This window comes from Camellia sinensis, chromosome 14 (assembly GCF_055761805.1).
Source record: "Camellia sinensis isolate YWXY chromosome 14, ASM5576180v1, whole genome shotgun sequence".
NCBI classification, from domain to species: Eukaryota; Viridiplantae; Streptophyta; class Magnoliopsida; order Ericales; family Theaceae; genus Camellia; species Camellia sinensis.
Window position 1 is genome coordinate 130,652,082 of NC_138974.1, and position 57,399 is coordinate 130,709,480.

At 36.1% G+C, this 57,399-nt stretch overlaps 2 protein-coding genes and 1 long non-coding RNA gene across 11 annotated transcripts; 2 read left to right on the forward strand and 1 right to left on the reverse strand.

The window, feature by feature from the left end:
* The first annotated feature begins 19,090 nt into the window (after window positions 1–19,090).
* Window positions 19,091–24,533, forward strand: LOC114286296 (uncharacterized). Its single transcript, XR_014350059.1, has 4 exons — window positions 19,091–19,147; window positions 21,688–21,788; window positions 24,007–24,080; window positions 24,175–24,533. It is a non-coding gene; the product is annotated as an uncharacterized LOC114286296 (long non-coding RNA).
* Window positions 24,534–32,337: 7,804 nt separating this feature from the next.
* On the forward strand, window positions 32,338–44,286 carry LOC114286328 (uncharacterized). Of its 9 annotated transcripts, none has more exons than XR_003637501.2 (3): window positions 32,338–34,150; window positions 34,258–34,358; window positions 41,954–44,286. XR_003637501.2 is itself a non-coding variant. In XM_082904204.1 (3 exons), exons 1-3 carry the CDS (start codon window positions 32,638–32,640, stop codon window positions 42,203–42,205), a joined length of 675 nt encoding a protein of 224 aa, XP_082760330.1. In that variant the 5' UTR covers window positions 32,338–32,637; the 3' UTR covers window positions 42,206–44,286. The 9 variants fall into 9 exon arrangements, 1 of the variants encoding a protein (XP_082760330.1); XR_014350061.1 differs by having other exon boundaries at window positions 43,645–44,286; XR_014350062.1 differs by having other exon boundaries at window positions 43,796–44,286.
* A 2,759-nt stretch (window positions 44,287–47,045) lies between these two features.
* On the reverse strand, window positions 47,046–50,072 carry LOC145807295 (protein STRUBBELIG-RECEPTOR FAMILY 6-like). The gene is made up of 4 exons (XM_082905263.1): window positions 50,023–50,072; window positions 49,784–49,932; window positions 47,756–48,030; window positions 47,046–47,321 (listed from the first exon to the last, which is right to left on the reverse strand). The coding sequence occupies exons 1-4, from the start codon at window positions 50,070–50,072 to the stop codon at window positions 47,046–47,048; spliced, it is 750 nt and encodes a 249-aa protein (XP_082761389.1).
* Window positions 50,073–57,399: the final 7,327 nt, after the last annotated feature.

A 57,399-nucleotide genomic window follows, 5' to 3' on the forward strand; every position in this document is an offset into this window, starting at 1 on the left:
TCTTACTCCGTTACCCTGAACGCCCATTCAGCTCGGATACCAGCATAATAATCCTTCGGACTCGAGTACTTTTCGCTCTTGTAGTCATAAGTAAATGGAGGTAGCAGCCACACTTTCGGATTTCTTTGCTGGCGTGAACTTCCTGCATCTCTTGAAGACATTGTTCATAAAATAAACAAACAAATAATAATAGTAATTGTAGATATATTACTATTGTTATGGCTTGAACAAACATCATACTGGGGGTGTCGCTATTTATAGACATCATATTGAGGGTTAACTAGAGATGATCTAGTGACGATAATGCATGCTGGGGCATTATGGAAGAAGTGATACCCGTGATATTATTTTTTAGCTTTTCATTTCATGCAATCCTGAGTACTCGTGACTTTGTGTACCTGTGATGTAGTCACGGACGTGGTTGTCAGATAAAATCATAATTGTAAGCCAGAGGATGACAATGCAATCTCTTCATATTGGAGCAGTGAGTTGTCAAATAAAACAACATGCAGTGAGTTGTCATGCGTATGCCAACTGACATGCTTACTTTTTTAATACAGTAAGTAGTCACTTCAAATTGACGATTTCAGTACAAATTGGTGTTTTCAAAAAATTATAAATGAAATTAAATGCTTAAATTTTCTTTGTTTTAAAGTAATAATTTTCATAAACAGTCTACATTTTATTTTATTTTCACTTAATGAACTTCACAGTCATCCCATTTTCTTCTCTTTGCATTTTTTGCTTCTTTTTATATTCGGTAAATTTCACTTTACTCCTTCAGTCCATCACATAATTGTTTATCAACATTATTGCCGTGTGGTCGTATTGATGTGACTTAGATGAATTCTGAAATGCGATAAAAAAAAAGAAAGCATTTATTCGCGCTACAGAAAGTCACATGCATCACGTAATGTGAGAAAAAAAGTGACAAAGTATATAAGCATGGCAAAGTCAGAAAGTCACATGCATTACTGCATCACTGCATAAAGTGACATGCATCACTGCATCACTGCACAAAGTCACATGCATCACTGCATCGCTGCACAAAGTCACATAGCATCTGAGGAAAAAACAAAGCATCCAAATTATTACGTATGTTCAAGTAATTGTTGAGCATCACTGACATATGTTGGACGTACCACTGCGCCGAGCTACAATTTATTATCATACCATACCTACTGTGCCCTTGTGAATTATGCAATCTATTAAAATTTTGTAGGGGTGTCATAACAAAATAACAATAAATTAATAAATATGTCAATACACCTAAAAAGTAAAACAAATTTCTGAATAAATATTTCAAAAAATTTCAGGCAGAGAAAATTGACTAATTCAGACGTTTAGTCCGTTGATCAGCTTGGTTTTTATTTTATTATTATTTTTTTTGTTTTTACTTTTTGTTTTGGAATAACAATAAATTATGCAATTCATAAAAGTCAAAGTGACAACTCCTATCAAGTTGATGCATAGTTGTTCAGGTCATAAAAGTTGACATGACAACTCTGATGTATAGTTGTTTACAATAATTTCATACATACAACTACCATGTGTATATATGGTATAAATATCGCATCATACCACAACAAAAGTTTTACAACTATTTCGAGCGATATCATCATGAGATATACGGTGGTTGATCTATATTCAGCAATGGGTCGCTATTGGGTTGCAGATGGAGATGAATTTGAATACCCAATAAATCCAAATTTGCATTACTCACGTGCCACTGTCAATACCATGAGAGCTGAGTGGGAATTTCACAAAACTCGAGCAAACGTTCTTGTTGAGCTATGTCGTGAAGTTAATCTTAAATTTCCTCGTCGGTTAGCCATGCGTATGCCAACTGACACTCCACAGTTGTTGCAAAGGGCATTGCATCGTATCCGCAACGAGGTTAATCGCATGACCCAACATTTGCAAAGGTCTGGACTAATGAAGATGGGTTAATGGATGATGCACACCAGTACTACGCCTAGAGCATGGATGTTATGTATGAATCTGATATTGAGATGTCAGATGATGATGATAATGAATGAAATTGTTTGGATGAACGCCCAGGGCATTTCTGTAATACATGCAATTTGTAATGCTTATCCACGACTTATCAATGAAGGGAGATATTTCAATTGTTTTCGCATATTTCTTGTAATTCTTCCTTTACTTTCTCTCTGTTATTGTTATTTTGAAGAACGCTACTTGAACTACACTTTCATGTTTTTATGCATTATTGATGTGGAATATAATAATGATACTTAATGAAGTACATGTTCATATAACAAATAGTTGAAATACACGTTTAAGCTAGATGAACAAAAATATATATGTCTACATTTTGTTTGGTTATCATTGGTTTGTACCTGAAAAGAAGACAGTGAATGCAATCATTCAGAAAAGTGAAAGAAAAGGGAAAACAAAATTATGTGTTTGTTTAGATATTTATTTTGTTTCCTTTTTATTCATATTTCTCCCCACAACTATCCATTATGCAATGTTTACATTTTTTTTCCAGATTTTTTTTGTATAAAATTTTTACTAACCAGTAGCAACACAAGTGGTCCTCCAATCTCGTTCAATAATAAAATCCTATCAATTCTTATCATTTTTTTCCTGTTTTCGTTGTCATTTTTATGGAAATCATCAAAACAAGTAAGAATAAAAAACTGTAAAATTATATTTTTCGAATAAATAAGTATGACACATTTACATCATCTGTACAAGTTTGATATACAAAAACTATAAATAAAATTAACTATACACTCCACATCACACCCGCTAATGCCCTAACCCGCCCCCAGTCCCACAACCCCGACCGTGGACCTCCCTCCTCGGTCTCCTGTGGTAGACTCTCTGAATATCTGGCTCCCCTAATCGTAAATGCGTATCCTGTGGAGCTTGTGACTATGACCCCACGTCAACTGCATGTGCTGCCCCTGATCCTGTCTGTGGCGGAAGATCGGATACTGTTGTGAGCTGTGAAACTCCATCATCTGGTGCAGCTGTATCACGATCTGCAGCTGCGGCTCGACCTTTGCCTCTGCTCGCACCCCGACCTCTGCCGCGACGTCCGCCACGACCAAAACCTCGGCCTCTCCCGCGCGCTCTAGAGGGGGCTCAATAAGGCCCTCAGCGTCAACGTGGGAGATGTCAGTGAGAACTGCATCTTGTGTACTCATGGTCGCGGTCGAACTGTCTGGTGGTGGTAACTGGGTGGGTGGGTAACAACGTCATGCATGTATCGGGGCGGTGTCCAATCAGGATCAGGCACATAAGGTATGCCAGTATGCTGCGTAAGATGTACGTCGAGGAAATCTGCAGATATGTATGGGGTAGTATGTGGTGGGGTGACTGATGTCGAAGGAGCTGATGTGGCACGCCCTGAAGTGGAAGGCGCTGACGTGGATGGCGCTGATGTGTCTGGAGCAGCTGCTGAAGTGTGTACACCGTAGTAGCTGAAATGCAAACGGTCTCCCCAATGGGCAAACTGGAATGCCTGGTACAATAACTCGTGGATTTCTGCAACGGCCTGCAAGGCATGCTGCCCATCACGTCTCAAATGGGCATCCTCAGCCAAGTGAAACGACCTCCCAGCTCCAGCCACCTAAACAAACATTCAGACGTATTATTAGGCTACAGTTGACTGAAAGTAAATAAATTATGATTTTAATAATTATCTGACACATAATATGATACTCACCAATGCCTCAAGATAAGGGCCAACTCCCTGATATCCAGACTCAAACATGTGGCTCGGATTCCTGACTAGTAGGTGTGTATGTCGCCGATACCACAACATGTAAGGGTCGGAAGAGGGGATCACCTCATCGCTGTAGTCAGCTTGTACAATACTATCCCGGCGGGCATTTCATAACTGTATATATCACATATAAAACAGATGCCAGTCAGTGCCAGCTCGACCACGCCTATCAGTGACGTGCAACTGCCACTCAGTGTCGAACCGATTCGGCACGGATTGCACCCGACCAAACTGTCGGAGGACACGATGGGGGAGATGCCACTCAACCACGTCAAAACAAATAAGTGGCACTCTCGCCATCCATATCTCCTGACCCAGTCGGCAGTAGTCGGGGAGCGTACCGAGGACCCCAGCGTAAGGCTGCCAGATAAACTACAATGACACCAAATAAATTAAATTTTGCTCGTGAACTCAAAACATATACAATGAAGAAGACAACTAAAACGCAATTAAAAAATTTCATACCTCGCCCTCGATCATCCGGTCCAACTGGTCTCTATAAACTACCACTACGTGGGTCGAGACGATCTCGTGGCCCATGTCAACCCTCCACCGGCTACCTCGCGGTCCGGTGGGCAACTGCATGTCCCCCTCACCCATAGGCAGCTCACCAGGACCAGCCAGTTGCCGCCTAGATGGGGCAATGCGAATCAATCTCTCCCATGCCCAAATCTGCAATAGTTTGAACACAATTACAATACTGACATATGGCATACAATATGAATTGACATGTAATAAAATTGTTACTAACCTGTAGCAACATAAGCGGTCCTCCAATCTCCCTCGTACCCACCTGAGCTGCTCGACATAGCATCCTATACAACCATGCCAAAGCCGCGCTACTCCAGCTGTATTGCCCAATCTCCTCAATGTCTCTCAGCAATGGCAAGTACATCAGCTTGACCAGGTTCTGTGACTTATCAGGGAGAAGTACCCCCCCAATAAGCCACAGAATATATGCTCGGGTATGCTGCTGTACCAACTCATCTGGAGCATGATCTGGAAGATGAGCAAAGTGCTCGCCTAGCCACCTCACCCTCACTCTACCTGCTTGTAAATCTGCTGGTGTAGGTGCTACTCCTAATAGCTCAGCACATAGGGCTATCCACTGCTCCGTCGCAACAGATGGGTCAACTCCAGTAACTGCTCGGCCATCAATCCGAAGACCATATAGGACGGATACGTCCTGCAACGTGACAGTGGCCTCCCCGATCGGAAAATGGAATGTATGAGTCTCTGTGCGCCACCTCTCAACGAAAGCAGTGATGAGTGCGTGGTCCAGTTGAATATGCCTGATACGATACACACCATAGAATCCCGCGCGTAATAGATACTGCAAGACTCTACGGTCCAACGGGTGCTCCCATAATCCAGAATCTGCCCGACGGCATGTCAACTTGGTGCGTGCCTCATCCTGCACAACAGAATGACCAATTTAAATAATAACATTATCACGAAATATACAACAGAATGCAATGTATTTTAATTGTAGGCGTAAAGTCCAACAAACATTATTGCATACCGGACGGTCCCTGTAGACAGGCCCCCGTGGGCCTCATGCTACAGCTCGGACTCGACTTTCGTCATGGCTCTTAATCTGAACCAAAGAGTCCAAATCCGGCAAATCGTTTTGAGAAAACTGATTTTTTTTTAAAGAAGTGCCAAACATGGACTGCTTTGCCAGATACAGAGTCGCCACCTAAATATTTTATTTTGGGAAATTTAGGAAACCCTGACTCGGTGCCAAAAGGCCACGTGTCCGTCATTACCAAAGTTGCCTCGGCTCGGGAACTTGGGTACGATTGGGGAAGGTCACTTCGTGAGCACCCCCGCTCGCCCGGTCATAGACCAGCCTCTACTAACCATGATATCAATTTTTGAAAAACATTGTGAGTTCTTATTCCGGTTTATTAGCCTAGGTTACTATGTGACGCGCATAGCATACAAATATAGACCGAGTCGCCTGAATTGGAACGAAACATTTCATGCTTGTTTTTGAAAATGGTTTGCTACCCGCAGGTAGGCTTGAAACATTTGATGATTTATTCCAATTCAGATAACCCAACCTTCACCCACAGGCATTCAGGCAGTTATATCAGATAAGCATATAGCCTCATGGTAAGCATGCTATTCATGGCAGTCACTCACACGCATGCAAGGATGCTAAAGCATAAAGCTTACCGAGTACTCCAAGCCAAAATAGGAATTTATTAGAAATCATGCATGATCCTAACTATACAGAAATGCCTAATGCAACACATGCAAAATGCAATTATAGCAGGCTCGGCTATTCTAAGATGGCATATGAAATGTTGCAACTATCATGTATTCAACTTTCAAATTGAAAGTACAATGCAGTTAGTATGATGCGCCGAGCCCGGTGCATGCAATACAGATGCATGAATGCAAACATGCTGTCATACTGTATGCTAATTTAAATATGCCCTAATCTAACCATCATAAGCGGATAAATAAAAGGGAGAAAGACGTGGGGTTGGAAGACATACATCACACTCACGCACACTTATTACAGTTGTGCCCTCGCGCAGAGGGTCCGAATAAATATACAGTCCAAATATTACAGTCCCGAATAAAAGAATATTACAGTCCAAAATATTACAAAATCCTAATTAATTAATGAATTAACTAAGAAAACAAATAAAACTGGCGTGCAAGCCAGGGACTGCCTTGCTTCTGATGGTTGATGCATGTCCGGATTGTCTTGCGCGGAAATCCACCGGAATGTCCCAATTAGCCTCTGTTTACACCTGTTCTTGAAATGCGTGCCAAGCCCCAAAAAGTTGCTGATTCTTCGTTTTGCTGCAACAGAGAGCAGGAAAGGGGCATAGCAATGTATTTGCACAGATATATGCATGTCTCGATCCTCGTGCCACCAATCACGCATACCGAGGCATGATGGCCGAGGAGTCGAAATGCACAACTCAATATAGGATGAATGCACATGAAACTACAGCTAAAACCTAACTCCATCATGGATAGTCCGGAGTGTCGGTGACTGGGGAATTGAGACACATTCCGTCACTCGGAGTACGAAATGTACCTCGTTTCCCGTGCTCGGGCTAACTCCTATCCCGAACACGATGCAATATGCATGATATGTATGAAATGCAACTAAGATACAATCCTAACATACATAATGCTATGAAAATGAGATGCCTCGAAATGCGTGCACACGGGCACGCAAACCGAGAAAATGACAGAATGCAATCTAAGATACAACCCAGTATGCACAATGCTATGAAAATGAGATGCCTCGAAATGCGTGCACACGGGCACGCAAGCCGAGACGCCTCGAATGCGTGCACACGGGCACGCAAACCGAGGCGATGACAAAATGCTATGTAATGAGGTGCCTCGAAATGCGTGCACACGGGCACACAAACCGAGATGCCTCGAAATGCTATGAAAATGAGGTGCCTCGAAATGCTATGAAAATGAGGTGCCTCGAAATGCGTACACACGGGCACGTAAACTGAGGCGATGGTATACGCAATGAAAATGAGGTGCCTCGAAATGTGTGCACACGGGCACGCAAACCGAGGCGATGGCAAAATGCTATGAAAATGAAGTGCCTCGAAATGCGTGCACACGGGGCACGCAAATCGAGGCGATGACGGAATGCGATGAAATGACATGGAAACATGATATGGGCTTATACCAACATGAGTGAGCCTCAGCCACACTCACATAGGATGCCGGTGAATGAAAATGAAGTGCCTCGAAATGCGTGCACACGGGCACGTAAACCGAGGCAATAGCATACGCAATGCAAGTGACATGGAAACATGATATGGGCTTATACCAACATGAGTGAGCCTCAGCCACACTCACATAGGATGCCGGCGGATAAAAACGAAGTGCCTCGAAATGCGTGCACACGGGCACGCAAACCGAGGCAATGGCAAAATGTAATGCAATATGGTAAAAATGATATGCAAGCATGCTAATGGAATTTCAGCACTAAAATATGGGGGAAAACAGTCCCGAAATGAGGCGAAATGATACCAAATGCATGGAATTGTCTCGAAATGCGAATTTAAGCACCCGAAATGGCCTATAGCTATGCCAAACATGCACAATATGGACATGCAATGCAAATACAGAAGCTAGGCAGTCCCAAAAAAGGCACTTTCACAGTTATAAACATGGCCAAACAGCAAGCATAGGTATGGCAAAAATAGCATGCAAGAATAGGGGCCAAAAGAGGGGTAATGAAGAAAGTGATATAAGCAAAACCCAAAATGAAAAATTTCCTTCTACAACACTGAAGAGGGACCAAAAATATGAATATTTACAGTATATGGCAGCCTCAAAATCAGTATACAAACATGATAGAAATGTGATGCAAAATAAGGCTCAAAAATGGCTATAACATGAGGTATGCAAAATAATCACCAAACAGCTAAAGACCCTTAATAAAACATGTAGAATGGACCAAAATAAGCACTTTTCCAGAACTGTAAAATGGCCAAAAACAAAAGCATGATAGGCTAACTAAACATGCAAGAATGGGGAATAAAAGAGGGATATAACATGAAGTGACCTATGGAGGTCCCAAACCATGAAAGGACCTAAATGAAACATGAAGAATGGACCAAAATAAGCATCTTTTCAGAACTATAAAATGGCCAAAAACAAAAGCATGGTAGGCTGCCATTGCATGCAAGAATGGGGAAGAAAAGAGGAGTATAAAGGTAAGTACAACATGGAAGTCCCAAATGGTGTTGAGCCCTCTTCAATGTTGAAGAGGGGCTCAAATAAGCCTAATATCAGTTTACAACATGCTCAAAAACAGATTGCTCATGGGCCAAAAATAGCATGCGAAATTATGACATATAAGAGGATCAATGAAGCAAGTGTGTCATGGAGGGCTCAAACAGGGTTGAGCCCTTAATGAAAAGTGAAGATGAGCTCAAAAGAGGGCCCTTTTCAGTTAGGTCCGGAGCTTGAAACAAAAAGCAAGTGGGGCTTACAAATGGATCAAGAAAAGGGGTCAAAGTGAAGAAAAGTTACTCACCCTTGAAGACTAAGACTTTTGTTGCTTCTTGGACCAATTTGCAGCTTCTTTTGCCTTTGAGAAACCTTCCTTGTTGCTGGAAATGAGGTGGTGGTGGTAGAGCTTGGTGGTGTAGAAGGAATGGTGCTTAGGGGCTTAGAAATTTTCAAGGAAATGAGAAGGATAAAGATGGAGTTGTGTATGGAGGCTTGAACAACAATTTTTCTAACCCTTGAATGTGATATATCTTGCTTGCTATATAGGCCAAAAAGGGGGTGTAAAGGTGGGGGAAAATGAGAGTAACTTTCCCCCACAAAATATCCCCCGGATAAAGATCTTTTCTGGGGGATAAAGCCTCACAGCTGTAAAGGGAACAGTGCAAGGAGCTCGGCCGGCCTGGTACTTTTGCTGCAGGTGGCCGGCCGGCCACACCCCCTAGCCGGCCGGCTAGGGGTCAAAAAGGTCAATCAGATTTTCTGGCCGGCCACCAACTGGTGGGGTCCTCCTATCTGTGTACAACACAACCCTGTGGTTAAAAGTCCAAGAAAGTGGGTCCAAAGGGTTCAACATTAGCCCGGAAGGAGGGGGTCAAAAGGGTCAAGTTGAATTAATGGCCGGCCATGAACTTTTAGGGTCCTCTCATGTGTGTACATCACAAATATGTGGTTCAAAGTTCAAGAAAAAGGGTCCAAGGGGTTCAACATTAGCCCGGAAGGAGGGGGTCAAAAGGGTCAAGTTGAATTAATGGCCGGCCATGAACTTTTAGGGTCCTCTCATGTGTGTACATCACAAATATGTGGTTCAAAGTTCAAGAAAAAGGGTCCAAGGAGTTCAACATTAGCCCGGAAGTGCGAAAAAACGGGCGTCGGAGGGCCTCGGAGGATGTATAACTAGTTGCTGCAACAATTACTGGCCTCCCACCCTTCAGTGACCTTCCTAGTGATAAAACAGAGGTACCTGCCAAAAATGAACGAAAACCGTTGCAAAATGAATGTTCGGGGGCCAAAACACGCAGTTCGGGGTCCCAAAAATTGCCCGTTAAACACCGAAAGTGGCGTTCGGCCACGAAGTGGGTTTCTCAGACCCCAGTGTCCCTCAAAAGGGAGTAAATAAGATGCATGCCAAAATTCAGAGCAAACAGAGACGGTTGAGCGGTCCCGAACCTAGGCACACGGCCTGACAGCTCCGAAAATCGGGAACCGGACTCCGAAATGGGCAAAATGACCTACGGCCACGAAATGTAGCCCACGGCCATTGAGAGATGGTCTACGGGACCTCTCCCTCCCCTCAGGAAAAGAAACAAAGAAAACCGAGCCTGGTTCGCAAACCGAGGCAAAGCACAGAAGAGGGTTCGGAAATCCGAAGGCCTCACGGCCGCGATTCTGAAACTTCTGAACGAGCGCGATATGCAACATCACCAAGCGCTCAACTGGTGACGTCTGAGTCTTAAGGTCGGTCAAAAATGGGGTGTCTACAGTCCCACATACTGTCAGCCCGATGTGCCTGTCTGAACAGTGGAACCTCCTCAGGTACATGTGCCATGAAGCCTGTACAACTGAAATATTAGATCATCCATATCAAAATCTCATTTAATCATAACATAATAACAGAGAAAACTGTAATTATTGATTTTGTACATAACGATGTAAAATACAATGAAGTAAATGTTATGGGTTCGAGAAAAGACAAATTTATGTGCCACTTACACGGAAGCAATTCGAAATTAATGATTACATTTATGGCATATTTGACAAAACTTAAATATTGATTTTGTAATGCTAAAAGTTTGAATAAATTATAAATTTTGCAAAATACATATAAAATTTTATAATTGTGAACAATGATTGCAGCATTCCAATTTTTAAAATTTTAATTTATAATAGGTTAAATTTTTTTAAAATTTGTAAATTTTTTAAATTATAAAATGTGAACAATGATTGCAGCATTCGATATTTAATTTATTCAAAAATATGAAAATTTGAAATGGTAGAAGAATTACGTGATTAAGTATAGAATCATGTAATACACATTTTCAATCAAGTACGCGGTGAAAAACTAGTACACATATTCAATAAATTATACAAGTTTGAATAAATTATACATATTCTCAATTTTGCATTACACATTTTTGAATCAAGTACACATTTTGTAATACACATTTTAAATGTACGACCCCGTTTACAAATACAGAATTTAAAAATACATAATTAAATGATCTATTACAAATGAAGAATTTCAAAATGATATATTACAACATGTAAGTATTACATAGTCTTCATCGACCAAGTCGCGCCGGACATGTTCGCCTGTCATGACCTGTTTGGTGGCACTCACTGCAACGAGCTGTCAAACGCCTGTCTGATATATCCATCTCATTTGGAATACGAGCCATAGATGTACGACCTCGTTTTACTTCTCGCAGACGAACTTCATTAGGCAATAAGGTCCACTGCGGATCATCCCAATAATCTTGATGCGGTATTGGATTGAATTTAGTTTCCCAAACCCTCATGTATACAGGAAGCCTATATATTGGATCAACGTACTGGAATGGATTGTCACCGCATTCAGACATTACAACGAGCATATGAGAACATGGATAGTGTCTTATCTCATATTTCCCACAACTGCACGTGGGTTGATTCATCCGCACAATCTGTCTATTGCGACCTCGTGCACGGTGAAAAGATGTTTGCACCTCAAATACACGGCGGGGCCTATAAGACAATATTGATACAAACTAATCAAGTTCATGTTTTTAGGTGTAATTAACTTAACAACATAATAATAACAATTTTTTTACATTACAAACTAACCTGTCATACGATATTAACTTGAAAGTATTTCCCCTTGCGATACTCTCCTCCATAGTTCTTTGCATCTCTCTAGGGTATTGGAACTCATTGCGTACATCTGTTTCAGCTTGGGCTCCCATCTCGTCAAAATATTTGAAGAGTTGTCGAAATGTAAATTCAACCATAGCTGAAATAGGTAAGTTCCTTGCACCTTTCAAGACGCTGTTGAAGCACTCTGCATCATTACTGGTCAATACTCTCCAGCGATATCCATCGTCATATGCAAGGGCCCAGTCCTCGGGATTCATCTTGTGGACCCAATTGATGGCTTTTTTGGTTAATTGCCTGTATTTGATCTAAGTAACCATTACACTTTCATCGTTGATCAGCACTCCCTGCTTTCCACAGAAGTTGTTTGAGCTACTTATTTCTGAAATGTGTGTTAAAGTTACTGCAAACATGTCGAAGGCAGTGCCGATGATATCCAACAAATTGGAGCGACGGATTCAGCCAATGCCGCCTCACAGCAGCTAAAATACTCTCAGCTCGATCAGATATCAAAGTCACTCCCTGTCGGTTCATGACAATATGTTCCTTGATATTTTGAATGAAGAACGACCAAGACTCCAAACTCTCCCTGTCGACAACAGCGAATGCAAGCGGTAATATTTTGACATTGGCAGTGACAATCGTTGCTACAAGTAACACACCAGTGTATTTACCATATAAGAATGTACCATCTATAGTTATAATAGGCCTACAATATCTAAAGCCATCGATGACGGGTTTGAAAGACCATAAAACAAAGTGGAAGACGGGCATAATGGTTGTATGCCCGGTATATCTGTGCTTCTATGTCACGATGGTGCCAGGATTCGATGTCTGTAATGCATGCATAAATTTAGGCAACTGCCTATATGATTCATCCTAATCACCGAAAACCATTTTAATTGTCTTTGCCCTTGCATGCCACGCCTTCTTGTATGATATACTATAGTTCATGGTCTTTTTTATATCTTCGATGACATTCTTAATCGGCATATCAGGTTCATTCTGCATACGACAATCAAATATGAGTTGGTTATCTGGATGTGAGTACTATAAACAAACAAATGTGTATATATATGTAAACATTTATTTTTTATACTAACCGCAACTTGTCCCAAAATATGAGAAGCAATGTAACTGGAGCTAATATTAGTGTGGTCCCTGTTCATTCGTGGGTATAAACAATGGTGAGGACCCCTGTACTGCTTTATTTCAAAAAGACCATGTTTCCTACTAAGAGATGCACGCAACCACCAACTGCAGTCGTGCTTGCAAGCAGACACCCAAAGGTCTCGCTTGGAGGTTACGACCTTATACTCTTGATTATTTGTTGCATGGTACAATTTCACAGCATGTAGAAGTTGCTTCTTATCAACAAAAACCATTCCTCTGTCCAACTTGGGATTTTCAGTGCTCCAGATCCGGTTACGGGGAACGACATCACGGGTACTAATGTCAAAATCACCACCCATGTGAATGTTGTCATAGAAAGGGATTTCAACTCTAGGTGGAATGGGGGCATTTTCAGGGTCAACGGGAGCCTGGGCATCATATTCTTCATCATCATCATCATCTGATCCGCCTAATAAATTATCTTCATCACACATGTCATTGTCATCATCGTTTAGGGCGACATCAGGACCGTACATGTCACTGTCAGCAAACTGCACCTCGTTCACTGTTTCAGCCATATTACCAGCAACTTCAACCAGAGTGGTATGATGGCTGCATGTGGGCACATCTTCTGTGTTACTGTCAAATTCATACCCATATCCACCACGTGAACTTGATTCTACACCATGGCCCTGAAATGACTGTTGTGTGTAGCCCAATGGATAACATTGATCTGATTCATACATAGGAGACTGAAACGCTGTTCTGTCAATCCCATGCGTCAGCAATGTAGTGAACGGATGAGAATCCATTTGTGTCATGTTCGGGATATTGTGTACAATCTCTTTATCAATGTAGACTTCCAAACAATTTGGTGCTTGAAAAGTTACACCGATACTTAATACGGTGTTCAACGCCTCATCGTCATTGATTGGTAATATCTTGTATTTGTTGTGTGCTTGCCACTGGCGATAATGATATCTGCATTTGAAGGTCAATCGGACACTTTCCCCGTAACTTGCCACCTTTGACGTAAACATCTCCTCCAAATTGCTAAGCGTGGTGCCAATTTGCACCGCATATATCCTTTTCGGCTCAGCATCATATGATACGCCTTCATCGGGATCTCGAATTATGTTTCCCCCTCAGTAGAAAATAATTGGAACAGTGTCCATATACTTGCTTCAATTAAGACAAAAAACATTAAAATAGCAACAGTATATTATATCTCCTTGTACTTGTAAAAGAATTATATGAATTTTAACTCATTCAAGTACAATTACTTGTGACGCAAAAACTGTATTTAAGTAATCATGAATTATAATCCAACAATCATTATTCATTTTTTAATTAAGATATGAGTTAAAATAATGATAATGCTTTAGATTTTTTAGCTTTTTAAGAAAAACATCTTACAACACATACAAAATTAACATCATGCTCTTCTGTTATGCTTTTTACATTACTTATTATGATTAAGATCATGCTCTTGTGCACATTAAATGTAATTCAGCTAAGTTTTAGGTCTAAAAAAAATCGGGGCATTTCCCTAAATAAGCCAAAATAGTAAATCAATTCCCAAACTAAGCCTAGTTTTGAAAGAATTCTCAAAATAGGCTAACCCTTTTTCTTTTTTTTTTTCACTCACTCTATACTTTATATATTCATTATGTAATTTTTTTATCAAAAAATGTACGCTTTTAAAAAAATTTAGTACATTTTAATATATATTTTTTGAGTACGTAAGTCTTTTTTTTTTGGATAAAATCGTGGTTTATAACAGCGAGTTCAGAAGAAATTTTTTTTTGGATAAAATCGTGGTTTATAACAGCGAATTCAGAAGAAAATTTTTTCTGGATAAAATCGTGGTTTATAACCACGATTTAGGGAAATGCCCCTAAAAATCTTTTATTAAGTTTGGATTAATTTTGTATAAATTATAAAAAAATGATTATAAATTATAAAGTAATAACATTTGTAATCATTAAATAAATATAATTGATGTAAGTTGATTTAGGTAATTGATAAATTATAAATCTAAGTAATTTACATAAACTTATAAGTGTAAGTTGTTAATCTTGTTACTTTGAGTGTAGGTAAACTTGTGAATGTAGGAAAATCCAACAATCTTATGAGGTAGGTAAACTTATGAGTGTAGGTAAACCTAACTTTACATCAAAGTAACAATATTTCTAATTTACCTAAATTTCACATCATGACATAAATTATAAGTGTAGGTTGTGACTTTATATAAATTATAACGTGTTGGTAAACTTGATTTATACATAAAGAAAACTTATTTATACATATTCGTGACCACGCTTGTAAGTAAAATATGTAAAAATGTGTTTTCAAAACACATATTGAACAAAAATTCAAAACCAGCACTCACTCTTCTTTGTCACAGACACTGACACTCACTCTCTCTATCTCTCGCTCTGACACACACACCCACAACACTTACACTCACATGAAACATATATAATTTTTAATATATATAAATTTTATTTTATAAAATTCAGAACAATTAATTTTTTTTAATTTAATTTTTCTTTTGAAATAAATTATTTTTCCAATTATTTTTTTTTTCCAATGAATTTTTTTTTTCAAAGGTGGGGGAATGACTGTCATAAATATAAACCTCAGGGGTGTCAGCGTAATTTACCAAAAACAAAAAATTACATTTTCATAATTAAAGTAAAAAAATAATCATTTTATATAGTTGATTATTATTTGTTATTATCAATTATTATTATATATATTTAATATTGGTCTGAAATTTACAAAATAAAATTTATATATATTAAAAATTATATATGCTTGATGTGAGTGTTGTGGGTGTGTGTGTTAGAGAGAGGGATAGAGAGAGTGTTTGTGAGTATCTGTGACAAACAAGAATGAGTGCTAGTTTTGAATTCTTTGTTGAATTTTTACATTTTGATTAGAAATGATTATTTTCCACGGGTCAACAGTAAAACCGTGGTTTGCAACCACGTTTTTTGAAGATAGAAAGAATTACTTAACAAAAGCATGGTTATGTATAAATCAAATTTCCTTAATCAGATTTACTTTAAAAAAATAATTACTTCAAAATTTATGTATAAATAAAATTTCCTTAAAAACGTGATTTGTAACCTAGACAGATATATCAATAATTTTGAATATGAAGACATTACGAAGATTCTTCTTTTATTTTTTTATTCATATAATTTTATAGTATAATTTGTATCAAGTATTGTATTTATTTTTTCTGTTCATATAATTTTGTAACAAGTCATACAAAAATCTTAAATCATAGTGTAACTTTTTTCTATGAAATTATTATTTTTTTCATTGAGTTCAAATAACTCGACTGATTTTGTATGACTTGTTCTTAATTTTTATTTCAAACATTGTTCACGTCATTTTTTATAACTAGTGGTCCAATTAGTGAGATTTATGGACAATTAAAGAGAAGTTAATTTTATTTGCTCAAGCTTCTGCCAATAGGGACCTTAATGACAAAGTTATTTGGTAGGTTATTTCCTATGACATTATTCCCTAACTTAGGGAAATAACCTCATCCGAAATAACGTAGGAAATAACTTAGGGAAATAACGTACGAAATAACATAAATAAAAAATTAATGAGCTCTCATAATTTTAAGCAATATAAAAAACATAACAAAAAAATTATCGACCTGAATCGAGTCAAACTTGAGTTTCATTAATATTAAAGAGCTCTCATTATGTGTTAAAAATTATGTATGCTCCTTTCAGATTTCAAGTTGAACTCTCAGTATGTGTCATGTTTATAGGTATTAATTGAGATTTGTCGGATCTACGCGGAAAGGACGTTTGGTGCAGATTGTAAGATTAGTCGATAAATACGTAAACTAATTCAGACATCCGACTATCATAAAAAGTTAAAACTTAATTGAATAAACATAATACAGGCGCATAGAGAATAAGTCAATTGGATAATTCAAATGGGTAAAAATTATCGAGAATGACTCATTTTATAAATCAAATATTTTAATTTTTTCAAACATAATTCCTAAACAATTTTTTTTTAATTTTTATATCAAATGTTTTTATAATAGCATTTTCCATGACGACTTGAAAGGCCTCTTTTGGCAAAGAGGTAAAAAGTAATTTTTTGACTTCTAATTTTTTGTGGATCAAATAATTCGACCTCTAATGTTTATATCAATTTTTTTGTGGATCACTTCTAAAACATCATTTATTTATATCAAATTTATAAAAGGGAATGTCATGAAATTTAAGGAGGAAAAACTCGAAAATGAAATTCAACCCTAAATGGGGCATGAAATTCATGTAAACTATACTTTTTATATTTAACCACGATTAGATTTGAATTTAGTGCATAAATTTAGTCAAACCAATTTTTCTTATCGTAGGGGCATGTGGCATCAATGGCATATTTTAAAGTTTTCTTTCTTTAAAAAAAAATTTAGTGTACTACTTAAAGGGTCACCCATACAAAATATTAACAATCACAATCACTCTTTAAAAAAAATTTAACAAGAAAACGAAAGAAGGCCTACACCGACATGAAATTCAATTATCTGACTTTTCTATTTTGCCATATCCTTATCTCCAAAATATATATATATATATATATATATATATATATATATATATATATTTGTTCCTGGCCAAAATGACGAGAAAACTTCCATAGCAATTTCTTATCACAAATTTTGTTCCTTACTTTTCAATTTCTTGTTCTTACTTAAAAAATTGAAATTTAGAAAAAAAATATTTTTGTTACTCTATTAATTTTAAGTTATTACTACTTCACGTCACCTAATTAATAATAATTTTTACAGCCAAATTAACGTTTCTTTTTCTTATTTAATTAATTAACAGCATTAAAATTCAACAAATTATCTATAATTAAACACATTCAACAAATTCAACAAATTATCTACAACAAAAGATTTCACATTCAACAGATTATCTATAATTAAAATTCAACAAATTATCTATAATTAAACACATTCAACAAATTCTCTATAATTAAAATTCAACACATTCAACATTCACATTCAACAAATTATCTATAGTTAAAATTTCACAAATATAAACCCTAACCCTAATTTATTATTTTTGATTTCACAACATTTTATTCACAAATATAAACCCTAACCCAAACCCCACATTCATGAACCCTAACCCTAATTTATTCACATTTTATTCACAAACATAAACCCTAACCCTAATTTATTCACATTTTATTCACAAATATAAACCCTAACCCTAACCCCACATTCATGAACCCTAACCCTAATTTATTCACATTTTCACAAATACAAATATATTCACAAATATGTAAAGTAGATGATAGAAACCATACCAACGAGAGAGAGACGGTACTGAAGCAAAGGGAGCTCGACAGAGAGAGAGAGCAGGGAGCACAGTGACAGAGAGAGGAGTAAGAGCAAGAGAGACAGCAGAGGGAGAGGGAGCGAGAGAGAGACAGCAGAGGGAGAGGGAGCAAGAGAGAGAAGTAAGCGTGAATGCAAAGCACGGGGCTAGGGGGAGATTATATACAAGTTTTAAAATCGTGGTTGTGAACCACGAGTTCAATTAATGGCAAAAAATTTGGGCAAAAATCGCGGTTATAAAAAGCGAGTTCAGAACAAAATTTTTTGTCAACAAAAGCGGGGTTGCGAACAGCGAATTCAGAACATAATTTTTTTCGATGAACTCGTGGTTTGTAACAGCGAGTTCAAAGGAAAAAAAAGTTAATTAAAATCGCGTTTTATAACCACGATTTATTAATCGAAAGCGCTTTTTATAACCACGAATTTAAGATTTCCCAACTTTCACCCGGGACAGGCGGAAAAATGTTAAAATCGCGATTATGAACCACGAGTTAGCTTATTCTGGGAATTCTTTGAAAACTAGGCTTAGTTTGAGAATTGATTTACTATTTTAGCTTATTTAGAGAAATGGCCCAACAAAATCTTTCATCCTCATTAATTAGTGGAGAATTTTGTTTACCAATGTACCTGCCCCTATGATGAACAAAATTGCCATGGAGCAAATGTTAAGAGTATAATTGTGACCCTGTTTTGCCAAACCCAAAAAAAAGGTCATTACTCACATAAATTCTGATAATTAGTGATTTATTGCCGCTTGATTACCCTCATGATCGATAATTACTTCGAAAGCATAGATTCAAAATAAGCAAGGAAGTGAAAATAAATGATGAAGTGCAAAAAAATTAAAACCATCCTTACTCTTTCATTGGAGCGGGAAAAAATAGTGCGGGCCAGGGCAGGACAAAATGGTGCGGGCTAAAATTGCGGGTCGGGGAAAAATTGCCTTTCCCACCCCACCCAGACAGAGAAGGAGAGAGAGAGAGAGAGAGAGAGATGCTGAATCGATCAAGAAAATCTTGGTGAAGCTGGTGAGTTCATAATCTCTACCCTCGGAATATTTTCTCTATCACTTTGAATGCAATGTTTGCTTTCTTTTGTCAACAAAGCCGACTCCGACATTGTGGTTCTGTTGGAATTTCAGCCACAACCCATCTGGGTTTTCTTCCAAAACTACATATAACAATACCCATCAAATTCTTCTCATCAAAGAAAACATCAACACCACCAACAACCAAGAATGAAATCGAGTGTTTTACAGTGTCTCACCTCATAAACTCACGTGGATTATCCCCAGAAATCGCCAACTCTATATCCCACAAGGTTCATTTTCGGACCTCCGATGGACCAGACTCGGTTCTATCTTTCTTCAGAGATCGTGGGTTTTCTGATTTCCAAATTTCCAAACTAGTTCATAAGTCCGCATCGTTGCTCTTATCAAACCCTAAGAAACCCTTTTGCCCAAACTCGAATTTTCCAATCTTTAGGGCTTTCAAGAACTGAAGTTGCTGACCTTGTTGCTTCGGCCCCGTTTCTGTTACGCTATAGCTTGAAAAACCGCCTCATCCCAGCTCTTGATTTCATCAAAAGAGTTGTTCTTCTTGACAAACGGGGTGTCTTTGCTTTGATGCTCCGGCCTCGGTTTTTCTGGATTCATGTGGATAAAAATGCTATCCCCAATGTGGCATTGTTGAGAGAACTTGGTGTGCCTCAATCCTGTATCTCTTTATTCGTAAGTGGGAATCCTTCTGTGGTGGCTGGAAACAAAGACAAGTTTAATCTGTGTGCAAGAAAGGCGATTGAAATGGGATTTGATCCTTCGAAAGTGACATTCGTGGATGCAATTTGTGTGTTTTTTGGCATGAGTACAGCAGCTTGGGAACGTAAAGTGGAAGTCTATAAGAGATGGGGTTTGTATGACAATGACATTCACTGGGCATTCAAGAAGTTCCCCAGATGTATGATTCTGTCCGAGAAGAAAATTACGAGTGGGATGGATTTCCTTGTGAATGAGATCGGTTTCGAGCCTATAACTGTTGCTAGAACTCCAAAAACTCTTGGTTACAGTTTGGAGAAGAGGATCATTCCCAGATGTTCTGTCATCAGGGTTCTGTCGTTGAATGGCTTGATAAAGAAGGAAAAAGGTTTAAGTGCTGACCTTTCGACGAGTGAGGAGCGCTTCTTGGATGCCTTCATTACCAAATATCAGGATCAAGTTCCTCAACTGTTGAATGTTTATCAAAAGAAAACTGATGTTCGAGAATTAGGAATTGGAAATGAGGGTACTCCTTAAGTTAAAACAGCTATAGTTTATCAAGAAAATAAAATCTCAAGTTTGGAGTAATTATTAGCTTTCATTACAGCAATTGCAATTTTTCGGCTTGTTAACTTCATTGGACTTGTGCCTTCCTAGATGCAGCTGGCAATAGAATTGTGCCAAATTGGCTTTCTGCTGGGATTAGTTATGAACTTAGGAGATCTTTGTTTTGCTTTTGGCATTTCTCTTTGCAATGAATGATGTCTTGAGGTCTTGAAGATGGTAAAACATTATTGTTTCACACTAGTAGTCAACCTAAGTTCTATAACATGTTTCATTCTATTCACCAAGCTTTTGGAAGATCTCTACCTCTCTGTCTTCCCTACATGGAAACACCTGCAAAATCTAGAAACTGTTGGGGACTAGAAGGTGATCCTGTTCCACTGAACAAGAATTACCAAACTCGCAAGGTGCTATAGATAAGTTTTATTTATGATTGTTATAGACATTGTTAGTTAGATGTACTTCTGAATTTGGCATGCGCCTGCCCCTTTTATTGCATTGCTATTCAAATATATATATTTTACCCCTAACCAGTCAGTGGTCTTTGACACAATTCTTTCTTTCCTTTTTCCTTCCTTTTTTTTTATTTCAAATTTTCCAGATTTGGTGTTGGTGCTTGTTGGGTTGGGCATTGCATTGTGGTATTTCGTGATGGTTTTAATTGGAAAATGGAATAATTTAGCAATAATTTAATGTTTAAATCGCTTTGATTAGAACAAGATTGTGGAGACGAAGAGCCATACAAACTTTTGAAGAGTTGCACAGCAAGTTATTTTATTCCAAGTCCATGATATTATAATTGTGTTAATATATTTTGTACATCCTTATGTTCATCTCAATGTTATATTATCTATTTTCATGTAATCTTGGATGTTATGCTTTTGTGTTGGATGGAAAATTTTGTTTCACATAAAGATAGCAGAGACAGGGTGAAAGTGTTTGCGTTCACATGATGCTCTTCTTGCCTATTTGGAAGTTAGGAGCATTCATAATGCAGCCCTTCTGCATGCGTCTACTTTAGAAGAGAAAGTGAGTTCCAAATGATGTTCTTTTCGGTTTGGAGAAGAGCACTATCCTAGGTGTTTAGCTATCAAAGTTTTGATGTTGAAAGGCTTGATATATATAAAATGTGTGTTTCTCCACTGTATGATTTTTTGAACTCATTTACACTTAGAATGTTGCAGGTGCTTTAATCAAACTGTTTTTGACATTTGTAACTCTTGATGCGACAATAAATTTCTCTACTGGCAGGAATTGAAGATGGTGAGGGTATAAAAAAGACGGTTGTTCATGGTGAGGGCTCCATGGTGAGTACTGGCGGGGGAGTTTTGAGTCGATGCTCTGACAAGCCAGTGAGTCACACTTTATATACTCGTGTTAAAAGGATTCAAATTATATGGAACTCAAGAGATTAATCTTTCCGCAGACTTTTGATTGTATGTGTAAGCTTAGCATTCAAATTTCAATAGCTAGGGATAGGGTATGCGGTGATCATATTAGCATTGCAAGTCTAAAAAAATTGTCCAGATTGGCCCTACGAACTCAATGTAATCTCAAGTCTTATGAATAGTGTTTGTATTTACCCCTATTTTGCACCTCGTGTCTCTTCTTACAAATAATCCTCGTGTTAGGAAAGTTACACCTTTATCTTGCACTTTGTTATGTGGTTAAGGGTGTAAATAAAAATAATTAACAGAAGCTTACTGTTTTAGACCCTTGCAAGAAATGTAATGCAATCTGTCCTGTTTTCCATGCAGGTTTATTTGTCTTCTTTATTCATTCTTCCCAAGAAGATTATTAGAGCCATTGAATCCCTTTTTAGGTCTTTCTTTTGGTCTGGCTGTGAGCTTAGAACCCATGGGGCTAAAGTTTCTTGGGAGAATATCTGTTACCCTAAGAATGAGGGGGGTTTGGGGTTTAAATCTTTAAAAATCTGGAACAAAGCTGCCATTGCCAAGCATATTTGGTTTCTCTTTTCTGGGGGTGAGCAATCCATGTGGTGTCAATGAGTCAAATCTTACTTGCTTAAAGGCAAGAGCTTTTGGAGGGTAAAAATGCCTAGTGCTCCATCTTGGGTTTGGAGGAAAATTCTTTCCCTTAGACCTATCATTTACCCTCTGATTCAACACTGTGTTGGGGATGGGGAGAAGATTTTCTTGTGGTTTGATAACTGGCATCCCCTTGGATCTCTGTGGGCTAAGTTTGGGAACCGTATTATTTTTGACTCTACCCTTGGCATGGAGTCTAAGGTCAAAGATATTGTGGGTGTTTGGGAAGTGGTTTTTTTTTTGGTTTTTTTGACTATTTTAGTAGGCTATTTTAGTTTGTGTTAGGGAAGTTGGGTTAAATTTTTGGGTTGATTGTTGTATTAAAAAGTGTGTTTCAAATGATGTTTAAGATTGAAATGACAGATTTGCCCCTAACCTTATTTTTTCAAAAATTAAGCTATAGGGGTAAAATCGTCATTTACCTGTCTGCAGCCTGCATTGTTGGTGACAGTGTAGGCTGACAGCCACTGCTTTTCATTTTTTTTTTTTTTTTTTGAATTAGGCGGGACAATTTGAGACTTTTGGGCTTTTTTATAATTTGAGGCTAAAATAGCCTATCTCAAAGGTTCCCAAACACCCCCATTGTTGATAATACTAGTTGAAGATGGCCTGTTGCTTCTTCTTGGGAATTAAGGGAATTGATTGAGAGCACTCCTTCTACCCTCCATCCCAATAATGGCCTAGATTCTGTCAGATGGCTTCCCTCCTCTGATGGGAAATTTTCTGTCACTTCAACTTGGAATTATTTGAGAAAGTCTGGGGATAGAATGTCCTGGGCTGCCTTTCTTTGGGGCCCCCATAATATCCCTAAGGCTAGTTTTGTAACTTGGATGGCAATCCTTGGTAGATTGAATCCTAGGGATAGACTAAGATTGTTTGGCATTTCTCAATCTGCTGAATGTGTGTTTTGTAATGACTCTTGTGAAAATCATAATCATCTGTTTTTTGATTACCCTTTCTCTGCTAGAATCTGGACCTGTATTCAATCTAAGTTGAATGTCTCTTGGCCTGTTAGTCAATGGCCTGGTATTAGAGCTATTATTGTTAAACTGGCTTTTACTTGTACTGTGTATCAATTGTGGATTGCTAGAAATAATAGAATTTTCAAAAAAGAGATGATTCCTGAGGAGGTTGTTATTAAATGCATTGTAGATATAATTAGATTTTGTATGATGTCTATGACTAACTGTACAAGGCATTCTAGTGACAGATGGTTCCTGAATTCGTGGAGGCTTCCTGAATTCTTGGAGGCTTCCCCACACTATTCTGAAGACCACACAACCATTGAGTGATGGGAGTTCAGTACATGTGGGTTGAGTGCATGAGAGCATAAATCTGAGGGATTGTCTAATTTTTGCTATATTTTGCAGGAAATAAAGTTGCTATATGTCTTCATTGAGAGTGTGCTATTACTTTAACTGAGGGTTGAGTGTTTGTGAGCAATATACACTTCCTTACCATCATCCACGGCCGCATTGAGTGCTAACAATTATATTTTCCTATTGTTTTTTTTTCTTTGCAGGTTGCATGGAAAGGATAATCTTTGAGTGTTGTGAGATCCTATATAGTGGGCCGAGTGCAGTGAGAATATATATTGTGTGTTTGTGCAATTATACAGCAGCTATTGTGTATTTCCTGCTGTTGTATATCTGGCACTTCTGGAACTCATGTATCTATCCATCTTGGGCAGGGTCTGCTAAATTCTGGAAGCTGGTAGCAAGGAGGGATAGCTGCTTTAGGCACCTCGAGTGTGAAGAAAGCTTTTATTTTAATTGTATATATCTGTTGAATCCATTATACTATGGTACTGTTGTTTGAGTGGATGTCTTGAAGATCTTTTGTTGGCTTACCCTTACGGGTTGTGTAAGGGATGGCTCTTTTTTGTCTCTTTTTTTTGTATTAGATTTGTGAGCTTATGGAATGTGTTCATGGTCCACATACTATTTGTATAGGGAGCCTGAACATATACAAGGAATCACAATCTGTTTTGGAGCTTGAGTTTAGTCTTCATTCCCGTGTTATAATTCTAAGTTATTTAATTGTTTGGTATATCTTTATTTATCCGGTTAATAGCTTTGGATTTTTCAGGTAATATATATATCTTAGTTTTGTTAGTTGAAGCTGCTTTTGTATCAACTTGTTCTCTGTTTGGTATGCCTTTTTAGGCTATTTTTAGGTTGGTTGTTCTTGCTTGTATAGTTGGGGTTAGGGTTGGGGGCATGCCCCTTGTATTTGTGTTTATATTATGTTTTTATTTATGACTTATTCACCCAAAAAAAGAAATGTAGTGCAAGGGTCCCAAGGATGAATGATTTCTTTTTCTTTTTTATTTATTTAAAATAAGTCATACTAATAATCAAAGAAGCATAAGATGGATGATCAAAAAAGTTTCCTTTAGGAAAGATCAAAGATGAGTTTGGTTTCCAAGAGAATATTTTGAAAAACAAATTATCTTTTGTTGTTTGGACACATGCTTGATTTGTTTTTGTGAAACTATCTTCAAAATTAAAAATATATATAGTTTAATGAAAATAAATATGAGTTTTTTTTTTTGAATTTTAAATATTATTTATGTCATCTCAAATAATAAAGTTATATAAAATAATTAAAAGAAATTTTTTTTTTACCAAATTAATTTTTAAATTTCAAAAAATATTTCTAAAAATAAGAAAATCAAACCAAACAGAGTCTATCCTTTTTTCATAATTAGGAAAAGTAATAATGCATTTAGGGAGTTGGGCCATAAAAAAATGTAAAAAGTTAAATTAAAAAAAAAAAAAGGCTCTTATTGAGGGAGACAAGCCACCATATATTATTGGGCCCACCAAGAAGGGGAAGCCACCAAATATTATTGGGCCCAAGAAAGGGAAAATGAAAATCAGATATTGGCTCGGAGTGTAAGAAAAACAAAAAAGTGGAGGATTCTATTTCCACCCAAAAAAATCATTAAGTACGTTTAATTATCAATACATCCTATTAAATTATTTAAGGTTATATTTTATTCTCAAAACATCCTATGTTTTTCCTAAATTATCCTTCTAGATACATCCAAATAAACAAATCAAAAATTTCAAATTACACCACTTTACAAAAAACTATTCAAAAATTCTTAAACAGATTTCTCACAATTATTTATTCACTTACAAATTGCTCAATATCAATTAAACCATCACTAATTTTTTTTTTTTTTAATGAAAATATATAAAACAGTTATTTTATTGATTTGTGAAAAGGATTTTCTTGAAAGTGTCAGCAATTATTGTGTTCACCATGCCAAGTGCCCATTTGAGAAGATCATTGATGGGTTCTTCAGTTCGCCCTTTTTTTATTTTTTGAACGTTGCCCAGTTCTCTCTCTCTCGTCTCTTCTTATATATTTTAGTACAGTAGCTATATATAGTTTCTTATAATTTTTGTTTATCTTATCCTCAAATTCTTATTTTGATTTTTCCAATTCAAATGCAATTTTAAAGAGTTTTTTCTTTTATCTAAATAACACCCTAAACACAAAAATTAATCATTGTAATTCGATATTTATGTGAATACTTACATCACCTTTGATAGATTGTTTCAAAAAATTGTTTTGATTATTGTTCTCATTCGTTATTTGATTATGTTCAAACTTTCTTCTATTTGTAAGTAATAACACAAAAAGAAACAATGGTGCTGATAATGGTAAGTTTTGGTATGGTGAATTGAAATTTTAGCGTGAGAAAGAAGAAGATAAAATAATTGAAATTTGGGGAAGAAGATAAGAGACTTGAATCTAAATAATACAAATAAATAATTAGGGTGTGCCATGAAAAAAAAGATATTTTATTTTAGGATTTGATATGTGTTTTCCTTATTAATAAATTTAAATTAGCATATAATATAAATTAAAATTTCAAAAATTTAATTAGGTGTACTCAATTATTTTTTAAGTGCAAATAGAATCACCCAAAAAAATGGTTGTCATTTTCATAATTAGGAAAAGTAATAATGCATTTGGGGAGTTAGGCCATAAAAAAAATGTAAAAAGTTCATAAAAAAAAAAGTGGCAGTTATTGTGGGAGACAGGCCACCAAGAAGGGACAGCCACCGGATGTTATTGGCCCAAGGAAAATGTAAATCAGATGTTGGGCCCAAGTGTTAAAAAAAAAAAAAAAACAAAAAAGTGGTTGTCATATTGAGAACGGCCCAGCAGACATGGACCTGAGGAGCACCGGCCGGCCTGTAATCCATCCACCGACAAGAGCGGGAGGTAAACTTGTTTCCAGCAATTCTTCAAGGCCCAAACCTGTTTCCAGCAATTCTTCCACCTGTAACCTGCTTCCAACAATTCTTTAAGGCCCAACTCCTTACTTGGAATGGGCAGGCCAGCAAATAACCCATCAGGGACAGCCTGCTGGACCAGACCAACTTCCAGCCACTTTAATACCCTCACTTGAGTCATAGGCACGCGTTACCAAGCCCGACGATATTAACCTCTTTGGTGGCTCTTTAAATGGAACAAAACTATGTTCTAATATCTCGATGTGGGAATAGAACAAGTTAAGAGAGCATTCCTATGTCAACTGCTCTCCAATCTCTCTTTCAACTTACTCTAGTGCACGTGCAGTCCCTAAAGCAATCTTGACACGTGTGTTCCAGGTCAATGGCTTGCTAAATTCATCTGAGAGATAGAGGAAGTCATAAAGAGAACCATTTTTATGAAACTCATATACCAGCAGGTGCTGTCCATGCTCTGAACAATAACCAACAAGCTCTGTTATATTTGGATGCCGCAACCGGGATACGTCTGAAACTATATCCATAAAATCTTCAGACAAGTGATTTGGAAGAGCAGATGAATTTATTTTCTTCACAGCAAGAACCTGTAATATCATCAAAAGACATAAAAGGTGAAATCATTAAACAAATGATTTGACCACTGGGTGAAAAATGAGGAAAGCTCAAAGAAACCCAACAAAATGGTTCATTCAAACTGTTTTTGTTCAGATGCCCATCGGGAATTGTGGACAATAAAGAAATAAGGGAAGGGGCATTGTATACTATTATGGAAGCCAATCTGGTGAATTTATTTTTCTTTTTTTCTCCTCTTAGCCTTCAAAATTAACAATTCAAGTAGTACAAGCAAAGCATGTGCATGTTTGAGATAGATGTTTCTTAATGAATGTTGATCCCTACAACTAAACACTCTTCCCTACTTCAAATTTGCCATGTTGCAGGAACATAATTATCTGTCATAAATAAATATACTATTCACCCACAGATTAAGAAAGTGTGAGCATTAAGCTCAAGAGAGTACATTTCCGTCATCAAACTGAGCTCGATAAACACATCCAATGGACCCCTCGCCGTCAAGAGTTTCAACACTAAAGCTGTCTGTAGCCATCTGCAAGTCTGCTATTAAATATGATATAGCATTTACTGGAGGTGTATGGACTTTCTTGGGAACAATGGGAACTGTTAGAATATATTAGTAGGATATTAGCTAGTTGTATATGAGTTGTCTACTAACCAGCTTTCATAATGTTGTTCCTTAGTGCATTGCCTCTTTCGGCCACTTTTAGCCCCTCTGTACACACTCTCCCCTATAAAAGAGAGTCTTCTCTGAACATTGTAAATACACTGAATATCTATCAATACACAATTTATTCTTTCTCTCTTTCTCAATACATTAAACTAACATGGTATCAGAGCGAGGTTAAGAACCTAATAATTTTGCTTCACCGGCGGGCGGCAGCCTCGTCTTGGCCGCCCGTCGGACCTCTACACATTCCTTCACTCCGTTGCCACAAATTCCATAGCTGAACTCTTCTCTGCCTTACAATGGCTCATTTAACTTGCTGAGCTCTCTTCTCTGCCAATGAAGGAATCCCACCTTCCCTGAGAAGCAAACCCCTATTCCTCACACTCTCGCCACACAATTGCAACAACGTCATCACCGCGAACTCCTTCGCTCCGTCAACATCACTGACTTGAAAGGTGGCAAGGTGATGGTGTTCGCGCCGTTGGATGAGGCGTTTACGGCCGTCAATATGCCAGATCTGAGCAAGCTATCGAACGCTGCTCCACTCTTCCTTATCCTCATCATCATCATCATCTGCTAAATAATATACACAAACACATGCAGGGCCTCTCTCTCGGCTCTCGGCTCTCTCTCTAAAAATATCAACACATGAAACTTCTCTCTCTTTATACATTTATTTTAATATGGTATCAGAGCTATAAGATTTAGGCCTGTATTTCTTTCTCACCGGCGGGCAGCCAGCCGACAACTTTGCCTTCACTGCCCGTTGGAATTTTCTACACATACCTTCACTCTTCTTCACCACCTCGCCAGTGCAAACCCAAAATCCCTATGGGACATTTCGTCGAACACTATGTCTGTAACAATGATGGGCATGACACACACACAAAGACTAGGCATAAACTGTCATAACGGTCTAACACGACCACACAGTGTCTGCTACAACGGTCCGATATGACCTCATAAACTGTCCGATATTGATTCCGATTAGTTCCTACAACGGTCTAACACGACCACACAGTGTCTGCTACAGCGGTCCGACATGACCTCGTAAACTGTCCCGACATTGATTTCGGTTAGCTCCTACAACGGTCCGACACGATCACACAGTGTCTTCTACAGCGGTCCGACACGACCATACAGTGTCTTCACTAACGGTCTGACACGACCATACAGTGTCTTCTACACATAATATCTTTTACACACAGTGTTTTCTACAACGGTTCGACACGACCATACAGTGTCTTCTACAACGGTTTGACACGACCATATAGTGTCTCCTATCCTATTTTATCTTATTTGTCAATTTATTTTTTCATTTTTGTTACTCTTTCCAAACTCAAGTTGGTTTGTAACCATCCTCCTTGAGTTTGAGGGGGGATGTTAGAATATATTAGTAGTATATTAGCTAGCTGTATATGAGCTGTCTACCAACCAGCTTTCATAATGTTGTTCCTTAGTGCATTGACTCTTTCGGCCATTTTTGGCCCCTCTGTACACACTCTCCCCTATAAAGAAGAGTCTTCTCTGAACATTGTAAATACACTGAATATCTATCAATACACAATTTATTCTTTCTCTCTTTCTCAATACATTAAACTAACAGGAACAATGGGTTTCCTTGAGAAATCATCTTCATCAAATGATTTGTGACGATCAATAGGTGGAGGTCTTAGGTTTATTGAGGCTGAAGTTTCAAATGTTTTTGTGATGACTGTGGATGGAGTTTGAATCACGGCAAAAATGATGCGATTGAGTTAAAAATACAAAAAAAAAAAAAAAAGAGAATTCGGTACATTTTTTGTGTTCTTGTGAATTCATTAATTTTTTAAAATATTTTTATTTTTTAGATACATCTAAGTGAGGTGTATCTAAAAAAAATATAAAAAATGTTTAAAATTTTAAAAATATTCACTAAGAACAAAAAAGTTTTAAAAAATAAAAAACTCAATTTCTAAAAAATTGAATTTAGAAAATTCCAAACCAAACACAGGTATTATTTTTTTGTCTTTAATTAGAATTGATCCCTTGATCTTAATTGGTTGTTGAAAAATGCTTGGTACACCCTTTTTTTGAAGACCCCCACAACCCCATTTGAATCTCAACTATTGATGTATATGTCGGACCCGCTCATGTATGTGTGGGGTCTACACCATCAATGGTTGAGATCCAAAAGGGGTTGTGAGGGTCTCCAAAAAAATGGATCTCAATCATTGTTGTTAAATTGCCTGTGATAAAAATTAATTTTCTCACCTCCCAATTAAATATTTATAAACATGAATAATTAAGCTAACTCAATTAATTGTTCTCAATTTTAGGATTGTGCCTTAACCAAATGATTACTTTTCTTTTTACTGTCCGAATGTAAAATATTTTTTTTGTCCAAAAAAAAAAAAATGCTTATATTTAGTTAACGATTTTTTTTATCATCTATTTTAACTATTTAATTTTACAAATTGATTAACAATAAATTGATAGTGTAAGAATGAATATACATCAAATTGATAATTGATGAACAAAATACACAAAATCATGAACATTTATCTTTAGAATAAATAGTGAAATTAATCCTTTTAGAAAATTATAAGATGCCAAATGCAGTTTATTTTTTTATTTTTATTTTTATTTTTTTTTGAAGTGAAACTTTGTTTTAGATGGGAAAAAAATCATAAATTGTAAAGTGTAATTTTAAACGAAGTATTTTTAGATTGAAATGCAATTTTAAAGAGTTTTTTCTTTTATCTAAAAAATATCCTAAACACAAAAATTAATAATTGTAATTCGATATTTATGTGAAAACTTACATCACCTTTGATGGATTGTTTCAAAAAATTGTTTTGATTATTGTTCTCATTCGTTATTTGATTTTGCTCAAACTTTCTTCTATTTGCATGTAACAACACAAAAAGAAACAATAGTGTTGATAATGGTAAGTTTTGGTAAGGTGAATTGGAATTTTAGAGTGAGAAAGAAAAAGATAAAATAATTGAAATTTGGGGAAGAAGATAAGAGACTTGAATCTAAAGAATAAATATAAGTAATTAGGGTGTGTCATGAAAAAAAAGATATTTTATTTTAGGATTTAATATGCGTTTTCTTTATTAGTAAATTTAAATTAGCATATAATATGAATCAAAATTTCGAAAATTTAATTAGATGTACTCAATTATTTTTTAAGCGCAAATAGAATCACAAAAAAAAATGGTTGTCATTTTCGTAATTAGGAAAAGTAATAATGCATTTAGGGAGTTGGGCCATAAAAAAAAATGTAAAAAAGTTAATAAAAAATAAAATTAAAAAAAAAAAGTGGCTGTTATTGAGAGAGATTGGCCACCAAGAAGGGGAAGCCACCAGATATTATTGGCCCAAGGAAAGGAAAATGTAAATCAGATGTTGGGCCCAAGTTGACAAAAAAAAAAAAAAAAAAGCACAAAAAAGTGATTGTCATATTGAGAAGGGCCCAGCAGACAACATGGACCTGAGAAGCACTGGCCCGTATTATAAATTACTCAGGTAATCCATCCATCGACAAGAGTGGGAGGTATTTCGCTGCTTTGTAAATTACTCAGTGAATTCCCAGTCAATTACTCAGCAATCCTGTAAATTAACTAACTTGGCATTGTGTTCTTCCACCTATAAATTAACTAACCTGGTGTTGTGCCATCCTAGATCCCTCGGCAATCCTTTCACCTGTAAATTACCTTACCTTGTGCCCTCCTCTCTAGGAATCTAAAATTAAATTAACTAGCCTTGTGCCCTCATCTCTAGAAATCGAGATCCTCAACAATCCTGTAAATTAACTAACTTGGCATTGTGTCCTTCCACCTATAAATTAACTAACCTGGTGTTGTGTGCCATCCTAGATCCCTCGGCAATCCTGCCCAGCTCCTTACTTGGAACGGGCGGGCAAGCAAATAACTCCATCAGGTACAACCTGCTGGTCCAGACCAACTTCCAACCATTTTGATGCCCTCACTTGAGTCACAGGCTCGCGTTGCCAAGCCCAACAATATTAACCTCTTTGGTGGCTCGTTAAATGGGACAAAACTATGTTCTAATATCTCCATGTGGGAATAGAACAAGTTAAGAGAGCATTCCCCATCGTTGCTCTTATCAAACCCTAAGAAAACCCTTTTGCCCAAACTCGAATTTTTCCAATCTTTAGGGCTTTCAAGAACTGAAGTTGCTGACCTTGTTGCTTCGGCCCCTTTTCTGTTACGCTATAGCTTGAAAAACAGCCTCATCCCAGCTCTTGATTTCCTCAAAAGAGTTGTTCTTCTTGACAAAAGGGGTGTCTTTGCTTTGATGCTCCGGCCTCGATTTTTTCTGGATTCATGTGGATAAAAATGCTATCCCCAATGTGGCATTGTTGAGAGAACTTGGTGTGCCTCAATCCTGTATCTCTTTATTCGTAAGTGGGAATCCTTCTGTGGTGGCTGGAAACAAAGACAAGTTTAATCTGTGTGCAAGAAAGGCGATTGAAATGGGATTTGATCCTTCGAAAGTGACATTTGTGGATGCAATTTGTGTGCTTTTTGGCATGAGTAAATCAGCTTGGGAACGTGAAGTAGAAGTCTATAAGAGATGGGGTTTGTCTGACGATGACATTCACTTGGCATTCAAGTAGTTCCCCAAATGTATGATTCTGTCCGAGAAGAAAATTACGAGTGGGATGGATTTCCTTGTGAATGAGATCGGTTTCGAACCTATAACTATTGCTAGAACTCCAAAAACTCTTGGTTACAGTTTGGAGAAGAGGATCATTCCCAGATGTTCCGTCATCAGGGTTCTGTCGTTGAATGGCTTGATAAAGAAGGAAAAAGGTTTAAGTGCTATCATTTCAACGAGTGAGGAGCGCTTCTTGGATGCCTTCGTTACCAAACATCAGGATCAAGTTCCTCAACTGTTGAATGTTTATCAAAAGAAAACTGATGTTCCAGAATTAGGAATTGGAAATGAGGGTACTCCTTAAGTTAAAAAGCTATAGTTTATCAAGAAAATAAAATCTCAAGTTTGGAGTAATTATTAGCTTTCATTACAGCAGTTGCAATTTTTTCGGCTTGTTAACTTCACTAGACTTGTGCCTTCTTAGTTGCAACAGGCAACATAATTGTGCCAAATTGGCTTTCTGCGGGGATTAGTTATGAACTTAGGAGATCTTTTTTTTGCTTTTGACATTTCTCTTTGCAATGAATGATGTCTTGAGGTCTTGAAGATGGTAAAACCTTATTGTTTCACACTAGTAGTCAACCTAGGTTCTATAACATGTTTCATTTTGTTCACCAAGCTTCTGGAAGATCTCTACCTCTCTGTCTTCCCTACATGGAAACACCTGCAAAATCTAGAAACTGCTGGGGACTAGATGGTGATCCTGTTCCACTGAACAAGAATTACCAAACTCACAGGGTGCTATAGATAAGTTTTATTTATGATTATTATAGACATTGTTAGTGAGATGTACTTCTGAATATGGCATGCGCCTGCCCCTTTTATTTTATTGCTATTCAAATATATATATTTTACCTCTAACCAATCAGTGGTCTTTGACACAATTCTTTCCTTCCTTTTTCCTTTTTTTTTTTTTTTTTTGTTTTTGTCAAATTTTCAAGATTTGGTGTTGGTGCTTGTTGGGTTGGGCATTGCATTGTGGTATTTCGCGGTGGTTTTAATTGGAAAATGGAATAATTTAGCAATAATTTAATGTTTAAATTGCTTTGATTAGAACAAGATTGTGGAGACGAAGAGCCATACACACTTTTGAAGAGTTGCACACCAAGTTATTTTATTCCAAGTCCATGATATTATAATTGTGTTAATATATTTTGTACATCCTTATGTTCATTTCAATGTTATATTATCTATTTTCATGTAGTCTTGGATGTTATGCTTTTGTGTTGGATGGAAAATTTTGTTTCACATAAAGATAGCAGAGACACGGTGAAAGTGTTAGCGTTCACATGATGCTCTTCTTGCCTATTTGGAAGTTAGGAGAATTCAGAATGCATCCCATCTGCATGCGTCTACTTTAGAAGAGAAAGTGAGTTCCAAATGATGTTCTTTTCGGTTTGGAGAAGAGCACTATCCTAGGTGTTTAGCTATCAAAGTTTTGATGTTGAAAGGCTTGATACATATTAAATGTGTGTTTCTCCAATGTATGATTTTTTGAACTCATTTACACTTAGAATGTTGTAGGTGCTTTAATCAAACTGTTTTTGACATTTGTAACTCTTGATGTGACAATAAATTTCTCTACTGGCAGGAATTGAAGATGGTGAGCGTATAAAAAAGACGGTTATTCATGGTGAGGGCTCCATGGTGAGTACTGGCGGGGGAGTTTTGAGTCGATGCTCTGACAAGCCAGTGAGTCACTTTCTATACACTCGTGTTAAAAGGATTCAAATTATATGTAACTCAAGAGATTAATCTTTCCGCAGACTTTTGATTGTATGTGTAAGCTTAGCATTCAAATTTCAATAGCTAGGGTATGCGGTGATCATATTAGCATTGCAAGTCTAAAAAAATTGTCCAGATTGGCCCTACGAACTCGATGTAATCTCAAGTCTTATGAATAGTGTTTGTATTTACCCCTATTTTGCACCTCGTGTCTCTTCTTACAAATAATCCTCGTGTTAGGAAAGTTGTGTTGGAAATGGTTATAAAATTCTGGATAAAACCAGAATTTTTTCCTAAGTTCGGTCTATTTTTTAGGTGGGCCCCGAGTGTCGATTTACTCGGGTCAAAGTGGTAACGCGTTCTATGCCGCGTTGTGATTCACGTGGTATATTTGGTTGATCAAAACCATTACCGAGTGAATGGGAAATTGAAGCCAAAGTGTGCTCCATGGAAATGGAGTTTTTGGTGGAAATTCCTTAAGGTTGTAAATTGGCTTGTCCCACATTGATTTGGTGGGAAGTTTTGAAAGGGTTTATAAGGCTTAGGGTGAGATACTTGGGGTGTGCCCCAAGGGGTACCCAAGTGTTTTAGAGGGAGAGGTTATGGGCTAGACCCATTGGACCCAAAAATCACCACGCGCGGGCGGGCTGGGCTGGGCCTGGGCGCGTGGTTGGGTTGGGCTTCTAATCTTTTTGGGCCAAAAACATTTGAATTTTATTTTATTTTTTATTAAAATAAAATTCAGAATTCAATAAACTGGTTTGGATTTATTGTTTATCCAAACAGGGCCCTTCCCGTTTTCAAACAGAATTAAACTGTTTTGGATTTAGTGCTCATCCAAACAGAGCCCTTCCCGTTTTCAAACAGAATTAAACAGTTTTGGATTTATTGTTCATCCAAACAGGGCCCTTCCCGTTTCTATCTGTTTAATAAACAGATTCAAATCTGTTTAAATTTGAATCTAACAGGTTTCATACCTGTTCAATTCAAAACGAAAAGCCACCTTAACATCTATAAATAGACTAGCCTCCCATTTGGATTTTACTGAGATTTTTCGTACTCCATCCTCTGCAAATTATATTCTTCATCTTGCTGCATTTTATTTTCGAAAGAAAGAGTGTAAACACTTAGTGTGTTCGTAAGGCAAACAATTTGTAGTGCTGCTATTGTTTGTGGTAAGATCATTTCATCCTGGGAGATAGACGTCCAAATTCTGAAAGCACCGTGGAGAGGACGAATCTGTCTTAAGGACACAGTGTCAAACACTGGACTTGATCAGAAAATAATTCAAAGAAATTAAATCAAGTAAGTTATTTAATTTATTTTCAGTGTTGTTTTTATTTATTTAAATCAGATTTTAATTTTGTTTTTGTAACAAAATAAAATCTGTTTTTATTTATTTATTTTTATTTCGAGTTTGATTTTTGTAATCAAACAAATTCTCTCCTTTTCTTTATTTCTTTAAATTCTATTTGTTGTTGTGTACACAATAGAATTAAAACTTTTAAGACAGAATCCTTTTTGGATATCTTCATTGTATTTAATTTTCTGTGTTTTCAAATTAATATTCTGGTTGGAAAAACAAATAGTGATTTATGCTATTTGACAGATAGTAGTAATATACTGTCTCTTTTCTTTGACAACAACTAGTAGTACGATACTGGTGTCATTAACAATTCAGAATATTATTTGGTATTACAGAAAATTCTTGTGATATTTTATTTTTCTAGTTTTAGTAACAAGGAAAATAAAATTATTTTGTTGTTATAATTTATTTTCTGGTTTTAGTAACTAGAAAATTATTTTGTGTTTTAATTTATTTTCTAATTTTGGTAACTAGAAAATTATTTTGTGTTTGTTCTGATTTTTGTAATCAGATAAGTTTTGTGGTATTTTATTTTCTAGTTTTAGTAACAAGAAAAATAAAATGATTTTGTGTTATAATTTATTTTCTGGTTTAAGTAACTAGAAAATTAATTTATGATTTGGTTTTCTGATTTTTGTAATCAAATATTATTTCGGTATTTTATTTTACTAGTTTTAGTAACAAGGAAAATAAAATTATTTTGTATTGTAATTTATTTTCTAGTTTTAGTAACTAGAAAATTAATTTTGTTAATCTTTCATGTAACCTTTGTGACTCGGTCACAATCTGTTAATTTTGTAAGTAACTAATGATTTCGTTTGGTAGACCATTTATTTTTGAATCCTTTGTGAAAAGGTATTAATTATTTTGACTTTATGATAGTTCATCATGAGTATACTTGGAAGAATTTGTTTCTAGAGTAAAATATTAGTTTTACAAACTAATTTTATTTTTATTACAATGTGGATTCATAGTGTTGAATTGTTTCTGCACTTGAGTCGAAAAATATATATATATATATATTCAGAAGAACATTTTAATGCATATTAATTTGTTTATTTATGTACAAATCAAACTAATTAAATGAAGGTATGTTTTGTCATTTTGAAGTTTAAAGTTTAAATGCGTTGGATTTTATTTATGATTTGAGAATCCTTTTATTTCATGATGCAAGTGATAGGATCGTGCATGATTAATTTATTTTGTTAATTCATTATTTTTAGTTGATGCATTTGATATGCATGTATGATATCAACTCAAGTTATTTCTTAACAATAATTTCAAGTGATTTGGAATGATAAATTGTTATGTCGACTTTGGACATAAGCAGGTTAATTTGAATATTTCTAATCAATTTTGAATGGGTGTTTAAACACCAAAGAAATTTAAACATGAAGATGTATGTAATTATATCGATCTGTTTAATTGGGAAGTAATTTAAGAAATTTTTATGTTGATTATTGAATTATGTGACATGAGATGTCATTAATAATTATTTTACTTGCGTAGTAGAATTTGTTAAACCATGAACCATTTTATTAATATGGGGGTGTATCTCTTGCATTAGTTGAGATAATTTAATTTTCTTCTGTCACAAATATTTTTATGACAGTGACATTTATTTGTTATTGAGTTGCAAGAATGTATACAATCAAATGGGTTTTTGAATTGTTTGATTCTTAGGAAATTTTTTTTTTTTTTTTTGAGGATATGATTTTGTCAAAACATTAATTCTGACTTGAGTAGTCATAATTATTTTGGTTTTTTCTTGAATTTGTTTTAAAATTCATTGATTTATATCAGAAGTGATAAGGGGTGGTGAATATGATGCACCATTAAATGAATTTTGTGCACAACATGGCCTTATTCACCATACTACAGCCCCTTATTCTCCACAGCAAAATGGAATTGCTGAAAGGAAGAATAGAACCCTAAAAGAAATGATGAATGCCATGTTACTAAGTTCAGACTTACCACAGAACTTGTGGGGGGAAGCAATATTGTCTGCTAATTATGTTCTTAATAGAATACCCCACAAGAAAACCAAAAGCATTCCTTATGAATTGTGGAAAGGTCGACCACCTTCCTACAAATACTTAAAAGTGTGGGGGTGTTTGGCAAAAGTTGAAGTACCTGTTCCTAAAAAGACTAAGATAGGACCAAAAACAGTAGATTGTGTGTTTATTGGTTATGCTCAGAATAGTAGTGCATATCGGTTTCTGACTTATAAATCAGATATACCTGATATAAATGTGAACACTATTATAGAGTCAAGGAATGCTGTGTTTTTTGAACATGTCTTTCCTTACAAGAAAGGACAGGAATTAAGTTCACAGAAAAGAACTTATGATTGTACACAAAGTCAAGAGACTAATGACAATCAAACACAAGAGACTAGTAATAGTCTCGACCAACAGGATTTAACTAATGATGAACCAAGACGAAGTAAAAGAGCGAGAACATCAAAATCCTTTGGTCCAGATTTTCTGACATACTTGTTAGAAAATGAACCTCAAAGCTTTAAGGCAGCAATGACAGGTCCTGAAGCACATTTGTGGAAAGAGGCTGTTAATAATGAAATTGAATCAATTATGCAAAATCATACTTGGGAATTGGTGGATCTTCCACCAGGTTCTAAGCCTCTTGGATATAAATGGATATTCAAGAGAAAAATGAAAGCAGATGGTTCAATTGACAAGTATAAAGCAAGACTTGTTGTTAAAGGTTACAGATAAAAGGAAGGTCTGGACTATTTTGACACATATTCCCCTGTGACAAGAATAACATCCTTTCGCATGCTTATTTCTATAGCAGCGTTGTTTAAATTAGAAATACATCAAATAGATGTTAAAACAGCTTTCTTAAATGGTGATCTAAATGAAGAGATCTATATGGAACAACCCGAAGGGTTTGTAGTATCAGGGCAAGAAAAGAAAGTTTGTCGACTTGTAAAATCCCTTTATGGATTAAAACAAGCACCTAAGCAATGGCATGAAAAATTTGATCATGCAATGCTTACTAATGGGTTTAAGATAAACGAATGTGACAAATGCGTCTATGTTAAAAACACTGACCAAGGATATGTCATAGTTTGTCTTTATGTGGATGACATGCTTATCATTGGAAGCAGTCAAAACATGATCAAATCAACTAAGCAGATGCTTAACAAAAGATTTGATATGAAAGATATGGGGGTCGCAGATGTTATATTAGGAATGAAAATTACTAAAACATCTGACGGATATGCATTATCTCAATCTCATTATATTGAGAAAATTCTTGATAAATTTATCAAGGATGATTTGAATTTAGCTAGAACACCTGTAGACATCAGTCTTTATTTATCAAAAAATAAAGGTGATGCAGTGTCTCAGTTAAAATACTCCCAAATCATTGGAAGCCTAATGTACCTAATGAATTGTACTCGTCCTGATATAGCTTATGCTATCAGTAAATTGAGTAGGTACACTAGTAACCCTGGAGAAGACCATTGGAAAGCGATCATTCGAGTTCTTAGATATCTAAGATTTACTTGTGATCATGGTTTGAACTTTACTCGATATCCAGCAGTACTTGAAGGTTATTGTGATGCCAATTGGATATCGGATACTAAAGATTCAAAATCCACTAGTGGATATGTCTTTACTCTAGGCGGCGCTGCTGTTTCTTGGAAGTCCACGAAACAAACTTGCATCGCACGATCCACAATGGAATCTGAGTTCATTGCTTTAGACAAAGCAGGTGAAGAAGCAGAATGGCTTCGTCACTTCTTAGAAGACATTCCAATGTGGCCAAAACCTGTGCCAGCTATTTGCATTCATTGTGATAGTCAATCTGCAATAGGCAGGGCACAGAATCACATGTATAACGGTAAGTCACGACATATACATCGTCGACATAATACCGTAAGACAATTGTTGTCAAACGGAATAATCTCAATAGATTATATAAAATCAAAAGAGAATATTGCGGATCCGTTAACAAAAGGTTTGACAAAAGAGCTAGTGTATAGTTCATCGAAGGGGATGGGATTAAAGCCTATTACATAAGAGTCGTCATAATGGTAACCCTACTTATATGACTGGAGATCCCAAGAACTAAGTTCAAAGGGACAACTAAGTTATGTATGGCTCGCCAGAAATCACCAAGGGATTAAAATTCCTACCCATTCCTATGGTGAGAGTGATATCTGCAACATATGTTGTCTGCACGGGTATAAGGATAAGCTTTGCTTTTAATGATTACTTATATCTTGATTAAGACATAAAATCAAGATGAGTATAAGAACATACTCACAATAAGAATCACCTATATGAGTGTTGAACTGGGGCCGGTTCTATGAGAATGAAAAGGCTAAATTCTCTAGAAACACTTATGAAAACCAGGCGCGTTCAAGGCCAAAATGAACACAACAGTGAGAACCACGATGTGTTAGAAGATATTTTGTGTGAAATCTATTGTTTTGGCTTACACAAACGGCTGAACAATTCAAGGCATCGCGTCCATTGGTTAGCCAGTAAGTCCGATAGGTTATCACTAGGGAAGGTTCAAAGCCGAAAACTATCTATCCTGATGCAAGATATTTTCGACTTATACTCTTTCGTTAAAGTCTGCATATTGTTGCATTTCCGTTGTCATCAAATTCCATTTATCTGGGGGATTGTTGGAAATGGTTATAAAATTCTGGATAAAACCAGAATTTTTTCCTAAGTTCGGTCTATTTTTTAGGTGGGCCCCGAGTGTCGATTTACTCGGGTCAAAGTGGTAACGCGTTCTATGCCGCGTTGTGATTCACGTGGTATATTTGGTTGATCAAAACCATTACCGAGTGAATGGGAAATTGAAGCCAAAGTGTGCTCCATGGAAATGGAGTTTTTGGTGGAAATTCCTTAAGGTTGTAAATTGGCTTGTCCCACATTGATTTGGTGGGAAGTTTTGAAAGGGTTTATAAGGCTTAGGGTGAGATACTTGGGGTGCGCCCCAAGGGGTACCCAAGTGTTTTAGAGGGAGAGGTTATGGGCTAGACCCATTGGACCCAAAAATCACCACACGCGCGCGCGCCGCCGTCCGGTCGGGCGGGCGGGCTGGGCCTGGGCGCGTGGTTGGGTTGGGCTTCTAATCTTTTTGGGCCAAAAACATTTGAATTTTATTTTATTTTTTATTAAAATAAAATTCAGAATTCAATAAACTGGTTTGGATTTATTGTTTATCCAAACAGGGCCCTTTCTAATCTTTTTGGGCCAAAAACATTTGAATTTTATTTTATTTTTTATTAAAATAAAATTCAGAATTCAATAAACTGGTTTGGATTTATTGTTTATCCAAACAGGGCCCTTCCCGTTTTCAAACAGAATTAAACTGTTTTGGATTTAGTGCTCATCCAAACAGAGCCCTTCCCGTTTTCAAACAGAATTAAACAGTTTTGGATTTATTGTTCATCCAAACAGGGCCCTTCCCGTTTCTATCTGTTTAATAAACAGATTCAAATCTGTTTAAATTTGAATCTAACAGGTTTCATACCTGTTCAATTCAAAACGAAAAGCCACCTTAACATCTATAAATAGACTAGCCTCCCATTTGGATTTTACTGAGATTTTTCGTACTCCATCCTCTGCAAATTATATTCTTCATCTTGCTGCATTTTATTTTCGAAAGAAAGAGTGTAAACACTTAGTGTGTTCGTAAGGCAAACAATTTGTAGTGCTGCTATTGTTTGTGGTAAGATCATTTCATCCTGGGAGATAGACGTCCAAATTCTGAAAGCACCGTGGAGAGGACGAATCTGTCTTAAGGACACAGTGTCAAACACTGGACTTGATCAGAAAATAATTCAAAGAAATTAAATCAAGTAAGTTATTTAATTTATTTTCAGTGTTGTTTTTATTTATTTAAATCAGATTTTAATTTTGTTTTTGTAACAAAATAAAATCTGTTTTTATTTATTTATTTTTATTTCGAGTTTGATTTTTGTAATCAAACAAATTCTCTCCTTTTCTTTATTTCTTTAAATTCTATTTGTTGTTGTGTACACAATAGAATTAAAACTTTTAAATACAGTGAAGATTGTCCAACAAGTTGCACCTTTATCTTGTACTTTGTTATGTGGTTAAGAGCGTAAATAAAAATAATTAACAGAAGCTTACTGTTTTAGACCCTTGAAAGAAATGTAGTGCAATCTGTCCTGTTTTCCGTGCAGGTTTATTGGTCTTCTTTATTCATTCTTCCCAAGAAGATTATTAGAGCCATTGAAACCCTTTTTAGGTCTTTCTTTTGGTCTGGCTGTGAGTTTAGAACCCATGGGGCTAAAGTTTCTTGGGAGAATATCTGTTACCCTAAGAATGAGGGGGGTTTGGGGTTTAAATCTTTAGAAATCTGGAACAAAGCTACCATTGCCAAGCATATTTGGTTTCTCTTTTCTGGGGGTGAGCAATCCATGTGGTGTCAATGAGTCAAATCTTACTTGCTTAAAGGCAAGAGCTTTTGGAGGGTAAAAATGCCTAGTGCTCCATCTTGGGTTTTCAGGAAAATTCTTTCCCTTAGACCTATCATTTACCCTTTGATTCAACATTGTGTTGGGGATGGGGAGAAGATTTTCTTGTGGTTTGATAACTGGCATCCCCTTGGATCTCTGTGGGCTAAATTTGGGGACCGTATTATTTTTGACTCTACCCTTGGCATGGAGTCTAAGGTCAAAGATATTGTGGGTGTTTGGGAAGTAGCTTTTTTTTTGATTTTTTGGTTTTTTGGCTATTTTAGTAGGCTATTTTAGTTTTTATGTTTGGGAAGTTGGGTCAAATTTTTGGGTTGATTGTTGTATTAAAAAATGTGTTTGAAATGATGTTTAAGATTGAAATGACAGATTTGCCCCTAATCTTATTTTTTTCAAAATTGAGCTATTGGGGTAAAATGGTCATTTATCTGTCTGCAGCCTACACTGTTGGTGACAGTGTAGGCTAACAGCCGCTACTTTTCATTTTTTTTTTTTTTTTTTTGAATTAGGCGGGACAATTTGAGGCTTTTGGGCTTTTTTATAATTTGAGGCTAAAATAGCCTATCTCAAAGGTTCCCAAACACCCCCATTGTTGATAATACTAGTTGGAGATGGCCTGTTGCTTCTTCTTGGGAATTAAGGGAATTGATTGAGAGCACTCCTTTTACCCTCCATCCCAATAATGGCCTAGATTCTGTCAGATGGCTTCCCTCCTCTGATGGGAAATTTTCTGTCACTTCAACTTGGAATTATTTGAGAAAGTCTGGGGATAGAATGTCCTGGGCTGCCATTCTTTGGGGCCCCCATAATATCCCTAAGGCTAGTTTTATAACTTGGATGGCAATCCTTGGTAGATTGAATACTAGGGATAGACTAAGATTGTTTGGCATTTCTCAATCTACTGAATGTGTGCTTTGTAAGGACTCTTGTGAAAATCACAATCATCTGTTTTTTGATTACCCTTTCTCTTCTAGAATGTGGACCTATATTCAATCTAAGTTGAATGTCTCTTGGCCTGGTAGTCAATGGCCTGGTATTACTCAGCATGTGGCACAATCTGCTCAAGGTAAATCTATTAGAGCTATTATTGTTAAATTGGCTTTTACTTGTAATGTGTATCAATTGTGGATTGCTAGAAATAATAGAATTTCCAAAAAAGAGATGATTCCTGAGGAGGTTGTTATTAAATGCATTGTAGATATGATTAGATTTCGTATGATGTCTATGACTAACTGTACAAGGCATTCTAGTGACAGATGGTTCCTGAATTCTTGGAGGCTTCCCCACACTATTCTGAAGACCATACAACCATTGAGTGATGGGAGTTCAGTATGTGTGGGTTGAGTGCATAAGAGCATAAATATGAGGGATTGTCTAACTTTTGCTATATTTTGCAGGAAATAGAGCTGCTATATGTCTTCATTGAGAGTGTGCTATTACTTTAACTGAGAGTTGAGTGTCTGTGAGCAATATACACTTCCTTACCATCATTCATGGGCGCATTGAGTGCTAACAATTATATTTTCCTATTGTTTTGTTTCTTTACAGGTTGCATGGAAAGGATAATCTTTGAGCGTTGTGAGATCCTATATAGTGGGCCGAGTGCAGTGAGAATATATATTGTGTGTTTGTGCAATCATACAGCAGCTGTTGTGTATTACCTGCTGTTGTATAGCTGGCACTTCTGGAACCCATGTATCTATCTATCTTGGGCTGGGTCTGCTAAATTCTGGAAGCTGGTAGCAAGGAGGGATGGCTGTTTTAGGCGCCTCGAGTGTGAAGAAAGCTTTTATTTTAATTGTATATATCTGTTGAATTCATTATACTATGGTACTGTTGTTTGGGTGGATGTCTTGAAGATCTTTTGTTGGCCTACCCTTACGGGTTGTGTAAGGGATGGCTCTTTTTTGTCTCTTTTTTTGTATCAGATTTGTGAGCTTATGGAATGTGTTCATGGTCCACGTACTGTTTGTATAGGGAGCCTGAACATATACAAGGAATCACAATCTGTTTTGGAGCAGGTCTCGTTTGGGAACAAACTTTTTTAGTAACTTTTTGATTTTTTGGCTAAAATGTGATGTAAAAAAAACTAGTATGTTTGGGATGACCTTTTGGTTTTTTACGAAAAGATGTGCAAAACGTATAGAGAAAAAAGAATCTTTAACTTTTTGGTATAGGTTGTTGGCTTTTTGGCCTTTTTAGTAACTTTTTGACTAAAAAAGCCATTTGCCGAACGAGGCCAATCCCGTGTTATAATTCTAAGTTATTTAATTGTTTGGTATATATTTATTTATGCAGTTAATAGGTTTGGATTTTCCAGGTAATATATATATCTTAGTTTTGTTAGTTGAAGTTGCTTTTGTATCAACTTGTTCTCTGTTTGGCATGCCTTTTTAGGCTGTTTTTAGGTTGGTTGTTCTTGCTTGTATAGTTGGGGTTAGGGCAGGGGGCATGCCCCTTGTATTTGTGTTTATATTTATTTATGATTTATTCACCCAAAAAAAGAAATGTAGTGCAAGGGTCCCAAGGATGAATGATTTCTTCTTTTTTTATTTATTTATTTATTTAAAATAAGTCATAATAATAATCAAAGAAGCATAAGATGGATGATCAAAAAAGTTTCCTTTAGGGAAGATCAAAGAAGAGTTTGTTTTCCAAGCTAATATTTTGAAAAACAAATTATCTTTTGTTGTTTGGACACATGTTTGTTTGGTTTTTATGAAACTATCTTCAAAATTAAAAATATATATAGTTTAACGAAAATAAATATGAATTTTTTTTTTGAATTTTAAAAATTATTTATGTCATATCAATTAATAAAATTATATAAAATAATTAAAACAATTTTTTTTTTTACCAAATTAATTTTTAAATTTTAAAAAATATTTCTAAAAGTAAGAAAATCAAACCAAACAGAATCTACATTTTTTTCATAATTAGGAAAAGTAATAATGCATTTAGGGAGTTGGGCCATAAAAAAATGTAAAAAGTTAAATTAAAAAAAAAAAATGGCTTTTGGTGAGGGAGACAGGCCACCATATATTATTGGGCCCACCAAGAAGGGGAAGCCACCAGATATTATTGGGCCCAAGAATGGGAAAATGTAAATCAAATATTGGGCCCGAGTGTAAGAAAAACAAAAGAGTGGAGGATTCTATTTCCACCCAAAAAAATCATTAAGTACGTTTAATTATCAATACATCCTATTAAATTATTTAAGGTTATATTTTATTCTCAATACATCCTATGTTTTTCCTAAATTATCCTTCTAGATACACCCAAATAATAAACAAATCAAAAATTTCAAATTACACCACTTTACAAAAAAACTTTTCAAAAATTCTTAAATAGATTTCTCACAATTATTTATTCACATATAGATTTCTCAATATCAATTAAACCATCACTAATTTTTTTTTTTTTTTATGAGAATATATAAAGCAGTTATTTTATTGATTTGTGAAAAGGATTTTTCTTGAATGTGTTAGCAATTATTGTGTTCACCATGCCAAGTGCCCATTTGAGAAGATCATTGATGGGTTGTCCAGTTTGCTCTTTTTTTCTTTTTTTTTTTTGAACGATGCCCAGTTCTCTCTCTCGTCTCTTCTTATAAATTTCAGTGCAGTATCTATATATAGTTTCTTATAATTTTTGTTTATCTTAGCCTCAAATTCTTGTTTTAATTTTTCCAATTCAAATGCAATTTTAAAGAGTTTTTTCTTTTATCTAAATAATACCCTAAACACAAAAATTAATAATTGTAATTTGATATTTATGTGAATACTTACATCACCTTTGATGGATTGTTTCAAAAAATAGTTTTGATTATTGTTCTCATTTGTTAGTTGATTTTGTTCAAACTTTCTTCTATTTGTAAGTAACAACACAAAAAGAAACAATGGTGTTGATAATGGTAAGTTTCGGTAAGGTGAATTGAAATTTTAGAGTGAGAAAGAAAAAGATAAAATAATTGAAATTTGGGGAAGAAGATAAGAGACTTGAATCTAAATAATACATATAAGTAATTAGGGTGTGCCATGAAAAAAAAGATATTTTATTTTAGGATTTAATATGTGTTTTCGTTATTAATAAATTTAAATTGCATATAATATGAATTAAAATTTCAAATATTTAATTAGGTGTACTCAATTATTTTTTAAGTGCAAATAGAATCACCAAAAAAAATGGTTGTCATTTTCATAATTAGGAAAAGTAATAATGCATTTAGGGAGTTGGGCCATAAAAAAAATGAAAAAAGTTTATAAAAAAAAAAAAAAAGTGGCTATTATTGTGGGAGACAGGCCACCCACCAAGACGGGGCAGCCACCAGATATTATTGGCCCAATGAAAATGTAAATCAGATGTTGTAAATCAGATGTTGGGCCCAAGTGTCAAAAAAAAAAAAAAACACAAAAAGTGGTTGTCATATTGAGAACGGCTGGCCCGTAATCCATCCACTGACAAGAGCGGGAGGTAAACCTGTTTCCACCAATTCTTCAAGGCCCAAACCTGTTTCCACCTGTAACCTGCTTCCAGCAATTCTTCAAGGCCCAACTCCTTACTCGGAATGGGCGGGCCAGCAAATAACCCATCAGGGACAGCTTATTGGACCAGACCAACTTCCAACCACATTAATACCCTCACTTGAGTCATTGGCTCGCGTTACCAAGCCCGGCTATATTAACCTCTTTGGTGGCTCTTTAAATGGAACAAAACTATGTTCTAATATCTCAATGTGGGAATAGAACAAGTTAAGAGAGCATTCCTATGTTAATTGCTCCCCAATCTCTTTTTCAACTTACTCTAGTGCACGTGCAGTCCCTAAAGCAATCTTGACACGTGTGTTCCAGGTCAATGGCTTGCTAAATTCATCTGAGAGATGGAGGAAGTCATAAAGAGAACCATTTTTATGGAACTCATATACCAGCAGGTGCTGTCCATGCTCTGAACAATAACCAACAAGCTCTGTTATATTTGGATGCCGCAACCGGGATACGTCTGAAACTATATCCATAAAATCTTCAGACAAGTGATTTGGAAGAGCAGATGAATTTATTTTCTTCACAGCAAGAACCTGTAATATCATCAAAAGACATAAAAGGTGAAATCATTAAACAAATGATTTGACCACTGGGTGAAAAATGAGGAAAGCTCAAAGAAACCCAACAAAGTGGTTCCTTCAAACTGTTTTTGTTCAGATGCCCATCGGGAATTGTGGACAATAAAGAAATAAGGGAAGGGGCATTGTATACTATTATGGAAGCCACTCTGGTGAATTTATTTTTCTTTTTTTCTCCTCTTAGCCTTCAAAATTAACAATTCAAGTAGTACAAGCAAAGCATGTGCATGTTTGAGATAGATGTTTCTTAATGAATGCTGATCCCTACAACTAAACACTCTTCCCTACTTCAAATTTGCCATGTTGCAGGAACATAATTATCTGTCATAAATAAATATACTATTCACCCACAGATTAAGAAAGTGTAAGCATTAAGCTCAAGAGAGTACATTTCCTTCATCAAACTGAGCTCGATAAACACATCCAATGGACCCCTCGCCGTCAAGAGTTTCAACACTAAAGCTGTCTGTAGCCATCTGCAAGTCTGCTATTGAATATGATATAGCATTTACTGGAGGTGTATGGACTTTCTTGGGAACAATGGGTTTCCTTGAGAAATCATCTTCATCAAATGATTTGTGATGATCAATAGGTGGAGGTCTTAGGTTTATTGAGGCTGAAGTTTCAAATGTTTTTGTGATGTCTGTGGATGGAGTTTGAATCGCTGCAAAAATGATGCCATAGAGTTAAAATTAAATACAGTGCTCAAGTAGGTTCAAACAAATGGAAATACAAGTAACATTGTGTTTTAATAAGACCTATAGAAATTTAGCCCCTTTTTAGAGTTTTAGCTTAGCTTATGTACACGGTATAAAGAAAATTATTAGGCTCAAGCCACTCAACAGTGGACATTCATAAGAAAAAAACTAATATCTTAGTCAGAGTTTCATCACTAAACATTTCTTTTAAGATAACTGGGTGAACCTGAGTTCAAAGGAAGGTTTTGATTAATCTAAATTGAAATACATCAAGGGAAGTAGACCATGGAGGCCTGCATCTACTGCGTACTACTGAATCATGGATTTGTGATCCTTGACTCTACAGATTACACCCAGAATCTGGATACAATATTTGGAGAAAAAAAAAATCCCCTTTCTATTAAGTATCACGACTAGGGAACTGTATTTTCAAAAGCCACAACTTAGCAGAAAAACAAACGATGTAAATAATCCCTATTTGTGTTTCAGGGGTCAGCCACATGAACCCAGTTTAACAGTGATATCAAAGAAGTTGTAAACACCAAGAACCCACAATAGGACAGTAATGATCTTTAACGTGGATATGAAGAGACATCACGAAAAGCTTTCTTCTGTCCATCTATCACAGACAGATGGAAAGGACCCCAAAAATAGCAGTGCAAGGGGAAGCTCAAAACATATTCCAATTTCCAACAGCCAGGAAGTCTCAACTATTTTGGGTACCACCTAAATAAGCTGCTTATTGGCTTATTTACTACAAGTTATCAAATCCGTTCTCTACTTTTCTGCACGTATTTTCGTAAAAAGCCAATAAGCCACTAAATAAGTCATACCCAAACCACCCTTAGTTTGGAGTTCTAAACTCTTCAGCCAAAGTCACAAACATCATAGTGCAGTTCATAACTATTGAGTGGAAGTCAAAAACGTCATAGTGCTGTTCTTCATGGATGTAGCTTGTACAAAAATCTTAATTTTTCTACTACTTATTTTCAAGTGGAAATATGTCTTCAAATAAAAATTCAATTTTTTTTCTTTGATAAATAATAATTGATTAAAGCAACAACATCAGAGGGGTTGCCACCCTTATACAAATAAGAACTCAAATGAACAAGTCAAAGCACACAATTATAGGCTCAACACGATCAATCATGTCTTTCTTCACCTAAATAACTCCTATCAAAACAGCTAATTACTTCCTATGTCTTTTTAGTTCAACCAAATTATTTGCGAGTACAGGAGGTTTATGAGAAAAAATGTTATATTTAAGTTGAAGGCTTTACCATAGAACAGACCTCAATGGGGAAATAAGTAACTTAACATCCTATAACTATAATGATGTTAGGACAAGACTCATTCTATCAGCCAAATATAATTACATTATCACACCTGCCTGTCCAAGTTCATGTAAATTTCATGGTTCTTTGTGGCACATGACATTCAAATTTCTTCCAGAAAGGTTTGTCAAACAAATTAAAATCCCATGAAGCATGTCGCAGCCGAAATAAACAAGAGATAGGAGAGAAGCTAAAGTAACATTTGATTATATGAAGAATTGGTACCTTGCCTCATGAGAAGCAAGAGGGGCAAAAGGCTGATTATCAAGTTTCTCTACATCAGTGGATGACCTTCTGGACCTTCTCTTCACAATAAAGAATGCTACCAATCCCCCCAAAACTAAAAGGGATATCACTATTCCAGCTACACCTCCACCCCCTATACCTGATTTTGAGATGCCACCACCACTACCGCCCCCATTAGATGGGTTGTTATTGCCACCAGAATTGTGGTTTCGGTTGGCACTAGGCACTGGAGGTGTGCCAGGTGGAGGTGGGGGTGCAGGCCTTGAGCTCCATGAGTTACCATCCTTCCTGTTAAGAGCATCATGAATCTCATACTTTAATGAAAGAATTTCCTTCCATAGAAACTTTTAAATAATTAATACAGTGCGAAATGCTTACTGGAGATTTATATTCTTCAACTGGGAAGGAATCCAACCAAGCAATTGCATATATGTTCTAATATTTGCAAGCTTATCATCAGATTTATATGCTTACTGGAGATTTATATGCTTACTATATTCTAATATTTGCAAGCTTATCTGCGCACATATTGCCTTCTCTAAGGATGTGGCTGATGGTGCAATTGCATCTATGAATAAAAAAATTTGTATCTTCAAGCAAGCCTCTGTATGGAAAGTGAGAGGAGGTGCCACCAGCAGACTTGTAATTTCACTAAGGGGGGTCATCTAGAACAACTAGATTGTCTTGGTGGTTCACTCCTAAGTTAGCTAACCCATCTGCATTCTTGTTTCCTTCTCTTAGAATATGGATGATGGAGCAGTTGCAAATATGCAGTAGGAATTTAATATCCTCTAGTAAAGCTCTTTTGTGGAAGTTGGCAGGGGCATCTCCATTGGCCAGAAGCACCACTTGGGGCACCACCCAACACTTTCCAATGGGTCAAATACAATAATTCGATAACTATTATTATATTCTCAAAGAGAATACTGACTTGAGTATCAACGTGTCTATTCTAACAAAACACTAATAATGTCTTTTGTTGAATATTCACGAAACACCGTTCATCTCTTCCTTAATTTTATATTATCAGCTATGCTTAAAATTATGTTTTCAAATTTATGTCTTAAAAAATTTATATTTATTGGATCATGGAAAATCAAAATAATAGTAATTTGAGAAACATGATATAATGGTGAAATTCGGGGAAAAAAAAATATTTGTTAAAGATCTCTATTTATGCGATGATGTATGGAAATTTGAGAAGTTGGGCCGCAGGAGGAGGAAAAAAATACAAAAAAAGTGACTGTTATATTGAGAACGGCGCATCAGACATTAGCGGACCTGAGGAGCACCGGCCTGTAATCCTTCCACCGACAAGAGCGGGAGGGATTCGCTGCTTTGTGAAACCAACCTGGCACTATGCCCTCCACTCCAGGAAACGAGAGCCTCAAGCCTTCGCTTAAGGCCCACGGTTCAACTCCTTACTTGGAATGGGCAGACCAGTAAGCAACCCCATCAGAACCAGCTTGTTGAGCCAGACTAACTTTCAGCCATAATAATGCCCTCACTTGAGTCACAGGTTCACGTTACCAAGCCCAGCAAAAAGAACCTGTTTGGTGATCGTTTAAATTGAGCATTATTAAGTTCTTACTCTTCGATGTGGGACTGAATGCAATTCCAGTGCTGCTCACAATTACAACAAACAAACAACTTTCCAATCTTTGTTCGACCTCATGATAAAAAAAAAAACCATAGAGGTTATCAATCAACGTTGATTTTTTATTTATTGGATCAGATCAATACATATAAATGAAGTAGAGAACTTGTATAATTTCCAGATCAACTGGTGATTGTTTTAAATATCTTCCTACCCATTTTCAATCCTTTGATATTACAAAATTGTTACTGCCTTCTTCAAGTCCTGAACTCAGTTTTAAACCTTTGATATCCAACAGTTTGTCACATCCTTCATGAGTTCTTACGTTATTGCATTAGTTTCTCACATCAATTGTTTATCAAAAGTATTCAAAACATTTTTCAAAAAGTATTTATACCCATATCCTCCGAGTGCCTCATGGAAAACATGCTTGATAGTACATCCAGTTAGTTCTTCCAAAAATGAACTTGGTGTCTTCGGCCAATGCTCTGAATGGGCGTTTTTGTTTGGCTTGGCTCAATAGCCTTACTTCAATATCTAATTTTTTGTCGAAGACCTTTTCCAAATATTATAACGAAGCCTCGGTATATTTTACGAATCTCTAATTCCAAGCTAGTTGCATTCTCAATCTTGCTCAAATTGTATTCTCAATCTGGAAGTGGGTGGTAGCATGTAAAGAGCCAACTATCACAGTCACTAAAAGCATTTGGAATAATTTAGCCCCTCCCAAAGTACGGTTTCTGAGCTGGTTGGCTTGGAGAGGTAGGATTAAGTCCTCTGAGTTTTTACAAAGGATTGGAGTATTGAATTCTAATGTTAGTGCACTGTGTGTGTTTTGTAAATCTGAGGTGGAGTCTTTAAACCATGTCCTTCTTCACTGTCCTAAGATCTGGAGAATATGGGCCAATATTGTGAGTTGGTGGAACCTGAGTTAGGCTATTCCTTTTTCAGTGGAGGCAGTATTTCACTGTTGGTCAGGTCCAAAAATAAAGAAAAAGGTAAAGGAGATCTGGAAGATGATACCATTGGCAGTAATGTGGTCAGTGTGGAAACTCAGGAATGAGTGCATATTTAATGAAGCACAACCAACTTTAAATGATTTGGCTGACCTGGTAAAATTAGAGTTGCTATGTGGGCTGTTTTCTCCTTGAAAGAGTTTAATTACTCGATGCACGATGTGTTACATAACCTGAAGCAGGTCTCCAACTGTGCGTAGAAATTGGGACATAAGGATGCTGAATTGCTGTTAAGAATGCTGGTGCTGGTGGTTTTTCTGCTAGTCTGTTTTGATACAAGGAAATTGAATTGCTGATCTGGTGCTAGTGTTGGTCTGCTATGCTGGTGGTTTTTTGCTGAATCAGATGCTCTGGTGCTGGTGTTGATGCTTGCTATGCTGGTGGTTTTTTGCTGTTCTGTTTAGGTGAAGTTTTTGTATCAGATATGGAAGTTTATGGTGTTGCGTGATGCTTTGCTGAAATATGATGATGCTGTTGCTGTTTTTTGGTAACGGATTGTGTCTAAGATCAGGTTTTTGTTTTATAAGGTTGATGGCTGGGTGAGACTTGGGATGAGATGATGTTTTGGGCAGAAAGAACTTAGGTGTACTGATGTATAAGGCTGCTTGCATGAAGTTTCATTTGGCTTTGGTTAGGCAGTAGAGAGTCTAAACTGCTTGGAGTTGGCAGATGGGTATTATCCCACAAGCAGCCTGTATAATCCAGATCAGTATGCAACAATCCTAATTCCTCATTACTATCATCAATTAAGGTCATTGCATAAAGATGGAGGATATAAGATTCTCACCAAGGTGTGGAGCTAGTGTGGTGCTGGTCTGCTATGCTCTGCTGCCTGGGGGTTTTTGCAACAGGTCTTATTTTGTTAAACTTAGATCTTATTTTGTTTTGCTACTGTGATAGTCTCCTTTCTGGGGGGTTTTGCTTCTTGATGCTGGACTGCTATTCTTAGGTGCCTACCTGTTGTTTGTCCTAGATGAATGGCTGAATGTCTGTGTTGGGTGGATGAATGGCTGTATGGCTTGATGTTGGTCCGCTCTGCTTAGATGTCTACCTGTTGCTGTTGCTGATTGTTGTTATTGTGTTGTTGTGATTGGGTGGCTGGGTTGTATGTTGGACTGCTAGTTTGCTGTTTGTTGTTGTTGTGTTGGTTGGTCTCTCACCAACTCAGGGCGTGCTAGCGAATGATAGGATGAGCTTTTTGGTGCCAACTTTGTTGGGATGATTTAGCTCATTGTGATGTTTTTGCATTTCCTTTTTCTTTATTGATGTAATTTGCTTTGTACTTTGTACTAGTTTATTCCATCAATAAAGTTTCTTTCTTCTGCCGATCAAAAAAAAAAAAATCTTGCCCAAATTGTCATTAATGGACATTCCCTTTTCATCCATGAAGAATCTTCCATATCCAGACAAGGGGTCACTGCAGTCCATCATTCCTTGCTCCCCGTGCAGTTCTTATCTCTCTGCCGTGCCTGCCGTGCTATGACACGGCACCATTTTTCTATTTTTTTTTTTTTTTTTTTGATGAGGGTTACATTAATTCCTGTAGGGTGAAGGGGTGTCAATTAGGTATTAAGTGTTATGCTAAAGAGATATGGGAAGATGTAGAGTTTGTAACCCATTTTGCCTTTTATTGTGAGGTTTATACTGGCAAAAAATTTGTGCTACGCACGGCGTGAAAATTTTGTATTTTTTAAGTACAAAATATGATAAAATAAAATAATTCATCGGACAAATCAATTTATCAAACTAAATTGTATTGTTTTAAAAAAATTAATTTTAAAATTAAAATCAAACAAACCATATATGTTTTGACTATTTGAAAACTCGCTTAAATGCATCAAAAGTGAAATTGAAAGGGAAAAAAAAAATTGTAATTGAACAAATCAATTTATCAAACCAAAAGTAAAAAAATGTAACTTCAAAAAAAAAAAAAAAAAACAAAAGTAGTTGTATAAAAATAAATAATAAATAAAAACCAACTTAAGGCCCAAATATATTCAATTCACATCCAACATCTATATAAAAAAAAATAAAAATAAAAAAATAAATTATGAGGCATCAAAACTTCAAAATCTCTTGCCAAATATCCCAAAACCTGTCTCAACCATTCTAAATCATCCAAACAAAATTGTAAAAACCTTTAATTTCAATTCTCAAAACAAAAACTAAAAAGTGGATCCCCATGTCAATTTTGTGAGGCGGTTAAGAATAAATAGAAAAATCAAAAGAACTCTCATTTCTAAAGAAGGGTTCGGTCTCCATTGGATTGTGCCCTGCTAGATGAAGTGATATTCCCTAAAAAAAAGAAAAGAAAATACATTAGAATAAATTTTATGGACTAAATTACATTACAAACATATATATATATATAGATATTACTTACTTTAGAACTTTGTGGACTATGTGATGCTTGGAAAGACATGTTGTGATTGTGGATACTTGGCGAGTATGAATTAGTATCATGTATGAGAAGATTATACCCATAATTTATCAATTGTGGCCAATGGAGACTCCCAACATCCTACTTCATAAAACATTGTGAAAAGTAAATACACTAGCACAACATAGTGGAAAAAATAAACAAATAACATAAAACAAGAGCTAACCTGTGGTTGGTTTAAAGATGAATTTTGAACATTTGTGGTATTGCTTGATTGACCAATAGTCTAAATAAGTTGTAAAATTTATCAATACATTACACAATTTATAAAAATACATAAATAAATAAATAACATTAAACAATAGCTAATCAGTGATTGTCTTGAAGATGAATTTTGAACATTTGTAGTGTTGCTTGATTGACTAATAGTCTAAAGAGGTTGTAGAATGTATCAATATATTACACAATTTATAAATAAATAAATTAATAACATAAAACAATAGCTAATGCGTGGTTGGCTTAAAGATGAATTTTGAACATTTGTAGTGTTGCTTGATTCACCAATAGTCTAAAGAAGTTCAAAAAGTTATCAATACTTTACACAATTTATAAAAATAAATGCATGTCATTTCAAATTTCAAAAGTGCGTAAGTAATACCTTACTAAGGCAGGTTGTGAAATAACTTTTGTCTTCTTATTCATCATCTCATGCCAAGGTTTTAATCTACCCCTCCCCTTGTATCCAACATCTTTCTTCTTTATGCCTTTAACTTGTGTAAAGTTGGGGTCATTCACATTTAATTCTTTGGTATCAAAATTTCCAACTCCCTTTATCATATTATTCACTTTTACACGCAATTCCTTAATCCCTTCATCAACCAATTGATAGGCAGGTTTGTGCACAAATGATTGAGTTGCTAGTTTCACGATTCTTGGACAAAGATCTCTATAACGTGCAAATATTAACAACTTCGGATCATCGTCATCCACTATAACATTTTCCTCTTCAACTTCGCAATCTTTTGCATCCAATCTCTATCGGCCTAATATATATCTTTCGGGAATTTCCATAAAGTTCATTCTATCATGTGCTTTGATTGCATGACTACATAAAATTCCAAAGTTCTCAAATTTCTTACAAGTACAATGTATTTCTTGACAACTTTTTTCTCCTCTTAGCCCAGTAACTTCCACCCTACCCACCACAATATACTCTTCATCATTACCATACAAGCCAATCACGCACTTAACTTCTGTTTCTAACTCATGGAATTGCTTCACTTAACAACAAAGGGATGTATCCAACTTATAATGAAATAAGTCAAAGATAGGGAGGGGGGTGTAGAAATTCGCAACCTAGATTAAAATGGGAGACTTTTTCAATTTCATTCTAGGCAACTTTTGTCGAGAATCATTTATTGCAGAAACTTCCTCATATCGCTTATCTACAACAATCTAATTAAAGTGAGTAAAGAATTGAACAATGTTATGATCACCTTTTCAAATATCCCCTTAATGTTCCATTCAGACTTTCACTAAGTTGTGTGCTTTGCATTCCTCCAGTAAATACCCACTTCATATACATGTGCACTTCATATACATGTGTGCCCACTGCTCTCTTTTTCTCCAAGTTCTTTCCATCCACTCATTCTCTTACAAGTTGTATTTATCAATCAAAGAATTCCAAGCTTCAATGAATGCATGCTCATTCTTGTAGTCATAAATGCAAGCTTTTAAATCACCAATAAATTTTGAACCACTCTTGAACAAGTAACCTAAATGCTTAAAGCATTTTGCATTAGGTGAAAAGTGCATAACCCATGAAAAACCTCAGGCATGATTTGTGAAATTGCCTTAGCCATTGCTTGATCTTGGTTTGTGAAAAAACTATTAGGCTTTTTTCCTAACATTGCATCCAAAAAAGTTTCAAATAACCATTCAAATGACTTTGCAGTTTCATCATACAATAATGTTGCACCAAAAATCATTGTCATTCTAAAGTGGTTAAAGCCAGAAAATAAAGCAAATGGACGGTACTCCTTATTTGTTCAAAAAGTTGTGTCAAATGACACAATATCACTGAAAAGCCCATAATCTGTTATCATCTGATGATCAGCCTAAGAAATATTAGTAATCATCTCATTTACAATCAACTGATTAGCATCGTAAAAATATGGATTTTCTGCCACTTGCTGCTAGAAATATCTTAACAGACTCCCTGCTTCACCGTACTGCAAGTTTCACTGTTTTTTTGCACATAAGTACATTTTCTGATCCTCCCGCATGAACCCTACAAATTCCTTCTCTCCTACTATAACACTAATAAGATCATGTAAAGCCTTAAGAGATATTCCAGTATCATCAGCTATATCAATATTCATACCCTGAGCATCACATACCTTTCTCTAAGATGAAATCAAATGAATACATTGAGGAAGATGAAAAAGATGATTGTGGTTGTTATCAAACTTTGACACAATCCACTTCGACAAGTCCTGCTTAAAAGATATATGCATGAATGCATTACAATTTGTTCTTGTCTCACTTTCGAGGATTTTTTATCATCGTGTACCGTTTTTCTTTTCCCTTCTCTCCCTTCTTTTAGCAAACAAACTTTCTACTAGTCATAACGCCATCTTTCTTGCTTTTGTTACAATAATCTTTTCTAATACCAAACCCCACAATTCTTCTGTATTCATTATAAAACTCATATGCAATTTCTTCTGATGGAAACTCCATATCAAGATACGGTGATTTATCCT

Bases quoted from the DNA above. Each gene is read 5' to 3' on its own strand.
- LOC114286328 (XM_082904204.1), top strand. From the start codon at position 32,638: ATGATTCTGTCCGAGAAGAAAATTACGAGTGGGATGGATTTCCTTGTG. The intron at 32,960-34,257 runs GTACTCCTTAAG...CTCTACTGGCAG, and splicing joins ATTAGGAATTGGAAATGAGG to GAATTGAAGATGGTGAGCGT. The intron at 34,359-41,953 runs GTGAGTCACTTT...TTTTCCGTGCAG, and splicing joins GTCGATGCTCTGACAAGCCA to GTTTATTGGTCTTCTTTATT.
- LOC145807295 (XM_082905263.1), bottom strand. From the start codon at position 50,072: ATGCAATTGCTTGGTTGGATTCCTTCCCAGTTGAAGAATATAAATCTC. The intron at 49,933-50,022 runs GTAAGCATTTCG...TGCTCTTAACAG, and splicing joins TTGAAGAATATAAATCTCCA to GAAGGATGGTAACTCATGGA. The intron at 48,031-49,783 runs GTATAGGGGGTG...TCATTTTTGCAG, and splicing joins TGGTGGCATCTCAAAATCAG to CGATTCAAACTCCATCCACA.